Source organism: Electrophorus electricus, chromosome 25, assembly GCF_013358815.1.
Source record: "Electrophorus electricus isolate fEleEle1 chromosome 25, fEleEle1.pri, whole genome shotgun sequence".
Classification (NCBI taxonomy): Eukaryota; Metazoa; Chordata; class Actinopteri; order Gymnotiformes; family Gymnotidae; genus Electrophorus; species Electrophorus electricus.
In genome coordinates, this window is record NC_049559.1 from 6,691,666 (window position 1) to 6,763,754 (window position 72,089).

At 40.7% G+C, this 72,089-nt stretch overlaps 3 protein-coding genes, 1 long non-coding RNA gene and 1 pseudogene across 8 annotated transcripts; 2 read left to right on the forward strand and 3 right to left on the reverse strand.

Annotated features, from left to right (window-relative positions):
- Nucleotides 1-10,341: 10,341 nt before the first annotated feature.
- inhbb (inhibin subunit beta B) lies at nt 10,342-22,563 on the reverse strand. Of its 2 annotated transcripts, XR_003412284.2 has the most exons (5): nt 21,469-22,563; nt 15,866-17,322; nt 14,573-14,634; nt 10,759-10,824; nt 10,342-10,417 (listed from the first exon to the last, which is right to left on the reverse strand). XR_003412284.2 is itself a non-coding variant. In XM_027032965.2 (2 exons), the coding sequence occupies exons 1-2, from the start codon at nt 21,851-21,853 to the stop codon at nt 16,541-16,543; spliced, it is 1,167 nt and encodes a 388-aa protein (XP_026888766.2). In that variant the 5' UTR covers nt 21,854-22,563; the 3' UTR covers nt 15,007-16,540. The 2 variants fall into 2 exon arrangements, 1 of the variants encoding a protein (XP_026888766.2); XM_027032965.2 differs by lacking the exons at nt 10,342-10,417; nt 10,759-10,824; nt 14,573-14,634 and having other exon boundaries at nt 15,007-17,322.
- LOC113592192 lies at nt 20,832-26,975 on the forward strand. Its single transcript, XR_003412285.2, has 3 exons — nt 20,832-20,852; nt 21,590-21,628; nt 26,913-26,975. It is a non-coding gene; the product is annotated as an uncharacterized LOC113592192 (long non-coding RNA).
- On the reverse strand, nt 24,398-31,400 carry si:dkey-3d4.3 (ras guanine nucleotide exchange factor F). 4 transcript variants are annotated; one of them, XM_027032937.2, is made up of 9 exons: nt 31,355-31,379; nt 30,304-30,382; nt 28,734-28,928; nt 28,528-28,610; nt 28,322-28,400; nt 28,070-28,116; nt 27,775-27,895; nt 26,975-27,155; nt 24,399-25,634 (listed from the first exon to the last, which is right to left on the reverse strand). In XM_027032937.2, exons 3-9 carry the CDS (start codon nt 28,894-28,896, stop codon nt 25,031-25,033), a joined length of 1,278 nt encoding a protein of 425 aa, XP_026888738.2. In that variant the 5' UTR covers nt 28,897-28,928; nt 30,304-30,382; nt 31,355-31,379; the 3' UTR covers nt 24,399-25,030. The 4 variants fall into 4 exon arrangements, with proteins under 4 accessions (XP_026888752.2, XP_026888744.2, XP_026888738.2 ...); XM_027032929.2 differs by lacking the exon at nt 30,304-30,382 and having other exon boundaries at nt 31,355-31,400; XM_027032951.2 differs by lacking the exons at nt 30,304-30,382; nt 31,355-31,379 and having other exon boundaries at nt 24,398-25,634; nt 28,738-28,827.
- Nucleotides 31,401-33,061: 1,661 nt separating this feature from the next.
- Nucleotides 33,062-44,204, forward strand: ralba (v-ral simian leukemia viral oncogene homolog Ba (ras related)). The gene is made up of 5 exons (XM_035522871.1): nt 33,062-33,193; nt 41,734-41,888; nt 42,062-42,270; nt 42,405-42,582; nt 42,720-44,204. The coding sequence occupies exons 2-5, from the start codon at nt 41,775-41,777 to the stop codon at nt 42,834-42,836; spliced, it is 618 nt and encodes a 205-aa protein (XP_035378764.1). The 5' UTR covers nt 33,062-33,193; nt 41,734-41,774; the 3' UTR covers nt 42,837-44,204.
- Nucleotides 44,205-62,931: 18,727 nt separating this feature from the next.
- On the reverse strand, nt 62,932-64,092 carry LOC118240762 (annotated as a pseudogene).
- Between the last annotated feature and the right edge of the window lie 7,997 nt (nt 64,093-72,089).

Consider the following 72,089-nt stretch of genomic DNA (forward strand, 5'->3'; position numbering starts at 1 on the left):
AAAAACCTATATATCAAATTGAGGTGCAAGCAAGTAGCTCACTCAAAAACATCAGTGCAAATTGTTTCCTGATTGACTTGCCCATAAAGACTTGAAAGATCTATGGCTTAGAGAAGAGTTTCACAGTAGTGGGCCATGCTACAAAGTTCTTTCAGAGCAGGCTTCCTTTCATATCCTCATCTCTCATTTAGACTTCGAAAACCTCAGCAAACACAACACAGAACTGCAGCGTTTGATTAATGAGTCTTTTATTGACATGCTTCCTTACATGTGGTTTGGCCATTGTATTACATGTGGTTAACCAAAATAGATCTTAGATCCAGGAGTCTGTGGCTTCCATTTTAATTCTATTTGTGACAATTGTCATTCCACAGTAATAGAGTGTCATATTGAAGTCTGTCATTAACAAGTTTTTTCCTCATCAAGTTTGAATAAAAGGCTTTAAAAATAAGCAGTACATCAAAGTAAATGTTTGGAGCTCATTTAGTGATCTGTTTTGATAAAGCACATCACCAAAGCCTTTTTTTAACTGGAGAAAGATGTGTTTGATGTGAATGGGATTCTGTGTGAAAGGACATGGCTGTAGTGTGCAGTGTTTGTGAAAAATGTTGTATGAAGTAACACAGGAACATAAGTCAATATACTGAAAATGTTCTTTGTTAATAAAATCCACTGACAAAAACATTTCACCAGAAATGATGAAGTTTAGACACTTTTACTAGTAACTATTTGGGGGACCCTATTTTAAATAATACATTCAAATTTGTATTTTCTAGAGTTAAAATATTCATAAGTATGTTTTCAAAAAAAATGTCAGTGCTGCATGGAACCACAGCAAGCACGGTTTCTTCACACAGGCCACATTACAGCTCCCGACCTTTAGAAATGACATTTGTTCGCCAGAGCAGGGTTAGAAAAAGGAGCATTTAGTTTTGGGTTCATTTGGGGATAGCCAAAGTGCGCTGCTCTAAAATATTAATGCTTAAGGACATGCAAATGCTTGGAAAGCCATTCATTGCGCTATCAGATGTGATACGTGTCAAGGGATCCTGTTGTTTGGACTCAGAGCTATTCTTATTTCTGTGACCTTATCATAACATGATATTCAGAAAAGCACAGTCAAAGCGTCTCTGTTCATTTGCAGGGGTTTCATCCAGTTATAAGGCCACAAAGAAATGCTTGAAACACATGTCAGAAAACAAGCATGTCAGTAACCCCTCTGCGCTACACTGACAATGCACGGCACCTCATTTGGCCCCTCCTGTGCCCTTTTACGACCTGGTGCATGTTTGTCATCAACCCATAGTGGGCAGATCGTGTCTGAGATTCTCACCTTGGGAGACTGCGAGTGGTCAAGGCTGTGTCAGGGAAGCACACGGTTCACACCAAAACCTGAAGGAAAGGCCTCGTCACCAACAACTACCGATGAGTTCCCTCCGGCTGTAAAACTACTCGCCTTCAGTCGTGAGCCTAGAAGCAGAGGTGATCATTTAGACGACACTACTCACATTTCTCAGTGTGGCAATATAAGAGCAAAATTGCCCCCCATAAACCATGTGGGCTTTAAGACGGGGAAAGTGATGACAAAGTCCCTGCTGATCTCTCTGAGCTGACTGAAGCCATTAGCTTTACAGCTGGCTTGCTGTTTCAGTGGAAATATGCTCAGTGGCTCACGTACGTTATTGCAACCGGTTGCCCAGGTGGGTATTGATACTGACTCAAAGTAGGCCAGTCGTAGATTTGACTCTAAGGCTTAGGCTTTGTTCACCATTTGCCTAGTCTCTGTGCTGCTAATCTGATATCAAGCTGGAGACACCAGCCTGCACGACACTGACTCCCCTGCCTTCCGAGAGACACCCGCCCCTTTACCCCACTCTCCCACTGTCAGCTGTACTGACTGATATCTTGAGCGGTTGCTAGGCCACAGGGGACCAGGTGTCCGCTGGTTCCAGTGCAGCTGCGCTACGTGCCGTGCCGCTCACACCACCTCACTGGCAGTGCACGGCCCTGGCAGCACACAGCACTGGCCGAACGGTGAGCCATTGTTTGACTTGGCAGAGATTAGGGCCTCCCTGGGGTCATGCTACAAAGGAGTCTCTGTTATTCACAGGAGTGCTTATTATTGAAAAATTACCCAGAGGGTGAAAAAAAATGAGGCCGGCAGAATGCTGTGTGAATTATTTTGAGCCAATGACAGCTGCTTAGTTGCTTTAATCACTGTATGATAGAATGGATTCCTATGGGCAAGTCTCATGGAAATAAGTGAGCTTTTAGAACAATGTGAAACAGTAATCAAGCCGTTTAAAGGGAATTACACTCATAACCCATTTCTCACTTGACTGCCCCTGTTAATATATAGATCATTCCTTCTTATGCCTTTCTTTTTACTTAGATGCTTACCATTAATGAAGATTTCAAAGTATATCGTAGGCTGGCACTTAGTAATTCTCTTTTATTTAAAAAAAAAATTAAAAAGTGCAAAGTATCTGTATTCCCTGTGAATGTGCAACTCTACAGGGCCTTCACATAGCACGGGTTTTCTGCATCATGTAAAATTCTGATGTTCTGTAATGGGTCTAAACAAAGATCAAAGCAGTATATGCTTGTGGTCCCAGAGCCTGATAACTTTTCTGCATATAATCTAAACTTCATCTACACAGGAAAAGAAACTTATGCCAACATCCCACACTGAAGTCTACAAAGACCATTCATGTTTTGTTTTGTTTTTTGCTGTCATCCCACAAAAGACCTCAAATTTACTCTATTGTGAACATCTTAGGGTTTCTGGTTTTTAAAAGTGTCAAGATCAAAAGGATTCTTTTACAATACATGCTTTTTCTTATTGCTGAGGAAACCATAAGATTGTAATGTTGCAAAGCAATTACAGTAATCAAGAACAAGCCCTATAACCCATGGATGTCTACTGAGACTTTGAGGAGTTAACCACAGACATTAAAAAAAAAAAACCTGATGATAAAGAAGTGTTCATAAAAATGTGATCTTCTCTTTGCAATGGAGTAAACAGAAAGTTAGACTCTATCTGTTCAAAGACTCTGGAGATTGAAAAATTGAAGGGAGTTGTTCTGGAGCATGTGTTGAGAGAGAGAGAGAGAGAGAGAGAGAGAGATAGATAGATAGATAGATAGATAGATAGATAGATAGATAGATAGATAGATAGATAGATAGATAGATAGATAGATAGATCAATCTGCCTTATTAAAGGGATTTTAATAAGAGATATGCGCTATTAAAGAGACTTTAAGGCAAACATGCTCTAACATGGTTTTACACTATGACTCTCTCTTTAAAATCTGCTTGCAAAATTTACCTTAAAACATTATGTAGCACCAAAAAGTAAACAATAAAAAATGAACTACAAAAAACAAAAAAGTATGAGTTCAGAATGGGCAGGTGCTGTGTATCACCACACCTCACAACCAGGCTCTCAACAGGGCGATTTCAGGGCTGGTGTGGTTTACCACAACTTTGCTTATCACATTGTGAGTAACTGGCTGCCCTGGTTGAGCACTGTCTCGCAGTGGGCCTCGGCCGGCTTGGCGCTCTTCTCCCCCAGCCGGGGCCACTCTGAAAGCCTGGCCGAGCTGACCCCAGCCCCTGGGCATTGTTCACAGAGCTTGGTATTCTCCTCGCCACATGCTCCAGCCGGCTGAAGGATGGGCTTTCAGGACCGTGTCCCACCGCTTGTCCGATTCAAACCCTCCTCCCTCTAGGCTCTACACTCCATTCCGCCTTCACCAAGTCCTAACCCTGAGGCTCTTTCCCTTAGACAAGAGCAATAATTCTTAAAGGGTCTTTATTGTCCTGAAGCTTTTTTTTTTAAAAATCCTATCTCCTAGTTTTGTGCTCTAACTGCTCTCTCTCTCTTCTCTTAACTTGCCTGTACCTTTCGCTCCCATTAGCCGGAATAGCACCATGCATGTCAAGTGTCATCATTTAAGAAAGGCCCTTTCAATGGGAGGCCCTCTCTGGGCTACAATGCCCCCTCTTCAGCTGAGGAAAGTAGTCAGAACCTGTCAATCATGGCATGGCCTAATTCTGCTAGTGAGCGTGGAGAGTATGACCTCATAATAGCAGGCTGGTTAGGATAATCCCCAAGCATCACATAGTAGGAGTTATTGATTTATGGTCTATTTTCTCACATTATAGTGAGGTATGCTCTCAAAATGTTTGTGTGTTGCAATCTAGAGTGGCATCCAAGCTGACCGTACATTTGATTTGGTACCAGCTTGGCTGTCCCCTTTGGTTTATCAGTTTCTGTCACTGACAGAGGTATGTGCCTCATCAGGACTCTGTGTCTAAGATAAATACGGAGGCAGTTTACTGACAGCACTTGAGGCTATGAAGGACCAGCCTCATTTACAGAATCCAGTCATTACCATAAATGCTTCTTTGGTGTAATGTACAATTATAAGCTTTCCAAATGTCTACTTATAAACCCTTTTGTCACAAGTTAAAAGGCCTAAAAGACAAAAATATTTCACATCTATTTTAGGTTTAAACTTTTCACAAACTGCTGAATTTCTTTAGGCTTGTCCAAGGTACAAGTATATTTGTTCAAGAGTACACACACACACACACACACACACACACACACACACACACACACACACGCACACAAATACACACACCATACAACATATTTTGAGCCTGTGTGTTCCAAATGACTTATGGCATGTGTTCACAGGTAATGATCCCTTGATTGCTGCATAGCTCAGACAGAGTGTGTTCATAGCCAATCAAGAAGTCCTGCATCTCCAACTTTGCTGTATGCCTGCCAAGGGGCCCAGGTGCAGACAAGGGGCTCTGACCCCCATGGGCCACACTGGACCTAGCCTGTGTTTATTGATATGTCCCACTCTGAGGTCTGGACCCTGCCTGAATTGTGTCATCACAGGTACAGGCAGCTTCCAATGCCAATTAAAATGTCCCTCTAGTTCTGAATGTGGCGAGATTAGAGGAGATATCTGTCACAATGGCTCTGATGGAATCTCAGCAAAGTATTTTTGTTGCAAGCATGACAATGCATAAAGAAAACAAGAACATACTTTTATCTTACATTTTCTAAATAAATAAAAAAGCTAAGAATACGTCATCAGCATTCCAGGTATCATGAAACAACAACAACACTGACAATAAATGTCGTCATAGTATATAGTAGATATTTTATCAAGGGTTAAAGCTGGAAGCCAGAGAATTGAGTAACCGATGGCTTCTCGCTTCATGCTAAATAAGATGGATTACTTTGACACATAAAATGTTACATGATGAATTGGTTCCTGTAACATCTGTAACACCTGGAAGCATTGTGACACTGGTATGACGATGGTGGCATTTCATCGCAAAATCAGAAGAGAGGTTGTTTCCGGGTCACTGCATTCTCCAGATCTGAACACTTTCTCAGGCCACTGTTTCCTACTTAACATATTAAGCAGATCATTTCTGCTGGCCAAGCATTTAGATGTGATCTCCAGAAAAACTAAAAGAAACTTTTAAAGCAGCTGGGCAGAACTGCATATGCTGGCTGAAAAGCATTTTGTGACTCCCAGCACAGGTTGGCTTAAGCTGCTTTAATGAGATGCGCTATACTGCACGCCCAGGCGACCGCCTTCCTGACTGCTGGGCTCACTCCTGCCGGGGGATTAGTGGAGCACACTCAGGCTCTCACCCACCCATGCTGGAGCCCCATCCTGCTGCAGCAAGTCCCGCATCTTGGCTGAGCGCAGGACTGGCAGGGAGGGCCCAGAGAGGGCTCCGTCAGGAATGCAGGGCTAATCTTCAGGTGCTGGAGTAAATTCCAAGCCACTCCCACCAACTGTCTTGGATAATAGCCTTTTGTTCATTTGTATGACATCAAATGTCAGGAGTCATATGTTGACTTATCTGCCCCTGCAGCCAGATGTTCCATCATGTAAATAAATTTCTTAAATGCCTTTGCTTTTGTTTCCAGTATGCCTGTGTTTTTCTGTGTTTGGAGCCCGTGACTTCACAAAACCTGACAATCAATGCAAGCAGCTGAGATAAAGACCTCCTTCCATATCCATAGGGCCCCTACGAACCTTCAACCCTGGTCCCCGCAGGTGGGTCCGACTGATAGGAATAGTGGCCATCAGACAAGTGTAGCCCCGGGATGGACCCAGGGCTACAATGTGCTTACAAAGTGTCGATGATCAATCCTCAAAGGGGTAATGTGTTTATTATGGCCCTCTCATCTCCCTTCCGGCTGTGGTTATGTCTGCGACCTATGTGGTAGTGGAATGAGGATGAGTAAATTCTTTGTGTGACTCATGCAGCTTTTATGGAGAGCAGCGTTCTTTCCCACATCTCCTTGTATTGCTGTCAAAGCCTTTTCACGTGTGTGTGTGTGTGTGAGTGCGTGTGTGTGTGCATGTGTATATGTGGTTTGTGGCCAGGGTCTTTGTCTATATGAATGAGTAATGTGTGTGTTTTCGTGTGTTTGTGTGTGTGTGTGTGTGTGTGTGTGTGTGTGCACGCACGTGCTTGTGCATGTAAACACGTGTGCCAGTGCTTGCGTGTATTGTTTTCACTGCAGAACATCTGCAGTGGCATGTCCCCCGCCCTACTTAATCAAAATGACTCACTCTCCATCGCGTTGTCCATGCCTGGGACAGGACCTCAAGGTTCCGTGTCAGGACCAAGCCTTGACACACCCTGCAGAAAGATCCACTTACGCTTTCGCCTAAGAGCACTACACCACATTGTATAAGGCAACATTGCATGGACAAGCAAACGCAACCCATTCCACTTAGCTGAATTGTAAACACAATCCAAGCGGATGATTTAGAGCTTTACATGGTAAACGCCTCAAATTAGTTCACGCCTGTAGTACCCATAGCATGAGGGGCACATTTTTTGGGTATACAGCTCATGTCATCTTCATAGCACTGAAAAAAAGGGGTTTTAAACATGTAGTTTGTTAATCCCAGCTGGGAGATGTTTATTGGAAAACTGGTGGACGACACGATTCCAAGAGCCACCATCAAGATGTTTCCCAACCAGAAGCCCTGGGTGGACAAAACCATCCGTGAGGCTCTGCACTCTCACACTGCTGCCTACAACACGGGAACATGGACGAGTACAAGACTGCAGCATATAGAGTGCGGTGAGAGAGGCGAAGCGGTGCTATGGGAGGAAACTAGAGACACAGTTCCAGCAGAGTGGCTATAGATCCCTGTGGCAGGGACTATGGACGATCACGGACTACAGGAGCCCACCTTCCAGGCTGATGAGCGCGGATGAGTCTCTGGTGAACGTGCTAAACACATTCTTCGCTCATTTCGAGGCTACATCTAGCAGCGCTAATGATAGCAGCGCTAATGCTAACAGTGCTAGCCCTAACAATGCTATCGGCTCATCCAACGGCACCAACGGCGCATACGTAATGCCCACCATAAGCCAGTGCATCATAGGCCCTCATCATTACGGAGAGTGACGTGTGGAGTCTGTTCAAAAGAGTGAATACCAGGAAGGCGGCAGGACCAGATGACATCTGCAGAAGAGTCCTCAAAGCCTGAGCAGACCAGCTAGCCCCAGTATTCACCGACATCTTCAACCTCTCCCTGACACTCGGTATCATCACATCCGGCTTCAAGCGATCCACCATCATCCCCGTCCTGAAGAAACCTCGACCTTCCGGCATCAACAACTACTGCCCTGTTGCCCTCACATCGGTCGTGATGAAGTGCTTTGAAAAGCTAGTCAGAGACTTTATCACCTCTTTACTGCCAGCCTCCATGGACCTACTGCAGTTTGCATACTGCCACAACCACTCCACTGATGATGTAATTGCACATCTGCTTCACACCACACTGACCAACCTGGACAAAGAGAGGGGTAATTATGTTAAAATGCTGTTTGTTGACTTCAGTTCAGCATTTAACACTATCATACCCTCCCTACTCACTACTAAGTTGGAGGATCTAGGACTGCATCCATCCCTGTGTGACTGGATCTCCATCTTCCTAACAGACAGATCACAATCAGTACAGGTAGGCAACTGTGTCTCATCCACCCTCACCCTCATCACTGGAGCTCCTCAGGGTTGTGTCCTAAGCCCCCTGCTCTACTCACTATATGCCTATGACTGCACAGCCACTTCCAGCTCTAGCATCATTGTCAAGTTTGCTGACGATACCGTCGTCATGGGCCTGATCTCGGACAATGACAAGAGGGCCTACCTGGAGTAGATTAAACACCTGGAGAACTGGTGCCAGGAAAATAATCTCCTCCTGAACATCAGCAAGACAAAGGAGCTGATCGTGGATTGCACCAAGAGCAGGAGTGGCACTACCAACCTGTGAGGATCAACAGGACCATGGTGGAGAGAATAGACAGTTTCAGGTACCTTGGAGTTCATTTCACAGGACCTGTCCTGGTCCTGCCACACCAACTCCCTGGCAAAGGCTCATCAGTATCTTTACCACCTCAAACGCCTAAGAGATTTCAGACTGCTCTCCAAGGCGCTGTGGAACTTCTACACCTGCACAATCGAGCGCATCCTCACAGGGAACATCACAGCCTGAATTGAGAATAGCACCAAGCAGGACACATAAGCACTCCAGAGTGTGGTGTGTTCAGCAGAGCGCATCATTCATACAGAACTTCCTGACCTGCAGACCATCTATCACAAGCGGTGCCAGACCAAAGCCAGGGGGATTGTGAAGGACCCCACCCATCCCAACAATAGGCTTTTCTCTCTGTTGAGGTCAGGGAAGCGCTTTCGCTCCCTGAAGACCAACACAGAGAGACTGAAGAGGAGCTTCTTCCCGCAGGCCATTTGGGCCCTGAATCAGGGCAACTGATGAACTCTGGGGACCACTGTGTGCACTGCGTATGATGTCAATAACATCATAAAAAGTCTGCAATAACTGTAAATTGTAAACTGTAAATTGTAAATTGCAACTGTTAATTGTACATTTTGTATATGCGCATATACTCATATACATATACATTGTACATTGTGTATATATACATATTGTATTGTACATATATTGTATCCCTGTATCTCCTCAGCTCAGACAGAGCAGTCACAAAAGCATTTCACTGCGAGTTATACTATGTATGACTATGTACATGACAAATAAAACTTTGATACTTGAAACTTGAGTGAGACTTGGTTTATAAATCCCAGGTGGGAGTGAGATGGTTTGTAAATCTCAGGTTGGAGTGAGAATTGGTTTATATATCCCAGGTGGGAGTGAAATGGTTTGTAATTCCCAGATGGGAGTGAGAACTGGTTTATAAATCCCAGGTGGGAGTGAGACATTTTGTAAATCCCAGCTCAGAGTGAGAATTGGTTTGTAATTCCCAGAGGGAAGTGAGAATTGTTTTCTAAATCCCAGGTGGGAGTGAGACGGTTTGTAAATCCCAGCTGGGAGAAAGATTTGGTTTATAAATCCCAGGTGGGAGTGAGACGGTTTGTAAATCCCAGATGGGAGTGAGACTTGACAGTGGTTTGTAAATCCCAGCTGGGAGTGAGACTTGGCTCTGGTTTATAAATCCCAGGTGGGATTGAGGCTAGGCAGTGGTTCAGGATTTTGGTTACAGCAGATTGGGATATAAACAAGTGGGTTCACAGGCTTATTATGGAGGCCACCATCTTATGAATGAAAGAGGCAGGGCGGAGGTTTTGGCACAGAAGTTCACAAGATTGCACAGCCTCTGGATCTACTACACGACTGCATGGGTACCTGGATATTCTGAATCCAAACAAAAGGATACAGTTAAAAAGAGACATGTCTCTGCTTTTGTGGACACATTTTATGATGAACCCCCACCACTTGCCACCCCGCCCAAAAGACAATGATCTCTTATATTCAGTATCTGAGTAGCTTTCTGCTCCCTGTCCTGATCCTTACGGAGTTTCTGTCTCTGTTTGCTCCTCTTAAATTGTTACCTGCACGGCAGTGCTTGCCACAGCTCTCTGGAATGTTCAGAATGCACCTGAATATGTCAACAATCAGTGTGTTTACAGGACTTTGAATAACACACACACACACACACACACACACACACACACACACTCACACAATGGGCTCCGTGGGATAACAGAGGCTTTTGTTGGGTGCGTGCGGCATGTCTCCAGCTCTGCAGAGGAGAAAAAGCTTAAGATCTTATCACAGCCTGGGCATCGCTGTCAGAAGCATCGGAGAATCCCACGCCGTGTGTGGCTCTTGTCCCTTCCCCGACTCAGCGCCCCGTGAAATTCATTTGAGTCAAGTGTGAACCGCAGACTTTGATTCATGTTCTGTCCCCCAGGGAGAGGCATGCGGTCTGCACCCAGCCCAGCAATTTGATTTGGTGGCCTTTTCTCAGGACCGCGCTTGATGCTAGTCCAGCAAACATCTGCATACCCTCCTGGGAGCCTTATCTCCTTGTGCTAGATCAGATATAAGACAGAAGGTAAATGTTCACTAGAGACACCAGTTCCTCCAGGAACTTGTACTTGTCCACTGAAAATGCTTAATTTTCTCTCAAATTGTTTTGGAGTGAGATGCATGAGATGTCAAGGTCACAGACATGCAAAATGAGGTTTCTGCCACTTGGAAACTACAGGTTGTATACAGTTTGCCTGTTTCATGTATATTTAATCTATAAGATACACTTTTTAAAATTATATATTAGACATAAAAATAACAAAATTCTTGGGCATATCTAGAGTATATCTACTCCCTAAAATCACTGTTAAGGTATATATATTGATAGATATTGAGGGCATACCTTTTAAGGTTTTCGTTCAGTTCAGAGCGGTCAATGCTCCATTTATTCATCCAAGCTCAGGCCTTTCTATGAGAGGGGCAGAGGAAGGGGGAACTCTTCTATGAGGTCAGCCAGCCTCGAACTGACATTCAGATACCACAGTTTGTCACATGTTGATGTTACGGGCTGGCGTTACCCTGAGACATGCTTTGATAATCAAGGCTGTGTGTTCCAGAAATGCTGCTGCCTTTCAAAGGGAAAAAAAAATGAAGGTAACTAAAAAAAAAGATATCTGTAACTTTCTCCTTCTCTTACTCAGGGTCATTCCTTTGGTCCTGAGTTGGAAATCTCACTCTCAGAGTTGAAGAACTTGACAACGCTCTCTCTCACCATGTGATCGGGTTGCCTCTCTCTTTGTGTCATTGTGTCAGGGTCCCTTTTAATCAGGAGGCGTGTCACCCTGAAGCGACATTCCGTTACTCTTCCAGTACCCTTCTCTCTTACATGTCTTTCCTGACATCAATTTCTGCTCACAAAGAACTCATTTTTCTGGTCCGTGATGGAAGCAGCAGCATCTTGAGACACCACCTCCGCCCCCTGGACTGCATCTCTATTTTGGTCAAGTCAAAAAAAGCCCCTTAAGGACAGAACAATAAGGCAGCTGCAAAATAATGAGACTCCAGTCAGCCGTGATGTACCACACAGGCATGCTGATGGCTCGCTTTAAAGTGGTCTGAGATGAATCTTCAACCACACCTGAAATCCCCTTGAATGGAATTCCCCCACTCATGCACACGTACACGTACACGTTCTCACAAACAAATGCTCACTTCCTCGATTCTTTCTCCGAGCTGCGAGATCAGAGAGGCAGCTGGCTTTGTCGGTGAACTTGAGCCCATAGCAGTTTGATCGGCCTCATTCTCTCTCGTCATTGTCACCGTCTCCGGCGGTTTCTGCCTCTGCATGCACCGCATCACATGAATGTGAAGCAGAAACTCTGCGGGGCCAAACAAAAGGGCCAGCTGTTTACCCTCTCCCGCTTTCAACTCCGGTGCAAGCGCCAATCGGCCCTCACCTCCATTTCTGTCTAAAGGTTAAGCTAATCTCATCACCCGGGGGTATTGCCACGTAACAGCCTGGTTTCGTCCCGGCTGTTTGCCAAGCCCAGGCCAGCCTCAACAAGATGTCCAGTTGTATAGTGACATCGAGGATGTCTGAGGTGGCAGGCCAACACTAGGGGAGTTGTGGAGAATGTGGCGGGGGGTAAGACTAACTGTGGACTTTCAGTGGCAGTAACTCAGTCACCTTTTTTCATGCCACACTCTGCACTATCAGCTCTTTCAGTAGGGCAACTCCCTCACGGGCTCCCTGTGGAGGTGGCCCCTGTCGATCTCTGAGCCCAGGGCTATAGGTAGAGCGCGACATAAATGAAGGCTTTGTGGCCCTCGCTATACTCCAGAGCTCTAAGTGTCAGAAGGTCACCACAACGGGAGGGGGTATGTCGGGGAGAGAAGAAGAGAAGCAGAAGGGAGTGGAGAGAGAGCCACTAAAACTTTGGATTGTTTTCCTGCCAGCCAAATTAAATAAAAAAAAAAACAACTTGCAATCCTCTGAGAGCGTATGCAGCCAAACCAGTCTAGTGCACTGGTAGTACCGCTGAGCAAGAGAGGCTTGATAGGACACTTCTCATGGCTCGTGGGGTTGTTCATAACACAAGGCCATTTTTAACTGACATCAGTAATTTAGAGCCCTTTGACCTCTCGGCAAAACTTCCTTAGGGATGCCGAGTGCTAAAGTTAGTGAAGCTTAAGCAAACAAATGTATGTAAACATGCTTTGCATTGCTGTCATGTTCATTAAGACTGCACTAAGCAGGCGGTAATTAACTAACACATTTCTACACCCAAAGCCTGTTGTTGATTTAACGATACAAGCTAAACTTCCAGAGGATCAGTGTCAGAGCCACATGCAAAATATTTTACTAACCACTCAGAGGTCTTGTGACATTTTTAATCACATTAAAGGTATTTTTTGTGAACCTGCTATAGCATTAAGGTAGATAAGCTGAATAGTGACCTTCGGAAGCAGCACTCTGACAAATGCTCATTATGTGACTCTCATTTAAAGCCTGAAAATGCTTGATTCCGACCTTTAAACAGTCATTGCAGCAGAAGATTCTTTAATCAGGGACACGTTTTTACAGTGTCAGTGTTTTATCAGTTATTTTCTGAGAGCTGATAAACTAGGTGTGGGTAGGGGTATGTAAAGTAGGGGGTTGTGGGTGTGCGTGTATGTGGGTGGGTGGGTGTATGTAGAGAAGGGGGTTGGTAGGTGCGTGCGTGTGTGTGTGTGTGTGTTATGTAGGGAAGGGGGGTGGTGGGTGTGTGGTTGTGTTTGTGGGGGTGTGTGGGGGTGTGTGTGTGGGTGTGGGTATGTGTAGAGGAAAAGGTGTGCAGCCACTGAGAATGATTGGATTAATGCATTTTCTGCTCATTAGGGCTCTCAAATATGCTTTCAGGCTCCTAAAGCCCTTCCCTCTACCCCATAATCCCCTTGTAAGAATGCACCGGTCGATCCGGTTCAAATTGCCCCTGGGGTCGTAATATTTACCTGCATTTAAAAGTAAGGTAAAACACCCAATAATTCCTCTGTGTTAACCCTGTTTGGATACTATATGGTATATCTTGAAAATGACGTTTGGTGCTGAAATACACTCATACTATAGCTCTGTGTACTCGATTCACAATGCAACCCCAATGCCCTCTGACATCATACATGGTTGCTATGATACTAGACTATGTAAGAAGAGTACTGTATATAGAGAGGCTGGAGATGCAATCTGTTCATCTTTGTTTTACATTTTTAAGCACACAGGGAGTTCTTTATCTTAATACATTTGGTGTACATTTCTAACGCATTAGTTACCCTTTAGTCGTGCCCCATACTTCAATGTCATTGTAAAGTTATGGGAATATTGTCTTTTCCCAAACTGCTGTAATAAAACATTCCTATGTTTATTGCACATTATAGTCAAAGTGACTTTGTTCAATGTTTTATTTAAGCCTTTTTCCCCAAACATTTTTAACCTTTCACTGTTTCAGTGGTACTTTTAATACTCTATGTGTTTTGGTCTGTGATGGCTTGAGTGTGTTTTATGCATGTGTGTTTTATGCATGTGTGTGTGTGTGTGTGTGTGTGTGTGTGTGGGTTCACTACAGTGTCATTAACATTCCAGCAGCCATGTCGGCACCGCTAACACTGCACTGCATGATGAGACAGCTCAGATTCTCTGTATGATCACACATACAAACACACACCCCTCCCATGTTATACAGGCATACACATGTACATGCGCACACACACACACACGCACACACAAACACTTTGTCACCTCGCTATAGTATTACCCGAGCTGACTTTCCCCATTCCTCGTCTTGATTGAGATGTCCGACCCAAACAAGTTATTTCATACAACATTTGTATCTGGTTCACTTGGTAGAAGCAATATGAGTAAATTTCAAGCAATTATCCTGCCAGTGTCCTTAGGCTGGGTACCCTGTTTTGGAAGCACTGGAGTTCGGCAGAAACATTTCCCTCTGTTGGTAGGTGTGCAGGCCCACTCTGTTGGCCTAAAGTATTCCAACATACCAGCTTGTTTTCGCAGCTCTGCCTCAAGGGTCTAGAAAAGGCAGTGTACAAAAGGAACTTTCAGGGAACCCACTCTGATGTAATCAGGCCATGTGCCTACATGTTGAAGGGTGGGAATCCTTCTGCCTCACAGCTGAGAGGACACAGAGAATGACAGATATCAGCACTTTTTTTGTTCAGACATTTACCTTCATGCCATGCCTGTCATCCTTGGCACCACAGACAGACCAATTCAAACGATGTCTCTTAGCTGTAAAAAAAAAAAAAAAGAATATTTGGAATACTCTCTGCTTGCATCATCGTGTCTGTATGTTTACACCCCCCCCCCTTTTTTTTTTTTTACATCATACTTGTTTAGAAATGGCTGAATATGCCAATGTAACACATTCACCAATTTTATGATGATATCCACTTTTTAAGAAATATATTCCAAGTGTACATTTGAAGTCTAAAGCTGTGTGGTATCACGCACAATTTGTTTCTGACCCAAGATGCTCTGGTGCCTGGTGATTTTTGGGTAGCAGACCACTTTAACAACCCCAGCAGCACCCCTGGAGCTAAGCTTTACCGTCGCAAACCCTAAATCACTATGAATCACACAAACCACACAAAACACAGAGGATTCAGAGTAAGAATTTATTTTAAAGTTACAAAATATTTAAGAAAGGATATTTTAATTTTTTTTTTTTACATAAACTGTACAGAGATGATGCATGTTTATCTAATCAACTTCGTAACAACAGCTAGAAATAAGTTTTATTAAATAGAAAACTGGATAATTAAATGACAAAAAGACTGGTTCATAGGTTTGCTGTACAAAGTAAAAAAAAGAAAAAGAAAAGAGTTAAAATGGAATCCATGTTGTAGTGCCCTGATACAGTGATTAGGCCTCTTGATAAGGATTGACAATTATCTTACACACATATTGTAATGGCCTTGCCACCATATTATAATAGCTAAAATATTGGCCTCTTTGGTTCCATTATAAGGTTCATACATTTCCACAAAATCAAGCTTACTACTATAAAAATAACTTTCTCAATATCATTTTGTTTTTTTTGCCTTTTTTTAATCTCTTTTTTGTCTTTTAATTATTTTCCGCAACTTTTCAGTGCAAATATTTTAACAATCATCCGCTTTGGAAAGCAAGCGAAGATCAGATTTCAAGTATCTATTAAGAGTTTAAAGATCAGCATGTGAAAACGTTCAGTCTGATGTGGTTCGGGATTACTGTACACTGCATAGCTTGTGCGGCACTTTTTATTACCGGGACTATGAATGAGGGGAGGGGCGCCTCTCGAGAGCCCTTTTGAAGGCATTTTGATAGGCAAGTGCTTTTAAATTGTGCATTTTGAGCGCTTTTGCAAGTGCCTGCGCTGCCAGCTGGTGAGTATGACACCGCCTCCACAGAGCACATGGTGCCGACAGCATTTATGTGCCACTGAAACTCACAGCCAAAGAGCTATGACATCATACTTCACCTGTTCGACCTTACTCCTTGGTTCGGCGGTCTGCCACACAGACAGGGCGAGGGAATCAGTTCTGTCGCGTGCCGGCATCATCTGCATGGCCACTTGCAGGTCTGCGCTGACCCTACCCGACTGATACGTAACAATGCCACAGGTCATTTCAGTCAGGGTAATGGGACTGCTTTGAGGAACATGATGTCATATTACCGAGGACTCCACCTTAAAGGGATGGCTTGTCAGTGTCTTTGAAATGCTGTTGAAGTGCTGTTGTTCTGAAGTGTATAGGACGTTGATATGTCAGTGCTTTTACCAGTCTTGGAACGGGTGCTGAGAAGAACACATTCCAATGGGCAATACCAGCTTGTCACAGGTACAGTCAGACATAACCATCTTTTGCCTCTGTTAGAGAAGAGAGGACGACACCATTTTTTTTTAAAGTCTAGAAATGGCAAACTAGATTAAACTTTTGGTGATAACCTTTCCCTTCTCATTCCAATGCTTTTGTGTTCATTAGATGGGATTGAATCACTAATCCATCACGTATTTCCACCGCTTGTTCATGCAAAGATTGTATGCTCTGAGTGGACATATAATAACATGTTTCTATATGCATGTGGTACACAAGGGCCATAAATATGTCTGCCACAGTTTTTGTGGCATCGTTCTCTGACTAGATTCAAACAGGTCTCAGGCACAGCCGCATTCCTCTACGATCATGTTGGGAACGTCCCGCTTCACGATGTTGTACTCGTCGTCGAAGTACAGCATGGACATGGTGCTAAGCTTGGTGGGGATGCAGCAGGAGTTCACGGAGCCGGGGCTCATGCCCCGCATGCGGTACTGGTTCACCACAGCTGTGTGAAAGGAGGACGCTGAGCCCGGCACACCAGCCATGTAGGCCGGGCAGTTGCCCTCGCAGTAGTTCCCGAAGTAGCCGGCCGGCGCGATGATCCAATCGTTCCAGCCGATGAGGCGGAAGTCGATGTAGAACTGCTGCCGGCAGCACAGACCGCCACTGCTCCCGTCGCATTCCAGGCCCCGCTTGCGGATGCGGTGCTTGGCATCCGCCTGACGGGCGCGCACCACCAGGAAGGGCCGGTGCGAGGGGTCGGCCGTGTCCACCAGGATGGGCGCCACACTGGCAGCTTCGCAACCCTCACAGTGCACGTCCAGGTCCTGCCTCCGGCCGCCCGAGCCCAGCACGGCCCGCACCGCCTCCAGCAGGGGGAAGGTGTGCCAACCACTTCGCTTCAGCTCCACCCGCTTCTCCACCAGGGGGCCACGCCTGGTCTGGCCGTCCGACTTCGGGTGGTACACCCTCACCATCACCTTCCGCCGCAGACCCTTCTCCAAGCCCCCGGGCAGCAGCTTGAAATACAGCCACAGGCTGGCTTGCAGTACATGCAGGTTCTGGTTCCCCTCGTTGGAGATCAGGAAGAAGAGGCTCGACTTGGATGAAGCCAGATCATCTATACAGTAAGGAAAAAAAAGAAGAAGAGAGGAACAATTTTAAGCATATGCATTCCTTTGATATTAAAAGACATTAACTTGACACATGGCTGAAGGCTATAGTGTAAAAGTGCCAAAACATTCCGAAGATCTATTCCCGCTTATTTATACCTGAGGTGGATTTGGAATTACATGTCTAACATTGCTCGGCTGATCACATGACAGCCCAGGCAGGTCCAGATTCCTCCAATGATTTTTCACTCTCGCTTATATACGCTGCCTGGGCTGAGTGGCTGTACACGGCCCTGGGCCTGGGCCCAGTTGGCCCTGTGGTATGGGCTGCAGATGCAGGGGGGCAGGGGCGGACGTGGGCCCTGCACCGGGGGGTTCATTGAGTTCGCAGTGAGTGTAGAGAAAACCCGGAGCTCCCGGAGCCTCAGAGACTGACAGCACAATGCACCCTGTGAGGTATTAGGAGACAGCCGTGGCACAGCTTAGCATTGAGCGTGTGGCCTTTAAATAAAAGGCATGATGAGGAAAACTAAGGGCAATTTACATGACACTAGCTACTTTCTAAATACAACAGTATTTAGAATATAGTGCGGCCTTTTGAAAAGTTCAGGACGTTGAGCTTTTGTTTTCCCCTTTTAAAACCATTTTCCAGAGCCAACAGATAATTACGGATATCACCTTAGCAGTGAATGGTGTAATTAATCATATTCCATGTGATCTTTGTCTTGGTATAAGTAGTGGAGATGCTTACTGCTGGCACATGCCGAAATGGTTAAACTACCTTGTTTGCAAACTGAGAAGGTGAGGTCAGTGTCAACAGCTTGCCTCAGAAGACGGCTTGTTTCTCTGACAGTCTGCCTGCCCGCGTGTTGCTTCGGCTTTCCGTGCACTCGGCCCTGTCCAGACTCGTCTGGCTCTCTGCTCTCTGGCAGGGAAGCTAGCCTCTCCACAGTCCCACACTGGCACACAGCTAAAGCCCAAGGGGGCCAAAAGTAAAGCCCTGGAGAGGTGGTGTCAGGTGTTAAAAACAACAACCCCCCCCCCCCCCCACACACACACACACACACACACATACACACACACACACACACACACAAAAGTAGCCCAAAGAGAGTTACAGAAAGAGAAGTTAGCAAACAATTTGCCGTGCATGTTTTTGTCCTCGTGTGTGTGCCCCCTGGTTATAAATATTCCAGCATGGCCTGTGCAGAGAAGTGTTTCAATGCCTGTCTCAACAGCTCCTGCTCAAAAATAAATGACATATATCCACACAAGGGAGTGGTCTGAATGATGTACTGGAACAACAATGTCCACTAGCATATAAAGTCCCTCTGAGCATAGAGGGAGGAGTGCAGCCTGGAAAGTGGCCACATGACCCTCTGCCAACACTCTGATTGGGCGCGCCCACTCTCAGCTGAGCTGGACCACAGATGGGCACCCAGCACTGTCTGTCCGACTCCATGGGAGGCCAGGGAAAGATGGGTTGATTATTGGCTTGCATTAACACTTCACTGTCTTACTGAGCCTTTTCAGACAGACCTTTCCTGTTAAGGTGTCTACATTTCTGTGATCTCAGAGAGGCAAACAGAGGTGAGACAGGCCATAATAACACTTAACAATTTAGTATGCAGACTGCTTGCTCAAGCAACTGTCCTCACGTAAGTGGAGAACAAGACAGTAAGACACCTCAGCAAAATCGGAAACAGTCACTCGGGTAAGAGCTGCTTGACAGCTATCGACCTGCTAGCCGGGAAAATCAGCCATGCGAGTTTACATTGGTACACCAACTCTGAACGCTCCAGGGCTGGAAGCTCTGGGATGAGAGGACAGAAGTCCCAGGACTCAGCGGATGCCTGGGTGGGCCACTGTCTTTCCTTCATGTATGCTGCAGCATGTTCGTACCTGTGCTGCCAACAAACAACACGGCTGGTAATCCACTACACTCATTACTCAACAGCTCAGACATCCTCGGACCACACTCTGCCACACCATTCCCAGACAGTGGTGTAGCTTGCCAGCACAGCCATTATGGCCTACTTTCCCCCCCTGGGAATCCTTGTGAGGAATGTCGAGCATTGCACGGGTAACTGGACTTTTGACCATATAAGCAGGTGGCTCGTTCTCAGCGCCTCGCTGGAGACCGCATTCATGCTTGAAATGCTTCACATGAATTGCTTGGCCAAGACATCAGTGAGACCAGAAATACAGAGCGCTGTCTGATTAGATTCTGATTCTTTGCCAGTCTCTCAACATGGCAGCATCTAATTTCCACAACTGGATACGATGTAAAAAACAAACAAACAAACAAACACATACAGACAATAAAAAACAACAACAACAACAAAAAAAAAACAACACAAATAGTTCCTGAAGGGATTCATTCAGATGCAGTATGACTGATATTGCTTATAAAGAACAGGTCATATTGCAAAAGCTCTCTTATGCTGAGAACACTGTGACACACTTATTAACGTCAAATAATAAAGCCTAATTCCATGTGCTGGACTGGGCGTGAAGAGTTCAGTGGGTCCGAATGGCTATGGATAAATGAGAAGCGCACATGTCTCGCTTCGCTCCCGTGGCTACGGGACACCAAATCCTTCTGGAACAGCTCGTACGATGGCGTTAGTGGAGACGTGAAACTGGCAGTTGTCCTCACCTGCACCTTGGCAGGCTTCATCTCCCCACTCTCCTACAGCAGGGTGTGAGGCGCAAGCCCGCCCCCTGGCCAATAACGGCCCATCGCGGCATGCGGCGGAGCAAAGGGAAGCATCCCGCCCTACCTCGAGTGTGGCCTGACCTGCCACACAGGCACTGATTTGCTCGCTCGTCGCCCGTGAAGCGAATTTCCGGGGGCCTCTTCGGGACGGACGTGTCCTAAGGTGGAGCGGAGGGCCGTGCAGCTCGGAGCAGAAAGCCCTGGCTGGTAGCCCCGGCTCTGGGGGTTAGCGCCAGCTGGCCCTGAGGCAGAAGGGGTCTAGAGAGCAGGGACCGAAGCCAGATCCGTGACACAATGCAGCTCAAAGGTTCAAAGGTGTCATGAATAATGGGGGCAAATGCAAAGAGGCCTGCATTTGCTTTGATATTTTAAAAACATTCTTTGCAGAACTGCGATATGAGCAGCCCCCCCCCCACCACCACCTCCAACCCAGACCCTGTCATCCACTACGACTCAAATGTCTCATGCATTATTCTGTGATTTCTTTTGTTTTCTTTTTTTGTTGTTCCCAATGTTGACATATTGGGTTTAGCAAGAACGTACAGTGCTCTACCAATAATTACCTCTCTTTTGTTCCCCTGTCATGAGTGTGTTCATATCATCTTGGTACAGAAATGGGTTTGTGGATGGTCCAAGCTAACTGTAGCATAAAGTGTTTCAGACTAGGGGATAGGAAAGACACCTTTATAAACATCAGGTCTTATCTTTCACTTACGTATTTTCCAATGTTCTTTTCAGTCACTGAAAGTATCTCTAGAAGAAAGAAAATTAAGGCATATTTGGATTCATCACTTACCCACCATATCAACAAAGACAAAGGTGAGCTATATAAAACTGTGTTGATCCCTCTGGGTGTGCTGAATGTGTCAGAGAGTGTCTGTACTCTTCAAGCTCCGTATATTTCCCTGGGAGCTGGATAAATGGCCATCTGAATTTTTGGTTCTGTTGTAAGTGGTGATGTCACTGCAAAGTTTTAGTCTTGAAGCGAGAACCAGGACTTGAACTGTTGCTAAGGCAATAAAGGGTTGTTATGTAAGGTTTAAAATTAAGGCTTCTGACAACATATTAGTGCTGGATGATACAGAAATTAGTCATAATAGTTTTATCTTCACATCTTTCTTTATTCCCTGATGCCCCGTGATTTAACTGCCGTGTTTACGCCCACTTCATGTCTACATTCAGGCAACCTAGTAACGATTTTCCGGCTATGTTCAGTGAAAGTTTTGTCAATCTATTTGCGACTGGAATTATCGGTGTCATTAGTAAAACTACTACGACTCCAGATGTTCCAAGAAGTTATTTTAACGTCGGTTACAATAAATCGACAATAAAAGTAATACCCCTGCTGAGAAATTAATCCGTTCCATATATGTGAAAATTACGATGATTTATTAATGGTCTGTAACGTCACATTTAGACAGAAACGTTTACACACCTGACTCGGCGAAACTGATGATTTCTGACGTTTCCTCTAGCACCTCGTTATTGTAGGCGGCTTGTCCATCCAAGTTAGGAATCTCTAACCTCCCGTCTTCTCTCACTTTGCCGGCATGGAGTTTCCTCAATGCAGTGACCATTGCAGCCTTCGGGATAGGGTGAGTTATATTAGGTCTCTGCTTCATCTGTAATCTGTTCAGTATATGTCTCTTAACCGCATCCAGGAAGTCTGTGTCTTTTCTGTCAGAGTCATCTGGATGCCCGAGTAAACACGATGCGCACGACTCCTGGGACCCCGTTTGCGTCTCCGTTCCCGGGGTCAGTGCACACTGAATTGATAGTAGGCAAACCATAAAACACGTTGCTAAGACGATTATATTCATTTTCTCTTCAGTGGGGTGGCTGGCGATTGTCTTTAAGTGCACTGAGTTTCTCCAGGGGTTTGCTTTGCATTTACAAATCCGTCATTCCAGGTAAATCGACGCTGTGCGGCCACATGACATATTTAAACAACGTGTTCTTAAAAATAACTAAACAAATAAGTTAAGATTCTACTTAAGAAATGTTTTTTTTGTTTGTTTTGTTTTGTTTTTTTTGTTTTGTTTTTTTAAGTTACAACCGGTAAAAACCTCCAGCAGTTACCTTAGAGAGACGTCCATGTCTTTTGTCATACTAAAGGATGTAGAAACTTAGTCCCGTCCGTTTAGTGATGGGGATTAACTTCGAGCATCCAAACTCAACCTCAGTCGAAGGCAGCTGACACAAAACTTGAGAACCTCATTCTTTGTAGAAACAACGGTGGTCTTATGGCTGACATGTCAGTCTCCCAGTCACGGTATGTGCAAGGTAAACATAACTCAGAATGCCCAGCTGCCGTCTGATTGAACAAGTTATTATTCCTTTGAAGCGCTACGAGGTCAAATACGTGTTCTCCTGGATCCTTCGTTTTAAAGTCCAGATTGCCAGTTTGTAATTTTTTAAACGATGTTTTTCATTATCCTCCTGTCTCCTCTCAGTCGGGAATGCCAGTGTTCCTGCGCGTATGCGCATAGACCGTGCGCCCTCGTGGAAAGGATGTTGTCCTTAAGTCTTTTCTCCCGTGCAATCACGACGCAAAGCCACCGCACGCCGAAACTTTTTTTATACTTGAAACCACGTGGGGCGTTGCACCAACTGGAAACGAGAACTGCGGGTGATGGAGCTACTCCAGCATATGATTAACAGTTCATGTGGCCAGCCAAGGTGAATATGCTAGACATCTATGCTAGGCTCTACTTTTAAAATCACACTTTCTTTTTGGATGTCAGTCATTCAGTCACTCTCATGATTTCTCTAACGATTTGGAGCGTTCTTTTATAACATAGCATGGTCATACGTGAACACCATCAAAATGATCAGTTATCAATAATTTATCAAGGCTGGTTAAAAATGTTAATATCACATTTTTATTACAGGTTACTGCTTTCTTTCAATTTAACAGTCCTTCGGACAATCAAAATGCGCTAAAGTTTAAACAATAATGGAATAATGAAACTTGGGTTTTCATTTTGTTGTAATGTATTTGCGGCAATTATGTTTGGAAATTTTATTATCTGAGTTCAGTTTGCCTTTCGTTGCATACAGAGCCACGCCGGGAAGACTATCCTTTTCATTGGTGTTTTGGCGCCCTCTCTTGAGTTTACTACATAATGCCACATAATGCGTGTCAGATCATCTGGCCCGATATCTTTTCTGCAAGAACTCTACCGGGATTTTAGCTACTTGTCCTTATCACATCCAATAAATTTACATGTGCCACATTTAACCGACACTCTTATCCAGAGCGACTTACATATTTATCAGCATTACAGGAGTACTACAGTAACCTAGCAATAGATGCAATAGGTGTGTAACGACAGACGAAACAAGCCTATTATACAAGAGAACCACAGACATCTGAGAATGACTAGACGTCGACGTGAAAGCACTCTAAAAATAACTGCCTTAACTGAGCGAATGTCGGGCCAATTTAATTCAGGTTAGTAGGTCAAGAGATCATTTCACATGGTGCACCTAAACAGGGGCGTAAGCATCTCTTGTTTTATGTGTAACAAATGGACTAGCCTATAGCCTAAATGGACAAACAATATGTAAAAGAATTGAGAAATCTGTTTCCAGAGAAATGTTTTGGACAGAGGTCTTTCATCAGCTGTGCAAGCAAAGTGCTTCAGAGACATTTGGCTTGCACAGCTGATGAAGGACCTCTGTTTGAAAAGTGCTGTTCCGCTGGAAACTCTGTGTACTTTACTGCAATTTTGAAATCTCTACATCTCTTACTACAGTACACTGCAATTACTCACCTAAAATTCATCATTTACCCTTACCTGGACTCTATAAAACTCACATGCAGTTCCTCAGTGTGAGGTCACTTCTGTTCGTGGCAAATTACCAAGTTGTCTTTCTGTTTCTGCCCTTTTATGCCCCTGGACTGTATTTTGGATTTGGCATTTTGCCCACTGTCTTCAAGACCTGTTAGCTCCTGTTGAAGCTGGTCTTTTTTGCCTCTACCTGCCATATTTCCACTGTGATTGGTCTGACCTTCATTTTGAATAGTGTTTTTTGGATTAGTCTATTAAACCTGCACTTTTGCTCAGAGATGCTTTCCTGCATCTGCTTGAAACTTTACAATAACATTTAGATTTCAGAACTAGGCCTACAGCAGGCAATAACTGTCAAATTATTACTGTACATCCAGTGAGATTAGCCTACAAGCAATTTAAAGATGTCTCAAATAATTGTCCAGGTCTCAAATAATTGTACACCACAATGAAAATATTGACTCTTTTACGTTGTTTATAAACTATTATTCAAATCCGTTGAGTAGGTTAAGTGGAAAAATGTGGATAAACATGAATATTTCAAACTACTTGGAATTGGAATTATGTTTTTATTAAACAAAGTTCAAAATAGAAGTACTGAAAAATTTATGTTGCTTGCACCAATATGAGCACTGTATCTGTTACCAAGCTATGTGTTCTGAAAACATGAACAACATCAGCAATTACTGAATATTAAGTTTAGCCTATATAACCTTTTTAGAAGAATATATAGAAAGTAAATTCTCCCCAGAAAAGTTACAAAATTTATTTAAAACTTTCCAGAAAATAAAATCTAGAACTAATATTATTTTCACAAAGCAAAGTTATTCAATATGGTATAAAAATCCTAATACAAATAAATACTGACAATTATAGGCTTAATAATTTATAATAAATAATACACTGAACAAAATTTGAACATAAAAATAATTGCCAAATAATGCAATAACCTTTATTTTTTTTGAAATATATTACAATGCCACCAGTGTACAACATCTTGCTTAAACACTATATAAAATATGCCTGTATGTCCTTATATTGTATCACCAAAAAGCTATTCTATTGTTTCAGAGAAAGTATCATATGTATTTATGAGGAACACAATGGAAACAAGCTCTTTGAGTAATGTTTGTGCAGGGGTATTGTATATACTTATAATCAGATAATTTCGTTTCAGCTAAAGAAGGGATCAGCTTCTCTAAGTCAGTTGTCTGCCCATGTCATTTTCCACACTGAAATGGAAGCATGCTCTTTGAGAGGTTTACCGCCTAATATGAGCAGTAGGTTTGGCATGGGCTTTACCAGGCCGTCCTCTGTTTCCTCTGCTGAGTTCTCACTGTTGCCTTTCTTTCTGACATCTTGCTGGGTCACTGCGGTGAGGGAGTTGCCCTGTGTCTCAGACCCTTCAAAGCCCAGGCTATTGTCCCTCAGCCCATTTTTCTTCCAAGTTTGTGTCGTCTGGAGCTCAATATCCTCCCTAGGCTGCCCTGTGGATAGCGTGGATGGGACACACTTGTTCTTAAATGGTCTGAGCTTGATCAAACTGTTGGATGTGGAGATTTCCTTATTGATGATGTCAGTGTGTGGTCCAGGTTTAAAGTTTGGGCCGAGACCCACACTGCAGTGGTGAATCCGACAGGGAGCGGTGGATCCCGGCAGTGAGAGCAGCTTCTCCCAGTTCAGTGTGGTAAGACTGAACCCCCACAGGCAGTTGCTGGGGGCACTCTGGGTCACACCTCCACCAAAGAGCAGCATGCTGTCCTTGTACAACACGGCAGAGTGGCCCATCAGTTTAGAGGGCCCTGAGCTAAACAGTAAACAGTGACACAGAAAACCAAAATTTATAATAGTGCAATAAATGACTAATTCAGCCCCTGTTACAGGTGGATTCCTGTAGTAACTGCTGTGTAGGGACCTCACTGGTTAATGCTTATCAACCATTTAAAAAGGCTAGGTGCAAGATATATTTCTTTGTCTACTTGGTTACCTTGAAATAATACAATGGGAACTATGTGTTTTATAAAGTTTAATCTCTTAACCGTGTGTATTCCTGATAAGAAACTAATATCAAAATTCATTTTAAACAGAAATACTGATAGAGAAGGTTAATTCAATGGCAAATGATCCAGGCTAAGAAAAGGCAATGTGCTAGCTATCAGTGCTAATATAGCTGCATTTTGGGTTATTCTTATTTTATACTGAGTTATGGTGTCCAGATTCTCATACCCATTGCAAAGGATCACTGTTTTTCTTTTGCATTTCAAAGTATTTTTAATTCTTTAAAAGTGTTTCACTGACTACACAATATTGAATTCACGAGTATATCCCTGGCAATGAAGGTGGGCAAGTGCCCTTTCAGATAAGTGAAAAAACACCTGCAATATTACCAATGCAAATATTTCATATCAGATTAGTACCATAGGCCTCTGATCTCTACCAGTGCCTTTTACTCAGTACCATTGTGTCTAGCTGCACCTTTACTCTAAATGTCCTGTGTTCCCTCAAGTATGTCAAATGTTGAATCACTGTATCCATTGTGGTGATTTTAAGGAATTTTTCTTGTTTCCATTGTTTTGCCCCAGCCATTGGAGGACTCTGTGCATACTTCTGATTAGGACTGCACAAGTAAAAGAAAAACAATTATTGCAATTTTATTGCAACAATTGTGATATGTTTTGCCACATATATAAAAAACCAAAACAAAACAAAAACAAACATACAAAAAAAAACAAAACAAAAAAAAAACCACCCACAATGGTGACCCCAAGATGTGATATGATTATGGGCATTATTTTTACCAAAGTAAAAATGCTTGTTGGATTATGTCATTCATTTAAACACACAGAGTCCTGATTTGCAATATCCTAGATTGCTCAAAATGCTAACAGCACATATGAAGAAACGTTTGATAGGTTAAACAGTTAAGTTGCATCTTGTAGCATCAGTATTGTAGATACCAATATTATATCAATTACCAAACAATATTTTGCATTGCCCTATTACTGACATGTAAATAATACATATGACTCACAGGACATTTTTATACCTGCTATTTTTACTTTGATCTTTATCTTTCCTATTGCAGTGCTGAGCACTACCTCTGCTATGGTCAACACTGAATGTGTGCAGATCACAGGAATCACTCACAAGACTCTCATGGAGCTCCAGGTTTGGCTGAGAAAGTTCCATCTCCACAGGTCTCTCTGCTCTTTTAGGCCTTGCAGGCCACCATACAGGTACATGGAATCCTGGTGGACCATGACAGAGTGACTATGCCTAGGTCCAGGACCTACTTGTCCTTTGCTCAACAATGACCACACCCCAGAGTCTAACACACACACACACACAAACACACACATGCACACATTTCTAAAGATCGTGCATGTGTATGACATGCAAATAAATCTCTAGCCACAAGAATAGATAGTAAGTGTAGAGAAACTGCATAGTTGTTGGGCCTTTTAACCTGTAGACACTGACGTATATGAAATATGCAGTTTGTTGAGAACTGGATAATCTATTCCAACATTAGACCTTACATATACTCATTTAGCTATGTTTGAGTCTGGTGATGATCCAAGTGTTGAAAGTGTAATTCAACTGACTACTAAATCTGATCTTCATTCAGAACGGTAGGTCCAAAAAGTGCACAGCATTTGTTTCTCTGGTATCTATTGCCTTTATATATTGATGTTAGCATATTAAATATAGAATTTGTCTGTTTAACTCTGGACAGACAATCTTCACATATATCACAGTGATAGACCATTCCTGATAAAGAACAACTTGCCTGATAAAGTCTTTGAGCAGATCATCAAATAATGCCCTGCAACATTTTGTCCTTTCTGGAAGTTAATATACTAACCATTTTATGAGAGTGGTTATTCATTATATAAACAGTGAGACTGTCTTCCTATGATTTATCCTGTGAACAAAATATTACTCACCAAAGTCATATGCCCAGAATTCCTGTAAGGTCCTTTGCATGTCATTGTATCCACCATAAACATACATGGAGGATCCAAAAACAACAGCACTGTGTCCCTTTCTGTTGCTTGGCGCATCATTCTAGCAAAAAAAAAACCAAACAACAACAACAATAATGGGTTCAGAGTAGATGCAGAATCTTCAGAACTACATTAATAATCACCGAAGATTGTACATCAATACAAAATATAAAATCCTTAATGCATGAACTGTAATAGTCTACAGTAGGGGATTGTGTTCATAATTGCTATGTACCTGAGAAGAAGAGTTTTTCACTTGTGAATGCAACCATTGCTCCATAGCTGTAGAAAACAGAAAGTGGAAGCCAGGGTAAATTATGTCATAGTGACAATAAAATAATAATGTTCTTCTTCCACATCTTTCAAAAAATACTGCAGTAGAATACAATGCTAAAAATAAACTTAGCACACAGATTTGTGAAATAAATGTATAATGTGTTTTAAATGGTTTCTTACAACGCAAATATTTAAAAGTCTGGATAATTACCTGTATCAAATAGCCAGAGTGGTATTTTTGATTTAGAATATGCTGTACCTCTTAGGCCTCCAAAAACACAGAGAACACCCTTAGAAAGAATAAAACCATAATATGATATGAGGACTATGTTAATTTACCATATACTTTATGCAGCAGTTCACATATTTGCACTGTAAGACACTATTCTTACTGGATTAATGTTTGGTTTAAGTCACCTGACGTGCCACCATGCTGTGTTCCTCAAGCTCTTCAGGTGCCTTGTCATCATTACAGTCCAGCTCAATCCACACGTTACACACTAAAATTACAAAACACCACTTCCTGTAGAAAATTCATGCACTTCAGCACACAGCGAGGAATAGAATTGCATGCACTTAGATGCATCTTAATGTTCACACAAAAAGAAATACTGATAACTTACTGACATTATATTTCCAGAAATCCTTTAATGAGTGCCTCTCTCTACCTCCCAGCAGGTAGACATTTCCTCTGCAGACACAAGAAGCATGCTTGTAGCGGTCACATGGTGCGGGAGAAACCTGAGGAACTGATGTCCACAGACAAGAGCTGCTTCTCTGGCTCATACTAGGCCACTGGGTGTGTCATAAGTGCACTCCTGAAAGTAAAAACATTTGTTTTAGCAATCAAACCTGGAGTAAGTTAGATGGGAGTTTCAAAGAGAAAGTGTAAACAGCACAGGAAGCTAATTACAGACTGCAGGCACAAGAGGCTGTGGCAGCTGTGAGGAATTTTCACTTCAGATAATATAATTTTGTTCATTGGCAAGTGATATGCACACACAGAAAATTGTAATCCTAAATGGTTCAACAAACCAAAACTACAGGCCCAAATGTCAGAGCTTTTTTTTTTTTAATATATATATTTTTAGGAAATGTTTTACTCAGATGTTATTTCCCATCTTGACAACATCCTTTCTACAACAGCCTGAGTTAGGAGTTCAGATACCTCAACCAAAGTCATCTTCTGATCTGTTATGTGAATTCTCTGCCACAGGTATAAACAGTCTAAAACTGAAACTCTGCACCACAGGTGCATCTTATATGGGGTCTGAAACAATTTAAGGTAAACAAATATTTTTCAAAGCCTTTACCCTGTTTAAATGAGAGTTAGGGTGGGTTTTTGATTACAAATGAAAAAATCAATTTTAAGTCTTTATTTTACCCCAACATGACAATAATATTCAATTGGCCCTTATAACTGTATATACAAATGCTGTGAACTATGAATGTAGGGCTCTAAGAAATTCTCACCTGAGCACTACAATCCAACAGAGAAACACCCTTCTCTGTCATATCTAAATATATCTGGTTGTAGCTATAATGAATTCTATTGAAAATTAATTTACCCATTACTTATATATGTAACAAGGCAGAATCAAATAGATGCTTTTGGATTAAAGTGAATGAGTGTTTAATGACAAAAGGATAATACAAAATGTAATCAGACAACAGGTCCTAGTCAAAACCAGAACAGTGGGACTACCAAATTAAGGGAACATCAGGAGCAGAATAAAAGCCAGTTCAGGTGAAAGTAAGAAAAAACAATGCAGTTAGTAAACATATACAAGTATGGAGAATACAAATAGCAGAGTCAAGGGACAAAAAAAGAACACAAGGTACACAAAAGGCAAAACACACAAAGGAATATTGTGTGCTCTGGAAAACAGTGCAATACGTCACAAAGACAGAGAAGAAATACACTCTTTAAAAGGAGTATAAATGAAGACCCAATCAATACTCCAGGGAAGATGGTTTTAAACAGTGTCTGACTGGGTGATTGCTGGTTGTGGAGGTCCAATTGACTCCCCTGGGGATACTGGGGGGTGGAGTGTAGTCCCAGAATGCTTTGCATATTGGTTAGGGCTACAGGGCTTTGTGACACATATGATGAATATGTAATGGACTTCCTACACAGATAACTACATTTACATTTTCAGAATTTGGCACATACTCTTATTCAAAGCAACTTACATATTTATCAGTATGTGTATTATCTGGGAATCATTCCAGGAACTGCTACCAGCTTGCTCCACTTGTCCTATCAGGTGAGCTACAGGAACAAGTGAAGTTGTTTACTTATTTTACAAAATTGCTTCTGGGACTGCTACACACAATATAATTAACATAAAAATGATATGTAACAGTATTATTGCATTTTATTAACATCTTTATTTACTTACTTATAGAATCTAATTGTGATAAACGTCTCTGCTATATGCTCTTAATAATATTCTAGATTTTTACATTTATTGCTAAGATGTCTAATGGATTTGCCCAGAAGTTCGCAGTTCCAGTCAACATCAGAATAAGATAATATAGCACATATTGCGCGCGAGCACACACGAACACTATTAACGTGTGAAGAGCCACATCACTATTTGAATAATTAAGCATTAAATCAAAGTGTGGTCTTTATTCTAAGAGACCATTACTGTATAACAACAACACTCGGTCTACACTTACTCGTGGCATAACAGATTGTTTTTGGTCAACAATTTTTAGACTTCCTGTTGACCTGAGAAAGTAAACTAATTAGCCAACTTAAAGCTGGAGGATCTGGTTACTCAGACGTATTTAGGTGCGACAAATGTGTCATTTTCAAGTAGTTTATTAATATTTAGTTAGCTACTCAAACAACAGCATTATTCCTACTCCACAGTTACGCTTTAGAAGGGCCCCCACCTAATTTAAACCGTTTTAGTTTAAACCGTTATCTTAGCTGGCCATGAAGCAGCTTATTGATCGACCGAACAGTCTTGACCATTAGCGTGATATAATCCACAAGTTTATCAGTATATCGTTTTGTAACATGCTAACGTTAAGACAAAGCTAGGCGTTTAAAACTATTTGATATGGCAAATCATGTGACAGGAAAGAAGCGAAATGAATTATTTTATAAATCCTAAGATTCTTTTGTGAATTAAAACCTGTGGTCGCTTCTCACTTACTGTTACTAAACCAGCTATCTTTAATTTAAATGTTCATTTTGTTTATTTATTAAGAATAGGCCCGAATTACTTACAGTTGAAACGTCCCCCCGCCGTTCCCTCAGTAACACAGGATGGGCGTGGCCAATCTCCTGGAATTTTTGTTTTGTATTTTTTTTCACCCAATAATTTTGGGTCTGCAACGTGCAAGATAGTTAACGCTCTAATTTAATGAAAACATATTATTAATGAATGGATGAGTGAATGAATGGATATAGATAGTTTTAAGATTTGCAGGATCACATCCACATGTGAAATGCAGGTTTATTTGCAAGGTAGGCTGTAGCACAGACGCTTCTGTATAAGTCAACAGGTCAGTTATAAAGCTAGGGTATTTATCAGGCAGAGAACATCTTACGGTTGTAGATTTACTTCATTCGTATTAATACTCCAACGACTATCAGCTAAATCAGGCACTGGCATCAGAGTAGTCTTCAGATGTGCTATATTGTACAGCAGGGGGCACTATTATATCACGCCAGATCCCACTGAAGGCTTATGCTGTCTGGACGGAATGATCTATCTTATAACTATAACAATAAACTTTTGTTACATTCGGTTATTATTTTATATTATAAGCGTACACACCTGTGATTGGACGAATCCATAAACAAATTCACACGTAAACGTTCTCTGACAAAGCACCTCTTCAGGGCTGGTTAAGAGTTGTTTACCTTTTAATATGTGGGATGTTTTTATACAAATTTAATCATACATAAACGTTTGCGCCAGGAATTAGCTTTACATGGATCCTATTCCGAGTACAATTTCAAATCTCAGACCGATTAAAAATGCTACATATAAACAACTCAAGATGTTTAAACTATGTAAACGATTTAGCCCGATTATCTACTGGCTGCGTTTTCTGCGCATGCCCGACGCCTGTCTCAAAATGGCAGTTTCCAAGACAAACACATGCCACTAAAGCGGCTGTAAATGGGTGATGGGAAAACACTGCTTTGGGAAACACTGTCGAAAATTGTTGAGTGGTTTCAAAACAATTGTGTCGAAAATTGCTTAGAGGTTTTGAAGCAATTCGGCACCCGTCTCCACGGTGACGCCTAGTGGCCGCTTTTGTTATCGTCACATCTTGATAGTATTATTCTGTAAGGCAATGACTCAAACTCCGCGTTCGCGAAGTTCGCGGATTACATAGACGGGATAAGGGTTGATTCAGACGCTGAAGATCAAATACAGGAGTAGCAGATACCGTATGGCATCTACTGAAACGGAAGAAACGCCACAGAAAGTGTTACATGGGTGTGACACTTCGGAGCCGTGTGAAACTCGGAAACCTCGAAACGGAAGTATCAAGCGTCCCATCCCTATTCTCAACTTATTTCACTACTTGCACAATAAATGCTAACACACATGTACATGCACATAATACAACGTAGCTGACCTGCGGTAAAACAGCAAGCTAGTGCGAGAAAATGTTTGTGCTTTTTGACAAGTCCAGTCCAGTGGCGGAACTATTTGTGTTGTGTTGCGCCAAAAAAAAAAAAAAAATCTCTGGTCGTGAAGATGGCGCTTGTAGAACTGTTGAATAAAAGCAATATCACACGAGAAGGCGATTGTTAAACTAAAATATCAGCACGGCCGCGATCGCCTTTGGTACTCAGCTCGCATCCCATTACAACCAGCTGAACCTAAATCTTAGCACGACAAAGCGTGTGTGTGCGCCCACCCAGCTACTGATTAAATACTAAAATCGGTATTATGACATCACATCCTGTTCTGGTTCCTTTGCACGCGCCTGGAGGGTGGGGTCGGCGGCTGCTGCTTGTGAGGTTGACAAGTTCTGTTTCGCAGCATAGATTAATGCCTTTTCAAAGATAGCACCAAGACAACGGACAAGGCAAAGTAACGTGGTGGTAAGCTTCTGCCTAAACGTTGTATTGCAATTAAGGATTTCGATTCCTTCTGCTTATTTGTAGGCCACTGAAAGACTGACAGGAGTAGCAGATACCGTATGCCATCTGTTGAAACGGAAGAAACGCTTAGCGTTTGGTTAGCTATGCTAGCTAACAGCTATTTTCCTTGCTGTGAGAAATGTTACAGATGACTTCGCGGCCCTTCCAACACATTGCAGTTATTTAGGATTTGGGTCAGAATAACCATTATCGAGGCACGGAGAGCTGTGAGCAGAGAAGGCGTGTTTGACCGTGGATGTGGGAGAGGGTTTGCTGAGGGATGTACTTCTAACCTTACCGGTTATCGCTACTGACCGTGTTACAACTCGCTTTGAATTCAAAGAGATGATCGCTTTTTTTTTCCACCAGGACGTTTTCTGATTAAATTACCTTTCCGATGAGGGTCTAAGGAGGTATTTGATTATTATAGTCTTGCTGCTGTAATCAAACAGAATTAACTCACAGTTAACCAGATGCCGAAAGTTGATATTTTGGACTGTTGCAATATAGTTTGAATGGGGGAAAAAAATCGAGTGTCCACATAACCAAAAAACCCACAAACAGGCCACACCTAAATCTACCCTAACGTCTATCTGAATGTTTTTACCTATTACTTTACTCGTACACCGTTATTTTTAATACCATCTACCACATTGTTAAGATAATTACTGTTTGTATGATTTGTCCTTTTATCCCACATAACCTTGAAATGTTAAGACAGGTTGGCCCCTATACGCCTTAAGTAACAGTATGTTTTGTCACCAGTTACTATAACCTCTTCATTGCATGACCCATGAAAGGATCACGTCGCATATCTGGGAACCTGGCCGATACTTTGTAAACGTGTCATTTGTTTTATTTTACTTCCATTCACGATATCCTTTTTTAGATTCCTATAGCAACTTGTCACATCGGGTTGACTCTCTCTTATTCTTTGTTGTCTGTGTTATAGACCTCGTTTCCATCTACATAGGTATTCAAATCACAGTCCTCACGGTTCAGGTCCTACAGATTTTCCAACTTCCCTTTACCTAGATGTCAGTTACATTAATCATTTAATCAACTACTGGGGATTACAAAATCCAAGACTATATTTGGATTGAGGTCCAGATTTGAATACCACTGACAGAGTAACATACTGTGGTCCATTCCAACTGTGCCCTTATCACTGGTTAGAGTGTGAGGGGCAGAATTTTCCTATGTGTTGTTCTAGAGGCCTCTTACCAGGGCTGCTTAAAGCGATAAAGATTGGAAATTATACCTTGGTTGTTCCCCAGAGAGGGATTGTCACAATAGTGGGGCCAGCATTGGCATAAAATAGTGTATATAGTGGTAGTGTATTAGATACAGCTCTATAGTAGTGTGCCCTTATGTAGTGATCATACAATGTCTGTTATTTAAATAATCAGATGGAGAGAGGGGGTAATATACAGTAATTGGTCTCAAATGCTGTGTGGTCAATGAGCTCCTTTACTCTGCTGTTATTTGGATCATTGACATTGATGCCTTCGTAATGAGATTAGGCCTATAAAATTTCTTTAGAACAGTGTTTGTCTGCACAGCAAATGCTCTTGTTAGTGCCGGACTTTGTAGTGCACCACATGTTACTTCTGTGGGGTATTTTTTTTCCATATCATCCTACTTAAAGTTGTCCCACTTCCACATCAACTTAAGTGTGATAAGTTTTTTTGTTTTGTTTTTTTAATTCTTGTTGTTTGGCAACAAACCTGTAAAGCTTTTCTTCTCTTTTGTGGTAGGCATTTCTTCTATTATATGGTAGGCATTTATAGCTTTGTAGTTTTAGGTGTTGTGCCGAACACTCATGTCCCTGCTTTAAATGCCTCTCCTGCAGTTCCTTCTCAGGACTCTACATGTGGTTTGAGACTTGTAATGTTGCATACCATTTAGTTTCTCATTAGTTTGGTGTGGCCTCTCTTTGTTTACCTTTCGGGTGGCCTTTTACTTGATAGGTGGGTTTATCTCAAAAACAAGCACACCAGCTTGTGTTGGCTGTGTGTCTGCAGTTGTATAAGTTGTTGGAGGTTTTAATGGTTTGAATATCAAAAAAATGAGAATTTGAGAAATTTCATGACTGAGGAGTACTTTTTTTCTTGTTGGTGTGTGTGTGTGTGTATGTATATATGTATATATGTGTGTGTGTATGTGTATATATATATATATATATATGTGTATGTGTGTGTGTATGTGTGTATATAATATATGTATATATGTATATATGTGTATGTGTGTGTGTATGTGTGTATATAATATATGTATATATGTATATATGTGTATGTGTGTGTGTATGTGTGTATATAATATATGTATATATGTATATATGTGTATGTGTGTGTGTGTATGTGTGTATATAATATATGTATATATATATATATGTGTATGTGTGTGTGTATGTGTGTATATAATATATGTATATGTGTGTGTGTATGTGTGTATATAATATATGTATATATGTGTATGTATGTATGTATATATATATATATATATATATATATATGTATGTATGTATGTGTGTGTGTGTATATATATAAAAGGCCCTCTTCTAAATTCCTTTAGGAACATGAGGTTTTTTTATCTGAATCTTAAATTGAGCACCAGGGGACCCTGTATCAAGTTGTATATTGGCCCATGTAGTTTGGCTCCCTGCACCGTTGTGGAGATTGTCTAGAATATGTTTTATGTCCGCATGCAACAAATTATTTGCTTTGGGAGATTGTTATATTCAGTAAGCAGTAGTAGTTTTGCCTCCAAGTCTGTTGTGGTGCACAGCCTGATTGCTGTTGTGTTCCTATTGTCATTGTTCTTACCAGGAGATTGCTGGGATTTCCAGAAATTGAGTGGGATAAGTTGGAGAAACTGTACTTACTTGCAATGTTATTTGGTACAACTATCAGAACCTTTTATAAGTGTGCACTTGCAAAACGTAGCTGATCTATTGGCATGCCAGCGACTCTACCCATTCACCACTGGTCAGAATCCAATCACTGCTGACTGACTGGATGTTATTTGGTTGGTGCACCACAGCATTAGTGGAAAGGTTTTTAGTGCTGCCTATATGGCAATATGGCTCTAATCAGTAGAGCGAAGTCTGGTGGGTCCCCTAACTCAAATGTCCATATCTTACGATGCAAAATGGTTAATAACACACACAGTAGAACAGAGCTACAGAACATCACTGTTGATTGCCATGATACTGCCAGGCAACCCAAACATAGACAGGAGCAACTGAGGGCTAAGGGCCCAACAGCAGCGACCCGGCCACGCCAGGGCTCGTACCAGCAACCCCCCAACACAAGTCAAGCACCCTAACCGCTGACCACCACTAACCACCACTGCCCCTAATGGTCAATGAGCTGGAGCAAATTTACATTTACCAGTGTTGTTAGAATAAACATTAGAGGAAATGTAAACATTCCATTAATGATAAGTATTGTGATGGCAGTGGTCTCTTTATCCATTAACATTACAAACAGCTATCATTGCTTTCAGTTCTAACAAGGAAACCTTTCAGTATTGCCTACTCTACAGTTGTTGTACTCTACAAAATGATCTGTTCTGTGGTGGGTGTGTGTGTGTGTGTGTGTGTGGATCTGGGTACTTTCTGAGGAAATAAATATATTTGAGCAAATATTATTGTAAGTGCTCCTCCAGATCTGGTTTTCTTCAACCCTGCCTTCTGGTCTGCTGACTGACAGGGAAGTAGAACATGGTAAAAAGGTGTTGAACTTCGTCTGTAGAGGTGGTTCTTTTTACATGTCCTAGCATGCATGCATTCTCTTCCTGGTTTTTCTGATTTCATGAAAGGTGTTGACTCCTGGAAGTATTTGCATATCTGTAGGGCTCGATTTTTCACCCATTCTGTCCCTCTCTGCAAAGCCATATGGAACATTTTTCAAAAAAAAGATTTTTGATCTTGTGTTGTAAACCATGGAGTGTAGAATGCCACAAAAACATAAACTATACGTCTGCCAAGTGCATTCACATGACCCACTCTTAGTTCTAGTGAGTTTATGGGCTTTTAAAGTAACTGATAAATCACCCATCCAGTGACTTGCTGTTTAAGCACTTTGCTGAAATATGTCATTAAATCATTCTTCTACACCTTCTCAAAGTAGTGCAGCTGAAGGAGTCTAGTAGAGTCTGTATGCTTGTGTGTGTGATTTAAAATTTTGGAGCTATATAAAGAGACATCTGATTCATGTTAAGTAGGTTATGAATGTAATGTATGAAAGTGGATCATGTTTAAATCTTCAGTTAATCTTACTTTTCCGCTTGCCTTCTTATGGCTTCTTTACCTGACTGCATGCATGTTTTCCTTTCACTGGTTTCCTCCAGCCCTTGGTCCCTAGACGTATACATGCCATGTTGGCTCTTAATGCCGTGCATCGGTTTCAGGGCACTCTTAGAACTATAGGTTCCACTTGCGGTGTGTTCACCATATTGTTCACTGTTGACTCTCTGGCACTCTTCCCAATTCGGGGATACCAGAGCAGTGTCGCTGGCATTTACCAGGACTTCACCTCATGATTAAAAGTTGCTGGGGTCGTCACTGCTTGGGAGCATGCAGCAGAGTTGATATGCTGCGATCATAACTGGGATTTCCTCAGTAAGAAGACCCATCCTATTGATGTCATAGCAGGTTGTGTAAACTGCAGCCTGTGAAATGTACACAATCTGTGTTGATCTCTTTACACCTCAAAGTTGTATAGATTGTTGTTACATCCATTTTATTGGTTGAGATTCATTTCCTTTGGATTTTGTTGAAAGAACTGCACAAGCAGGTTTATTTTACTTGTTAGAAAATGTTCACAAAAAAGAACTTCTAGCCTGCCTTTCTCACACAATGGTGGTTGCATTTTGCCTGTTTTTCCAAAAAGCACGTGGTCAATATTGCCAATAATGATTAGCCAATGTTATATTGTACAGCATTAGCTGCTGTTTGTAAAACTTGGTAAAAGGACCCTAACTCTGTGCCACAGTTCTTATATCTTTCCGTAAGGACTCCAGCACGACATGTTTAATATTCTACAGCGATGGCCTCTGAGCCGCACATCAGCACACATACTGAGCCGTTGTTTCTTCCTGTAGAGACTGAAGATTGTTAATTGTTAACACTTAACGTACATGTTATAACATAAGATCATTTGTCTGTGTACCTTGTGTAATATGCAGGGTCATTCCTGACACCCGTGTCACACATCAGCATTTTTTCAGTGGCTAGTGATTTTATCTTGATTTGAAGGTCACTCAGGTGGAATTAAAATAGGAATTCTTGTAGTGGTAGTGGAACACAGGATGATGCAGACAGTATTGAATGCGAGGGCTGTAGCGGATCTTGGCTGGCTGGAATGGGGCCTGTCACTTTGTAAGTAATCTGTCTTCCATATTCAGCTGAACCACACTTGTCTTAAATCTCACCGCAGTGGAAGACAAGCGCTCCAGTTGATGTGAGATCTGTGTTCCCTGGGGCTCATGGGGGCAGAGGACATGGTTTCAGCCAGAGGAAATTCAACCCTCGTCATATGGGATGTTGTTGCTGATGGGCCTTGGCCCAGTCATGCTCCTGCTTTTCCCATCATATTGGGCAGGAAGTTTCACACAAGCCAGCTGAGTGAAGTAAGACCCATCTGGTTTCCTCAGATATTTTCCTCAGCTTCACTGCGGAGCTTGAAGGAGAGCTCCACAGTGTACCACTTTATTAATGATTACTGTAATACTGGCCTCTGCACTATTAGTGATGTCACAGAAGACTGCTTTATGTAAATGAGCACTCATGAAATGTCCTTTTTTTTAGGTATGCTGAGTCTACTGACCACTTAAAGATGTCCAGATGAGTGCTTTGACATGATTCAACAAACATGCATAACTGTACTATTTTGTCTGTGCCATGCAGCTGTAGCCTAGGAAGACCAAGAGGAACCAATCACACAAACTGTGATTTTAACAAAGGTGCCAAGCCTATTTATGAGTACCCGATTTATGGCACAATTTACCTTTTTTATTTGTGGAGTAGTAAGCAGAGCAGGAAACCAAACCAAAATGCATTGTGAGCCACTACTCTAAGCCCATCTGTTCTGGTACATTCTCCTCATACCCTTATACTCTTCTCAGCCAGTGCCATCACTGCAGTGAAAGCAGGACTAGGAGGGTGGCACTCCCATTCCTGTGGCTCCAACACGTAGAATGAGAGCTTAGACTCAATCCCCCCAACATGGACCCCAGCCTCCTAACCGGATTTCCAGCCACTGCATGCATCAGTGTCTGGCAGTGTGCAGTAAACAGAACCGTACTGTGCTGCTCTCTTTCAGTTGCCTCAGTTGAATTTTCTGCTTGGACAGATGATTTGTGTATGATAATCACACAGAACATGACCTCTGGAAGATCAGAATATACACATAGTTTGTAGCAGCTGGTGGATTTGAAGCCATTATGGTTTGTTTTCCATTAGTGACATGCTTTTATGTTTAGGTGGGTCTTGAAGTACAGGTGCTAGTTCACTGACGATGCAATAACCCTTAACGTAGAGTTGATTTCAGCAGTTGGCTGATACCAATTGTAGGTAGACAAACCTTTGGAGCTAATTTAGAATGAAATTTAATTGGTTCTGGACCCCAGCACACTAGTATTCAAAACCAGCAAGGCACTGCAATGGAGCATGAGGTTTATGTGTTACATTTATTCAGTAAAATTAAATTATACAGATATATAGGGGGTGATCCATATTTATTTCCTTCATTTTTTTCATGCCATTTTGTATAGCCCTGGAATGTGGCTGTGGCATTCTGGCATAGAGTTTCTCTTTGGACTGTGAACTGTATGCCTTCTCTCTACATGCCTGAATTCTGGACGTGTGATGTGATCATTCCCAGTGTCACTACTATCTCTGGGCCTCTGAGAGTGGAGGGTGTGAGGTTGAGGAGGTCAACGTGCAGATCATCCACACACACTCTGTGCTGCAGGAGGAAACCTGAACAGTGGACCTCAGTTCAAATAGTTCCCATATTGGCTAATCATTCATACATACCTATGGTCGTCAGTGACCTGGCACTGGCACAATACAAAAAATCGCTATACAAACAATAATTGTTTGATTTTGTTTATATAACATAGGCAGTAGTACAATTTACAACTATTTTTGTTGTTTTCATTATTTATTTGTTTTTATTTAATGAATGAATTAACAAATGAGAGGCTAAGAAGACACGGGTTGCTAGTGACATGAGGAATGCCGGGTTAAATGTCAGGAAGTGCAGGGGTTTACGTTGCCCACCTCTACAGGCTCCCTCTAGCAGAGACTGTCCGATGAGGAGCTTTCAAGTTCTTTGAAATGCAGTGGCTGAGCTGGCCCATCTCCCACGGCCCTGCTCAACCTCAAGCCCGAGTGTGTGAGAAGGAACATGGCCTGTGTTACACAGAGTCTCCAGCACGCAGGGAGTCCTAATGGATTCCTGTAGCTGGTAGTTGGGGTTGAGTGGAGAACATTTTATATTTCAGCAGCCCATAGCCACAGGGAGGTGGATGGAGCACTCCATATCTAGGTCACAGCCACTGGAACATCAGGCCCTTTGTACCTTTGCACTCTGATGGACTCCTCTCCTGTGCTGACCCATTGTTGGTCTATTAAAGAGGCAATGCGCTTTTCATTTCCCTGTGTCTTATGTCCTTATGTCCTTCCTGCTGGGTCATTAGGAAATACAGATAAGTACAGATGTTAAGGAGCTTCGTATACTAGACACTAACTGATAGAGTTTTGTAATAATTTTTGTACCAGTGGAAATATTAGAGCCGGCTCACCGTTCTATCTAAAATGGTATCAGTCTATTTGAACTGATTTTACTGACTGTGCACCAGTATGCATGGCTGTGTGCAAGTGTGAACGGACAACACAAATGTCATAGCCAGCAGATTCTGAGGTAGCGGCTTGTTAAGATTACCGAGAACAATGGTCGGAAACTTCGGGTCAGGCTCTCTTTTCCTGGGTAAAGAACAGACGTTCCGAGGTTCCACATCCTTGAAACCTGACACTAACTCTGGGACTGTCAGTGGTAATAGTGTCTCCTTTCTGTGACTGACTGTAATGGGAGGCCAGGCCTGGCATGGAGGAGTGGTTAACAAGGTGCCAGACTCACAAGGCAAACCTGATGTAGCACAGAAGGAGGTCTATATGAACCACATTCTAGAACATGTATGATCTTACCAATTGCCAATAATATGGAACTTATACAAATAATATGGAATTTGGGTTGCATGTAGTAGTACACTGGCCACTCAGAAACAAGATCTTGTCTGTCTCCTTTGTCAGGTCACATAAGCTGGCTTTATACTTATAATATTAAGGTGTTCTTTTACTTTTAGTAAGTGCTTTCAGATTTAAAACATAAACATTGTCAACAGGCTAAAACAATCGTGGTCGAGTCGTGAATTCATTCAGGCTTTATTTTCATTCACCTGGTCTTTTCACCGAAGTGTCTGTCTCTTGGCAGGTGGCGTCGGCTCGTTTGGGTGCAGTGTAGTGTCGCTGGAAATGGCAGCCAATAAGGGTAAAAACCAGAGTTCCTTGGCACTGCACAAGGTCATCATGGTGGGCAGTGGGGGAGTAGGCAAGTCTGCGCTCACCCTCCAGTTCATGTATGATGAGGTGAGCAGGCATGCTTGTATCACTCTGTGTGTGTGTGTGTGTGTGTGTGTGTGCGTGCGTGTGTGGTTGCTTTGGAAATGATCCGTGGGATTTGTGGATGGAACGTACAAGTTCTAAGATGAGATAAACATCAGTGTTCTTATCTGATGACACGCGTGCACGTTGTTGTTCAGTTCGTTGAAGACTATGAACCCACAAAGGCAGACAGCTACCGAAAGAAGGTGGTGTTGGATGGTGATGAGGTACAGATCGACATTTTAGACACGGCTGGGCAAGAGGACTACGCGGCCATCCGGGACAATTACTTCCGTAGCGGAGAGGGCTTCTTGCTGGTGTTCTCCATCACCGAACAGGAGTCCTTCACGGCCACAGCGGAGTTCAGGTCTGTGTAGGTGACGTGGGATGAGGACACGGGGAGTAGGTCACAGCTCACATTCAGTTGCTGTTAACTTTTGCACATTTGTACTTGTGCATATACATGACCTGCTGATGTGGTGCATGTTTGTGTGTCTGCAGAGAGCAGATTCTGCGCGTCAAGGCAGAGGAGGACACAATTCCCTTGCTCCTGGTAGGGAATAAGTCAGACCTGGAGGAGCGCAGGCAGGTGTCTGTGGAGGATGGCACGGCAAAAGCAGAGGACTGGCATGTGCAGTATGTTGAGACGTCAGCCAAGACTCGTGCCAATGTAGATAAGGTTTGTTTCGATGCCTGTATAACCACAAACACAAGAATTACTAGACTTGGTGCTTTGTCAGAGTCTAACAAGAAATGTGTAATAACCCAAGAAATGTGAATAAAGTTTCCTCTTTCCCCCCCCCCCCTCCCCCCCAGGTATTTTTTGACCTCATGAGAGCTGTGCAAGCCAAAAAGAAGTCTGAAAATAAAGACAAAAATGGAAAGAATAAGAAGAACAAGAAGAGCTTTAAGGAAAGATGCTGTTTACTTTGAACTACAAATGGACTTTTCTCTACACCAAATCCACTTGCTACTTTGAGGATCACTCCGATTTACACAATTTTCTTTAATAACCGCACCATAAATAGCTGTTTTTATACTGGCAGGACATCATTGCTAAGGCCCTTCATTAAGTTCCACATGCAAACTATCAAATCGATATAATAAACATATTTTTAATGCTTGAGGACCACTGCCAAAGTGGCTACCTTGTGACAAAATGATTGTAGCATTTTTGGACTCTGATCAAATGGAGGTGACCTGCCTGCTCCCTACACTAATTTTTCTTTTTCTTTCCTTTGTAATTTATCTTCATTTCACAGTTTGGGCTAAGCCTCAGGTTACCTTTTGGATCTCAGCTTTTGTGTTCATCTTGCATCCTTCAAATTATAGCTGTGATTTATGATTTTTTTTTCTTTCATTATCTTCAGAAATACTTGATACAATTCATCTTCTTTGTCAGATTAAATAAAAACACTCACAGATTTTACTGCATTCCCCAAAAGTTTACATTCCCTGCCCTGATATTCCACATGTACATTTTCTAAAAGTATATTGAATATAATTCCTACCAACTTGAAACTCAAACATTAATGATCCAGTGACCTTTTAAATCCCAACAGTCAAAAATGTTGAATGTATCTTCAACCTGTACGTCATGCTAAAAGCACGTGTGACCAAGATGCTGTGCTTCTCTAAGGCCTGATTCCAATTCACAGCTTATAGCCACTTGAGATAATTTGTGGTGGTTTATACAAGACCATCTAGTGGTGTTGGATCCAAAAGCAGTTGTAATTTCTCCCAAGAATAGACTGAAGTAGAGTAGAATGGAGTAGTGGAAGATATGGTTTTATTTTTCTATGAACTGGAATCACACCCAATTGTTGCTTAACCTCTGAAACTTCTGTCCATAAACCCATGTGTTAACATAACAGGGACCACACTGCCTTCAAGTGGTTGGAATAATGCTTCACAGAGAACACAGAGGCACCCCACGTTCTACAACTGTGAAATAACTGCCACGATGCCTTTGGGTTTTACTGTTTTTGTTTTTTTTTTGTTTTTTTTGTTTTTTTAATGTGCTGCGTTTTGGACATCACCCAGTGAGACAAATGTGCTATCATTATGTGTGTGCCAACCTAATATAAGGAATGGAGTGACTGGCTGACTGAATGTTGAATATAATGAAATAGTAAAGCTTGCTTTAATTGGTGTTCTGGGCTGCTGACCCAGGGGTCCATTCCCTAAACATGGCCTGTGATTTCAGGTCTACACTGCAAGTTTTCTGACTTGTTTTCCACTTGCTGATGAAGAGCAATCTTCAGAGTGTGTTGCCTAATAATAAAACACTCTTTTGTTGTATTTCTGTTCATGTCCTTTACTAATCTGCTGTAGTTTTATAAAACACTGTTACCCAAAGTGCTTAAACCTCACCCACAGGGTCACGTCAAAAAGGAAGGCTATGGTCGCAATGATTCATTTTCCTATCCCTACCAATAAAAATAAGACTGGAAAATCAGACGTGGGCTACCTGTAATGAACCTATGTCATGCAGAAAGTTACTGTCTAATGTATAGCAGAGGAAAGTTCCGCTTCTCTTTCCAATGTTGACCGCTTAGTGAATTTTCGCTAGTTCACCAGCAGTTTTTCATACCCGTTTATTTTTTTTTTATTTTCCTTTAAAAAAAAAAAATCTACAACCAAAGTAACATCTAAAAACGTGTATAAACCTGAGCTATTTATTCGTGCTTGTACACACCTTAGCTAATAACTTGCTAATAGCAAACCAGCATCTGGAAGATTAAAAGGTTTATCCATTAGTGCAGAAATGGCTTTGAAATGGCTGTGAACTCACTGCTGGTCAACGTGTTAATGGACCCGCCTGTCTGACAACATAATCAGAAAAAAAATATGTAATGAGCGCAGCATTGTTGGGAATTTGGCGCCACCTGGCGACATTTAGAGATTAGGCAGGCAGGAGTTGACTAATTACTTTTTAAAAAAGTAACGACGATTATATAAATTAAATTAATGAATTTTAGAATTTAAGGCTTGGTCCTTACAAAAAACAGGCGATGTCAGTTTAACTCCACCGTGCTGGACACGGTTAGTGTGTAAAAGGCAGGTGCAACTTTGCATGTTTTCAGAAGAAACTCCCCTGAAAATAAAGCCTCAGGAAACCCATTCTGTGTCTATATTTATTGCAAATATATTGCTGCATTTATTTCTATGGTATAAAATGAATGACTTTTGACTATGAAAAATTATGAAAATGTTCCATAGATAAAATGAGGAGAATGTAAGACGATTCTGACGATTCTGATACTTCTATGGGTCGTATTTTAATAGCCTAGTAGGTTAAGTCACAGAAGATAACAAACCACTGCAAAGGCTAATTTTGGCCACTGGGTGGTAGTCATGTTACAAAATTTGATTTAAACCTTTCAATTATGTCCGTGCTGAAATAAAGGTCTTTATCGTCTACCTCAAAGTCATTTTTGTAATATTGTGATGAATAGTTATGTGACTCATCAGTACTGTATTTCAGTCAAGGTGGAATATGCATCATAACGCAGCCAGTGTTTTGAGAAACCAATGAAGCCCGGCATAAATATTTTCTTGTATATTATAATGCATCAATAGTGTGCGCATTCATAAAAAAACAAACAAAAGTTACAGTTACTTGGTAAGCAGTTAAAAGGGATGATACATAGACCTTTGATATTTTAAATTGAAGGCAGTAGTTTAGGGAACAGATAAATTGAATAATATTTTACCCAGTGTAGAAAATGTTTGACTGTGACACTATGATCTCCCCTTTAAAATGTAATATTCTTGAACAATGTACGTATCTACATATACTGTGGAAAAGCTTACCTCTTTGCATCAGTTCTAGTCAGCGGGTGCCTTTATTTGTGGACCAATAATGACCCCTTTACCGCCAGGCAAACATCATTAAGGCACAGTGCAATTTTCCAGACAGCCTCAGACAAATTTTAATCAGAATTGCACTATTAAAAGGGGATTCTTTACTGAAACATCTTTTGACTTCACAAGTAAGCTCTGAGAAAACGAGCTTTGGCATTGTGGCAGAGACTGACCAGGCCTGCATGCAGAGTCCCACTGTCAGTGGTACTGCTGTGACTGTCAAGCCGACTCAGGTTTAAGGAGATTAGCCACAGGCAGGAGGCCAGCACGCCTGGAGACAGGCTGAGATGCTGCCATTTGCCGTTTTCTTGACATGACAGCATGACCTTTTGCTCTAGCAAAACTCTTTGTTTGCTCACCGCCTCGCACACCAACAAAAGGGCCGTAAAAGCCCTTGAGACTAATGAGGTTCAGGTTATTAGAGCTCATGGCACCCTCTGGGCCTGGTGCCATAGTGATGTAAATGTATGCATTAGTCCTCAGCATGGGTAATTTTTGAAGAGTAAAATGAGCTGTGGTGGTGCTAATCAAAAGGGCGCTGGTAGCAAATTACTCCTCCAGCCGCAGCAACGTTGCTCCTGAGGAGGAGGGAGAAATACGGAGGTAAAAGCTGATACCAGTGCAATGCCAACGGCACCAAAACTTTCAGGCTACACAAATTTGGACATATTTGATATTTAGGCAGGAAGGATGCAAAACACGAGACATTAAAATGTTACATTGCTTATGTGTATGCCATCTTAAATAGAGGTGCCAACATTAAGCAATCATTAATAAACTTTGTGATAAGCCTTCCTGTCCAAGTGGGAAAACAGTTTGGGATGTGTTCAGTTAATGTTTGCTCAGTTAAAATATTATGTCTTTTAGAATAGCCATGCAAAAGAAATTTGATCTAATATATTTGGGTGGGAAAACAACAATAACTCATGGCCTGTGATAACCAGGAAATAGCTGTGTGTTTCATCATTATCTACTGTGCAAATCTGTAGAGCCAGGTGGAACGCTTCATCAAGAAAATTAAGAGTACACAAATGTTGCCTAAAATAAAATTAGCCCCATTCAAATGCCTGCAAGTTGACTGCACACTGTTCAGGAATAAATGGTCCCAGAGTACTTTGCAGCAGTGCCCCATGAGACTTCACTGATGTAGGCCTAATTAATCAACACACCCAGTCCGAATTCCATTAAAAAAAAATGTAAACCTTTTCTCACTCCCTTAGGCACTTTCACTTAGAATAATCCATTCTGTCTGAGTTTACAGTTTTTATGATAAAATCATTGGTTATGTGTTGGAAATTTGCCATGCCACCTGGACAAATACACACACACACACACACACACACACACACACGCACGCACACACGCACACACGCACATTATAGTGCACTGTGCTAGTAACTGAACAGGTTCATTACACTATGCACTACCACTGTGTACAGTTTTACATATTGCACATCTTATTATTAAGTGTGCATAATTGTATAAGGGCCATTTACAATGCACTGTCACTTTATATTCACTCTAGTCTTGTGTGTATATCTATTACACAAGACATTCTACTTTTATTCTATAGATTATTCTATAGATGTTGGCACTACACCTAACTGCACAGTGACTCACATTCTTTCATATCTATAGACTTTATCTTAATTTGCATAATTATTTTTATTTTTATTTATTTATAAAATAGGTTTACTTTTTTCCATTTTCAAACCACACTGACAATACACCCTATGTTAGAGTCACTTACATCCTTCATTTTCATATTATTTTGTGGACTTTGTATTCATTTGCATATTTATTCTTTGCAATGTGTCTTTTTTACTTTTGATAATGTAAGTTTAATAATCATTTATTTTGTTTATTAGTTCTTATGTTTTTGCATTTTCTGGTGTTCCCACTGGCACTGATTGATCAGTCTGTCTGTCTATCTATCTATCTATCTATCTATCTATCTATCTATCTATCTATCTATCTATCTATCTATCTATCTATCTATCTATCTATCTATCTATCTATCTGGTAAATACAATGAGAAGCCAGTTCAGTGTAAATGTACCTACACTCTATCAAAAAATATTGCGCTAAATTTGTTGAAGATTTTTTACTTCTTTGGCATATCAAAGACTTGCCAACCTTTGCTGTGAAGCAAAACATTACTGCTGCTATTTTTGTTTTTTCTTCTCTACTGGTTGCATGTGTATGTAACCCAGATTTATTCTTCGATCAAAGTTTGCCAAGCATTTTGCTGGTGCACCACATTTTTTAAGAGATTCACAGTTGATGTATAATAGCCTGAAGTTGTTTGGCTCACTGCTGACAGATTTCATGTGAGGTCACTTATGTACCAGGTGAAAGCTAAAAGCTAGCTAATGAAGTTCTCTGCATAAGCAGCAGAACAGAAGACAAGTGTGAACTTTTGCCACTGATTTTATGCACGTACAGGTAGGAAAAAAACAGCAATTTATTTTACAGGAGAATTAAACCACTTCACAACAGAGTAGATAACCTAGGCCATATGGCTGACCAAAGGAGACATGACTTGAAATAAGAAGAATAGATAGAAAATTGTTGCGGCTCAGTTTTAGACTTGTTTGGAGAGTTTGGACTTCTGACATATGAGGCTGGTAACTCAATGAAGTTCTAAACAGAAACAACACTGGCTTTCTGTTTGGTTATGGGATTAATTCATCCTTATCTATTTATAAAAATTAATCTGACATGAAGACCCTTATTGCTTAAGAACTTGAAGATTTAAGGCTTCAATAAATGACCAGACTTAAAGGTATACCGTATCATTAAACCTCGATAATATATTTTATTCAGCATTCAGAGTAGTTTTAAGTGGTTTTAGCATTTCTTTTGTCAAATAGTTGATTTAAGAATTACAGATAATCCCCTAATTTACCTCACTCACACTTCCATGAGGCATAACTGCAAGGTATATTTTTGTGTCATCCAAACACTAAAACCAAATATTTGACAAATAACACTCTAAAACACTCATTTTAAACTGACTGCTAAATAAAATATGCTTTCTGAGCTTTAGTGCTGGAGTATTCTCTTAACTTTAACCTATGAAGACATGAGAATTATTGTTCTCATCTCTGCTAAGAGGCAGCTACCCCACCTCTTGAATCCTTCTATGGTTATTTTACACCTGCAAGCTTATGTAACATTAAACAATTTATCTTAGCCATATTTGAACCTTTGAACTCTATGAACCAACCAGCAATTTGCAGGCAAGCAATACATGCTCATTTCAGAAGGTGTAGTATACATAATGCAAAGGAATTTCAGTTGTTTTTTCAAAGGGGAATAAGTGGACAAATAGAGAGATGAAAAAGAATGACAGAAGTGAGGGATCATCCTAAAAACTACCTTTTTTGGGTATAGGTCAAAGGTTTCTAGAAGGTTTGGTGGTTCAAGCTATTAAATCATAGACGAAAAAGCGTTCTAACTTTGGGAGGGTAGAGGAGTAATAATAAGATGAAGAAATAAGAAAACAGCAAGTCGGCTTTGTGAAGCCAATTTAATTAGCTGTTCCCTTTGATTGCTGTTCCCTGTAGATATGACTGATAATATCTGCTTACTATCATCAAAAAACTGGTTATCATAAAACTGAAATTCAAACTCAGCAGTAGGCTATTTAATTATTGTAGGCATAAAAAGATAATCAAAAAAGTTATATAGCATCTTTAAAAAGTTTTTAACCATACATTACACTATAATGTGTGTTTTTTAATTCTTGCCTTTGCGGACAAATAAATGTTGTCTGTTTTATCTGTCAGTCTGCCAGAAGAGCAGCAGATTCCTTTGTTCCACAGAGAAATTAAGCACAGAGAAGAGACATTAATGACCCCATAAAGGCTAGATTGGCAGCAAAGAGCCAGGCATTATGAATTGCTTAGAAACTAAGCTTAGAAAAGACTATGCTGACTTTGTTCACATTGGCTGGCCTTTGTGTGCATTTTGAAGCACTTGGGAGCAGAGAAAAGCCGCAATCCTTGGGTTTTTGAAAGTGTGTTTCGGTGATGGATAGAGCCGACTGAGTGAAATTATTTCTGTCTGTGTGTGAGCTGCAGCATAGCCAAAAGGCCAGCCATCGATTCCTGACCATTGGCACAGAGGCACTAATAAGGACTGTGGCATTTTTCCTGACGTTATCGTGGTTCTTCTGCTTCTTCTATGCAGCTCTATTATTTCCTTGCTGAAGTCAAGCAGTATGTACAAGGCAGATATGAAGTGATTTCTAACTATATTATGATCAAAGTTGCTGGAATGTACTTAAATGTGGAAATGCACTGTACTTAAATGTGAAATAGGCTGCATAGTTGTGTGTACATATATTTGCTATTAAGATTCAGGCCAGAGGAATCACATAATTGTCGAAGGCAGGGGCAGCAATAACATGCTCTACATTTGTGAATCGTTTTGTGAGTCATCAGTACAACCATGCCAAGTATGACATGAATGTATTGGTGGTCTTGATGCATGTAGGCTGGAACACAGTGATGAATTCTTTTGGCAGAAATGATGAGAAACAAAGCTCTTTAAATGTTCCCATTTTCTGCCTGTCAGTGAGAACTGATATCACGCTATGCAGCATACAAATTACACAGTGAAGAACAGAACTGATGATGAAGGCTTTGTATCAAGGGCAAGGTCTCTCAGGATACACTGTTTGCTTTGCAGATGTGGTTTCACATTAAATGAGTTGTGCATTTATATTCTGTGTATAATCAACCTCCCTTATGTGCATACAGGTCTGCTACACTGAAGGCCAATTTCCTGAACTATTCCTTCATTAAAGATTTAAAGTGATTTAAATTTATTTACATTATGGTAAATAGCTGAGTGTTACTGGACTTTGTAAAGACTATGCTCATTTCTTTAGACATTAGATCGAGGCCGTATTTGCTGAGGCTAGCTCAGATGTTTGGGTGTCACTAGTTCAGCTCTGTGCAGCAATGTTATAGTCTGACAGTACAAGCCTCTTCATATAAAGAAAGGGGATTTTTTTAAAAAGAACTGCTCTCCCCAACAGACTTCCATGTGCATCATTTTTGTGTGTTTAATAAGCCATCCTAAACCTTCTAGACCCCCAAAAAGCTGCCACAAAGAATGCACACTAAATAAGGATGCATTAAAGGGTTTAATGTAATTTTAGCATTTTAATAGGTGTTTGCAATCTAACACCTCATTTTCTCTAGCCTGGGAACCTCTATCCACGGTGCTGAAGATGGCAATCAGCCATTTGTATCGATTCTGAAGCAGGGCTCCATGGGTGCAGGAGCAGGGTCTGAGGCTCATTAACTGATTGCAGAAGAGACAGAAGTAGGAGAAGTGAAAAGTGAATCAAAAGGGAAATCCAGTTCCAGTAAGTTCTAAGTGCTCTAAAAGGTCAAACATTTTCACATTCACTCTACACATTGTGGCTCAGATGAGAATTTTGATGCACAAACAGTTTAAAACCGCATAACCATTTATTAAATGAGACCCCGGGGACGAGCTCTTGGGGCACTGCCCTGTTACACCATCCCAGCAATGCTGGTCTGAGCTAATAATTAACTGTGCCTCTACCCGTCGGTCAAACATAACAGCAGGTCAAGCAGAAATCTCTAGCAGGAAATGCAGCATAGGATAAGAACCTATCACAGAGTGAGGTATGGTTACAAACTAGTATTAATTACCTCCAAGAACTAGAATTTTAGAAGTGTAATGAATTGCTGATATGCAAACATTAAATAGGGAGACAAAGCAATAGCATAAATATTCCTGACAGTAACTTTTACAAGAAGTGATAACACTATGCAGATGAGATTTTATGCGACCGTGATTAAAGTATGCTGTGAGTAAGTGAGTCTTGAGATTACAATGACTGATCATTTATTTGCTTGGATTTACCTTTACTCAAGGGAGACCAGCTGAGCTGGATGAATATTAGTCATTTGCGTTCGCAATAAATTCTTTATCGTGTGACAATCAGGACTACTTATGGACTCTCAGGTGAGGGCCATAGAGCTCATTAATACACCGTCCAATACTTCAGTGCAATACACAGCAGGTTTACTGAATAAACTCAATATGTCTGTTGCTGTTGCTTTGAGTCTCATTTTGTAAAATAACACTTTTTCCTATTAAGTTCACTTTATGTGTTGTATTTGGTGGTTTGATTTTTTTGTTTAGTTATTTATTTATTTTTTAATATGGCGATATTCCTTTGTCTGAATGTGGAACTGTATTTCTCCAGCGCTGTTGGTAGCATTTACAAATGAGTGGACGCCACAATGCAATATGCAAGAACTGTTAGTTTTACTAATGGAATGGCAAATAACTATTCGAGGAAACAACCAAGCATCATGGACAGATTCTCATGCCCCAGAGGAGATCATTACACTGAGTTTAAGATGGGCATACTGTATGGGGGAGAATCTGAATCTAGCAGGGTAGCAGAGAGGACTTTGATCACTAAAGGACAGTGGTAGAAAATAATGGATTACCATGAGGCTACATTTTCTGCATTTCTGCTGAATGAATGATATACCTGCTCAGATGTTAAATATATCATGATAAATTGAGGAGGTGGTGGGGCCTGATTCTGTAGACATTTTAATATGATGAAGACTAATGGGAAAACATTTTTCAAACTGCATGAAGAAAAAAAAAAACACTCGCAACACACTCAGATTGTGCAGGTGGAATGTTTTTACTGTGGCTTGTAATAAGAATCCAATAATGCTATCCTGACAGGAACCCTAAGTAAAGAGATTTTCATTCTATTCATTTTTAATAAGACTCATATGTATGATATGTATAAATTGTTATTCTGTATATGGTCTAATTTTGCAGTAGCTTACTTCTGAGCCAGTCAGCTACGTAGTTTTAAGTTTAATAGACCCAACATCATTTTCAACACTTTTGGAACACCAGTGCCATTCTTTCACTGTGAATTTACTGTGATTTTTTACTGCAAGCAACATGCATATCCAGTACTGTGCGATGAAGACCAGGCTCAAATTTCTGCCAGTGTAGTTACACAACTCCCAGTTGAGCCCTGTGTGCGAAAGCTTGGGTACTGTGCAGAGATCTTAATTGCATCTTGCAGTAATCTGCCAGCTTGTCAGAGGAGCCTGTGACAACGGCATCTTCAAGAGATAATCACCTGATTGATAGTGGAATACTGTGCACACCTGTCCCTCCCTTGTTGCTACAGGAGGATAAAGAATTAGCCCGCCTTTGATGTGGACTTTGATATCTCCAGAATCACAGCCCCTGCTCATAGGTGCTGGGTGCTTGAACTTACAAGGACTGAATAACAATAACTCCAGCACCACAGTTGCTGACCTTGCAGTGCAAATAGGTTTTTATGCGCATATGTCCTTTTGATATTTTATTTCACAGAATCATGCAATTTGACAACTCACTTTAAGGGACTGCTGTCATTGTAGTTGGTAACCTGTTGGTCTTTTAAACTGAAACAGTTTAAGTTGTGGAGCTAAGTTTTGTTTTAATTTGCACAGACTTGTAATTGTGTCTACTTGTAATCATTTTTTTTCATGTGTACAGATATATATATATATATATATATATATATATATATATATATATATATATATATATATATATATATATATATATATGCTGGTTTTATTTCTGACTGGGATTGAATTTTTAATAGTATCAAAAGCTTTTCGCAGTATCCTGATTTTGTATTGTTTAAATGCAAGGAATAAGTGATATTGCATCACTGAATGCCTTCCCACTGATTAATCAGTGATCACTTCTAGCATGTTCTAGACTCATATTAGCAGAAATCATGAAATTATAAAAAATTAAAAGCTAAAAGGTCACAACATTAAATATTTCCCTGAATGGTTAGGTAATAAGTCCAGAGGGATGAGTCAAGAACATTCAGACTCTTCTTTCAGAGCACATCCGAAATTATTCTTTTATCTTAAAATTTGGTACCTATTCTGAGGAAAAAAGATTTCAGTTTCTGATCACAGCCAGCTTCTGTTCCCTTGGCTACCTCTCCCACAAGTCTCATTGACAGCTATGGCTGGCCACTGATGCATGGTGCCTCAACAGACTTAAAATAATTGTAGGTTATTTGTTGAGTGTGAGAAATGGCCAGCACTCAGGCCAAGTCCTGCAGCACATAATGGAAAGTTAAGGTGTCACAGGGGGATGCGTAGAGGTGACTTTTGCCGTTGACCTTGGCAGTACAGGGTAATGGAGGTGAAAGAGATTGCTTGGGGAGGAGATAGGCAGTATTTCTCCAATGTGGAGTAGGAGGAGAAAGGAATAGGAAAAACTCTACCCTGCTACTCTACATGTTATTCTACACTAATTAGTCAGACCGTGGTTTCATTCACCTTTAGTAAGGACAGAGTGGAAGTAGAAACTTAAACTGGCATCATTTATTTTCACAGAGCATTTGGATGATTATAGAAAATCAGTGACTGATTTATTTCTAAATCAGTATTGTCACCTCCAAAATATTGCATCAATCAGCTGTGGTAAGGTATTTTTATCATTAATCTTGACAATTTTTTTGTCAAGATTAATGATATATTTTGCAGGTTAGATATTATATTATTTTTTTTAACTCACTTGTTTCAAGATTGTTTTTCTAGATTGTCAGAATTACTGTGAAAGGTTTCCTCATGGAAACTGGAGAGTAATCCTCACACAGGATATACTGCAAAGAGCCTTTCTGTGGGTTTATATTTAGGTGGAGGAAGCAAATCAACCATATCTGATGCACCACTTGCTTGTTGTTTGGTGATTAATTTGCTAACACAGCACAAAAGAAGAAGCAAGCCATCAGTATTTTGAACTCATGGAGGTAATTAAAACCTTTCCCTGCTGATGGAGAAATAGAGCTGATTTCCTAAATAATTGTTTCTTGGACCCCAAGAGGATTGCTCTGGCTGCTTATAGAATGACCTAGCGTATGCAAATGCAGTGTCAAGCACGTGAGGCAGGAGCTGGTTAGGAGGTGCTCGAGTGAGGAGTGAAAGCAGGCCTGCAAATCTAGCAGCACTGATTTACTAAAGCGGCGAATGGAAGGAAAAAGAGAACGCAAAAAGGCCGAGCTTGTCTGCGCAGAAGAGCGCGTGGTACCAGGTGCACGGCAGATAACAAATATGAGGGATGGCTCATTAGTGCCAAAAAGGCTATTTCAGGATGGGCATTTGGCAATTTAATGACGTGATGCATTTCTGTACAAATATAGCATTGGTACTTGGTAAAAGTTAGATCGTAGTTTGTTTTTACATTTACATGTACAGCATTTGGCAGACACCCTTATCCAGAGCGACTTACTGAAATGCTTTTTATGGTTTTGAAAATTCAGCCTTCTGTATTTCAATTTGCTATCAAATAAAATTAAAATTAAAATTAGATAATAAAGACCCTTTGTCTCAAGTAAGATCAGTGGTTTCAGTGACTCACAAAGACAGCACAAGCTATTAATGAAACTACAGTACTGCCTCTCACCCTCATGTAAGCATAGATATCCAGTGACTAGACTACTGTATTCATTGCACATCATTACACATCATTAGGTAGAAGTAACACGCACGTTGATCAATCACCTTTAGACAAACATCATTACAGTTGCTTTACTGCATATTGGAAAGCAATCAAGACACCAGCCACCACCCTCTGGAAATTTAACACTATGTATTCACCCAGTTTTGAGGTGGAGAACTTGCATTCCATTGCCAATTTCATCATTAACAATTTTTATCATTTGCTAGTTATTCCAAGTTTCAATTTAAATCCAAGACCATCATTAAGCGGTGGAAATTGAGCATTTAAAAATATTTGTAGAAAACAGTGTCATCAACTTGTCCTGATAAGTCGTACGCATTGCGTGATCATGATACGTGACATTGTCAGACTCCTGCTGAAGGCAACGAGGCTATAGTAATAACTCAGAGATAAATAAAGGCAACATAGTGAAGCACTACAGGTCACCTTTTGTCACTTTGTTGGAGGAAAAACATTGCAGGAGAAGCATCAGTAGGATGATATGTCTCTGGAGACAGAGTCGCCTGGGAAAAGACGGGGCTCTTAATCATGAGGGACCCAGTTCTCTGGCGTTTCTCTCATTGCTGCCACACACTCCAGCACAGAGCATAAGACCATTTGCATATTTGTACATCCATAGCAATTTTTGCTGAACTGGGACAGCTTGTTACAAAAGTCCCAAAACTAACTTTGCAGTTTTAATTGTTTTCTAACCAATGAATGGGCTTCTTGTTAATCATGCCGTACAAATAAGGAGCAGAAGCACATACCTAATGTGAAGCCTATGAAAGCCATGTGTTGGGAACACCAGTTTATTTTGTGAACTTATGAGTTAAATGAGCCCATTTACTTCATGCTACTTGATTAAAGGAAATACCGTAGGTAACTGATGCCATAAGGAATGCATTATGTGATAAATAACGAAGCTGCCTTGTACCCTACAGACACTATGGAAATTTCAACATTGTTGCTTGCTGCCCACTAAGCCTCCAGGGAAAACTTATAATTCCCCTCAAATCCAAATTCACAGTCATTAAATGTGAACGTGGGTTGGTGAAAGTGGCTAAGGAGCTAAGCATACATGGCTCATGTGTAATTAAAATTTCAAACAGGGGTTTACTGCCACATCAGTGCAGTGCACATGCTTGTGTGGGAGGTGCAGTTGCATGAAGGATGCTGAAGGAAACGCATCTACTGAGGCATCACTGAACGTGAGTGCAGCTCCTTCATGGGGAAACGTCTCTGAGGTGTGTTCTGTCAGTTGGTGTTGGGAGAGTGCACATGGCAGAAGGCATGAGGAGACAAGCTGTGCGATTGTGTGGCGCTGAAACAAACAGGAAAAAAAAAACTGAAAGAAAAACAAGTATTACAATTATCCAAAAGTGTTGGTCAGTATAAATTGTTAAGCAGATTTTATCTGGAGGTACATTAGGCTTGATATGCACTATTCAGGAACATATTAATTTAAAGTAATTTATATTAGCTGTTTGAAATATCTTCATATAAAATTCACTAATGCTTTATTTTTGAAAACAGTTGTATCTCATGTATGTTTGTTACGCAGAGTTAACTGTCATCTCTCACAAAAAGGTGCTTTCTGTTTTATTGTTGTTACTATTAGTGCTTTGAAGTGGAATAAGGATTCCTGTTGAATATTTTCCAACTGTTTGTAACAATGCCAAATGAGTGCAGGGAACAGACTGAGGCTAATTTGTTATTTTGAGAGTTGAAACACAATCACAAAATTCTTCTGAAGTTGGTAGTGCAGTCAGACTTTTGTACTGATGGTATAATTAAAGTAGCACTACTGGTGTTTCAATTCTGAGGCATGAAAAGTGTAACAGAGCCATGAAATGAGCTGCAACTCCATCACAAGAACAAAATTATAGTCCTTCTCCCTCCTGGGGATATATGACATTGTGTATTCAACTGCTTAAAAATTTCAAACGTATTATAGTGATTTTCATCATCTACATCCATGCTGGTCTCTCGACCTGATTTACCACTGCCCTATAGGGGGAACCGCTGCACTGCAAACGAAAACAGACACAGTGTAACAGAACACTTGTGAATCAGAACCAGCATTTTAGATTTTTGATGTATGATTTATAAGGCATGAGTACATTTACACACTCATTAACTGCTTTATTTAAAAGATTTGTAGCAACATTCTAGTTCACACTTTTTATAAGCAGAGAGTGTGTGGTGCAGGATATTTATTTATATATTCATTTTTTCTACACTAGAGTGTGGGTAGGAGAGGGATTCTTGGGCACCAAATGGGTGAGTAATTAATATTCTTGTGTGAGCGGAGGGTTTAGCTTTAGTTTGGTCACGTGTAGCTCACTGCCTTTGCTGCCTCTCACTGGAGGGATAATTACCTATTTATATTTCACCCAGACAACCTCTGCTATGTGTGTGTGGGATTGTGTGTGTACTATTTAGAGTCTTTCTAAATAGTACTTATAAAATATGCTAAAATATGTTCAAATATTTTGTTTTTATAATGTACAAACATTGGCTCAAAAAGCTGCAAATGTTTTTAGTTTTAAGTACTGAAGTACTCATATAGCAAAACTTTTGTAGGACACTTATCACATTTTTGTTTTCTTGTTCTGCACACACACACAAAAAAATAGTTTTAACAAAACCTTTATTTCCTACAACATGTTTGATAAGTTACTCATTAAAACTATTAATTTCAGGTTTGTTATGTAATTTGGTGATTTATATAATGCTCTCTATAATAGATGAGTGATTTACCTCTAGTGTGACACCAGACATATTGCATTGTTAATCCAGTCCAGGAATTACTGTTAGGGAACACAAGTAAAAAATTCTTGGAATCTCTGGCAATGCTGGAGGATGGCTACTAAAATAGCTGTTGATCTCTCGACTGTATGAAGGAGCTTGGACTCGCTGACTTGTGCGGGCAAATGTAAGCATCAATAGAGATTCAGCAGGTTGCATTAGATATATGATCTGGTCTCATGGGCAAGCTTGGGACAGTGTGCTTTCAGCCCCTGGAAAAAAACAAAGACTTCCTCCCTGTTCCTGGAAGGAGTGGTTGCAGCGAAGCTGCTGGAGCTCTATGTGGAATCTTACTCAGCTTGGCAGAGCTGCCTCCGGGCTGCACCCTTCTGCCTGGGCCAAGACGCAGAGGGCCGTTCGTTGAGCACAGAACAGGAAAAGATGATTATAGAGGATTTACTTCTCAGTTATGTTTCCAAGGGGTAGGTTTATGAGGGTGGTTTTCATCATAGTAGAACCTTCCGGGGTTTCATGGCTGAAGGGTACCAAAAAAAAAAAAAAGTCCCTCTGTAGAATTAGTCTCACCTGGTTAAGCAGAGCTACTGCTTGCAGGTTTGTTAGGCTGCTTTGCATAGGTGAAGTCTTAAGGTTTTTTGGGCTGGTTGTTATGGGAGATATACATTTAAGGAGTGTTTGTTGAGAGTAGGGTAGTGGACAGGGCGAACTGTACGTCTGCGGTGTGCCCATGAGCATCAGCCAGGACTGAATGTAAGCTGCAAGATCACTCCCAGAAAAAAAACAAAAAAACACAAAAAAAAACCACCTCAGGTGATGAATTGGGCTTTGGTTTAGCTAAGGCTGCGATGAGTCGAGTTCATAAAAAGAACACCTGACAAGGATTTTTATCTGCCAGTAGCCGGCTGATGCAAAACAGCATAGTTGTCTAGTTTGTTGTTGTTTTTTTTTTCTCTTTTCTATTTATTTACTGCCTTTCCACTTGTATGTTTGGGAATACATTTTAGCATTTGAATGGTGGTCTTTTTTTCAGTTGTCACTTTTGTAGTCTCACCAACATCATACCAATTTTCTAATGAAAGACTGATAGATGCAAAAGCAGAAATTATATTTTATATAGGCACAATATTTGGGGTCCCCTTTCACTCCCTAGTTCTTTGTCCTGTGTTTTGCTTTTTGTCCCCGCCCAGCCAGAAACATTAATTCTAGGCCACTGTACATTTTTTTTTGAGGTTTATATCTTTTATTGGGTACATTTTATTGAAGTTTGCAGCTTTAAGTACTGAAATCTGTTACAGACAGTAGAAAAAATGACAGTTGCTATGACAACATCAGTAACCTCATAGAAGGTTTGTGTGGTGTGTGTGTGTGTGTGTGTGTGTGTGTGTGTGTGTGTGTGTGTGTGTGTGTGTGTGTGTGTGTGTGTGTGTGTTTGAGAAAAACAGAGGAAGACTGATTGTGAGAGACAGAGAAAGAAGGTGATAGTAAATAAAGAAAAAGAGCGACAGAATGTGCTGTAGACATCCACTTTTCCAAGCAGCCAGACTTAAACATACCAGGCTAACGCAAACACCCTGTATGTCTGAACCTCCGCAGACATCTCATATCCTTCAAAGGATGGCATAATGACCTCTGATAAAGACTGTTGACTCAGACTAGTCTAATTCAGCAGACCTGATTAATGCTTCGGACTCACAGTGATCTTTATCATGGCAAATTAAGGGGAGGTTTTGAAGAACGTCTGATATATTTTGAATACCATTTGGTTAACATGCACAAGAAACGAGTAACACTGACAGATTGAAACTGCATCATTTTGTGGTGTGATGAGAGTGAAAGACAGTCAAACCAAGCACCCTCCCTGTTGGCCACAAGTCAGTCCTGAAAAATCCCTGTTACTAGTGCACAGTGTAAATGAATTAAGTGATAATAACTGTTCACCCAGTTACACATCCCACTGGGCACAAGACTTTATTTCAGTGTTTAACGCTTAATGATATTTGAGTGTAATATTTTGGAATTCATTCAAATTCCAAAAATAAGTTACTTAACTGGGAATATCATGAGTCTGAAAATCAGTCAAAGGACCAAATATCCACCCAATGCTGGAACAGTTAGCCATAATTCTTTAATTTTAATGTATTTTGTTGAAACTTTTGAACATGCAAAATGGCACCTGTTCAACACCCTGTTCAACCCCATGCACTGATTCAGCTCATGTAGCCATTCTAGTAAAATTAAGCAGCAAAATATTGCACCTGGCTAGCTCTGTGTGCAGGTTACTGTGCTTCTTTGTTGCAAATTATGATGTATGCAAGTTTGAGTGGGTGACAGAGATGGAAGTACTGCTTAAACTGTGATCAAGACAAGGCAATAGTAATCCCGACAAAGTTGCTATTAACAATTTGCGGTGGCCATTTTGAATGCTCTGTATTTTTATTGATTATTATGTATTATCATGCATCAAGTATTATCATGTTTATATATTATCCTTTTCATGATTGATTAAACATTCATTTTAATTTTCATGTCATTTTTGCAAATGTATGTTTGTTTGTTTTTTCACCAAATGCAAAATGGGTGGATATTTAATTTGAAAGAGATTAACATTTTGTAAAGCTTGCAAAAAGCAGACAACTTAATCACTTACAAAGAGATGCAAAGGTACTCAAAGTAGTGATGTTATTTGGTGTGAACAGTTATGCAGCTGTAGATTCGATGGATTTTTAGAGAAAGTGAATCATCACTGAACTGATGTCTGCTCGGGTCTTGGTGAACAATTATACAGAATCCCAGGGAGCCTTAAAAAATGAGATACTTACTGAGACTGCTGACATAACATTGTCAGTCCCATCTAGAGTTTTACTGTCAAGTACTGTCACTATGTGGCAGGCAAAACATGCTCAGGACATGCAAACTATTACGAATGGGTACATATTATTAATAATAGCTTTGATGTTGGTGAATATGAATCTGAAAGGGCCTGACTTTTATTATGTAACAATGAAAGTATATTTAAAGAGGAGTTTCTGCGCACTACATTTTAAAGCCTATCAGTGAATTTTATAACCTGCCAATTATTATTCGTCAAATGACTAACGTCTCACGTTTGTCATTAATCTTGATCACTTTTTTTATGCAGCTTGTATCTTTCTTGCAAAGCTTTATACTTAAACCTCTGCAGGAGACTGTGCTGTTACTGTCTTATGTTGTTAATGTGTATTTAAATTAATTAAGCACATCACCGTCATTTAAAAACAAAAGAACAACAAAAATTATTGAAGTCATTTTTGATACCATCTAAAAACTATTATTATTGACAAAACAGACAAAGGTAAACAGGATCATGTATTCTTTAGTAATGAGGTAGCAGTCAGCTGTCAAAGAGGTAAAGGTTCTTTATGCAGTGGATTGTGTATGTCATCCATGCAGGCACTCTTACTACAACATAATGTGTGAATTACTTGAGCCTCGACATAGAAATTGCATTAGGTTACCACAGAGGTCATGATTTGTATGTATGCATGAAGTATGAATGTTTGATATTTGACATTTTGCATTGTTGAAAATATTGACTACAAACTGACCACAAAAGAACATGAATATCATTTGGGAGAAAATTTCACGATATTGCAAATGTGGGGTGAATATTGTGTTACAAAGGATCGTGCATAATGTGGCTGTGGTTTAATTTTATCTGCACTTACAGCCTACCTGCTGTTTGTCCATAACATACTGTTCTTGTTCATTATTAAATGCCTCACCATGAATCAAGAGCTCTTGCAGCAGCAGCCTTGCAGTGAGGTATGTGCCTGAGAGGTTTCTGAGTGGTTCACCCATTAAAAGCACTTGTGCAGAGGTGTGATCTCTCGGATTTGGGTATGAGTCCTAGGCATTCAGTGTACTGTCTGAGGCTGGAGTTTTCAAGAACATAGAACACTTACATCAGTCCATGTTGCACCAGCCAGTCAGGTGCTTATCGTTCACACTGAGACACCCAGTGACTGGGCAGGCACTGGAAAATGGCTAAGACATCTTGACCCCAGAATAGTTATATAGCCTTTTGTACAGTTATGTATAGAACTTATGGTAAAGCATTATAAATCTTCACTAAGAAACAGCCAACTAATTGCAATATTGTGTACATTTCAGCTAACTGTGACATAGACATTTCAGCTAACCCATAGACATCAAAAGTTCCTGGGCATCTTTAATAATTATGTCATGCCAGGCCTGTAAAAAAAAGCTATTTAACTTAAAGCCTGTTTCTTGGTGTTTTTGCCTTCAGTTGTATCTTCAATAAATCATACTCCATTAGATCAGATCAGGTGATTAACTTATCTAGTCACAAACATTCCATATTTGGTCCTGAAAAAAAAAAAATCTATTTCTTTAGTAGTAGAGACAGTGCTTCAGAACACTGAGTACCAAACAAATGATTTTGACTCACATGATGTTTTGTTTATGTATCTGATTGATATATTCAGATTTTTCAGCCTTATGATGACCGGCATTATAGGCACTGATACTCTTTTGTCATCATGTTGACAGACAACAGCAACAGACTAGCGTCAACTGTAAACGTTTTGCAAGCTTCCTTGTTCATGCAAAAATTATGCAATGACACACCTGGTCAAAAGTGAGTAGCCATTTTCCAATAATTCCCTGGAATTTGGGAATATGTGTAAAAAGAGTTGTGATTCCTATATGGTTCTTCTTCCTAGTATTGTCCTGCCAGTGCAGGGTCAGCTGTTCGGATCTTTGAATATCACTTCACTCGATCAAACGTGTTGTCTGGGTGCCAGCGTGCAGCCTTCAGATCCACGTTAATTGTGTCTTGCCATCTTTGCTTCGGTCATCCGCGCGGCCGCCGGCCATTCATCTCAAGATGGTTGGAGATGCTGGCAACAATGTCTGGAGCTGCACGTGGAACATGGCCAAACCAGTGCAAGCATCCATCTCTCACTTTTGCCACAATGGGCAAAATACCAAATTGTCGTCGGATCATAACATTGGTAATATGGTCGTGGAGGGATACACCCAGTGTCCACTGAGCCATGGGCATCTGCATAGTGTGTTGATGCGATGTTGAGGCGCAGGCTGAACTGGCTCAGGCAGTCACTCTAAGCTTGCACCTGGTGCTGCAGCTTCTCTTGGGTGGTGGTTGCAAGCATGACGTCATCAGTATAAAGCAGCATCCAGGGCAGATCCCATGTTACGGTGTCCATGACAAAAATGAACAGCAACGGCGACAGTGTGGAGCCCTGGTGAATGCCAATGCTCACTGGGAAGCTGTCAGATGTCCCAGCTCACCTGACTGCTGGAATTCATATAAAGCAATTTGACCCAGCCTACAAGCTCTTCAGGCATGCCGTGGTCGTGGAGTGCGTACCAAATAAGCTGATGTGATACCCAATCGAAGGCCATTATCTAAATCAAGAAAGGCAGCATGTAGTGGCCTGTTTTTCTCGCGGTGCTGCTCCATCAACTGGTGGTTGCACAGCCTTTCACAAAGCCGCATTGGTTGATGCTGATCCGGACAATGTCTCATAAGCGTCGGTTGAGGACGCATTCAAAAATTTTCACGGTGTGTGAGGGCAGCCATATTGGCCGGTAGTTGGAACATGCTGCTGGGTCCCCCTTATTCTTCGGTATGGTAATGCTCATGAACCAGTCCATTAGCGGTGACCACGGCATTGAAGAGCACAGTCAGCCAAGCTGACGCCTTGGCACGCAGATCCTTGAGCTTCCAAATGTCTGCTGGCAGGTCATCTGGGCCCGGAGCCTTCTGGTTCTTCATACTTCCAATAGCCGCAGTCACCTCCTCAGTTAGAATCTGAAGCACTGGTCCGGAGCAGGGCAGGCCTTGCGGAATTGGCAGATGTGAGAATTCGATGTTTGAGATCTCGTCAAAGTGTTCACGCCACCTGCTCAAGATTTCCCTCTTATCTTGTAGATGCCAACTGCTCTTATCCTTCGCGCACCTATAGTGCTGGATGTCATGTGCCGCCCTCATACGTGCATACACCAGTCGGTAGACCTTCCCGCGTTTCCAGCTGCTCACAGAGGTCTTGATAATGTTTGGCCCGGGCTAAAGACACTGCTCTTTTGGCTTCCCGCTTGGCATCAGTGTAACACTGCCAATTATCAAAATGATTGTCTTGTTGGCAAACCAAGCCCTGAAGGCCGCATTATTTTCCTGTATGATTCCTATATGGTTCACCAAACACAAATTTGAATATTAATTGAATATTAATCATAGTGAAGTATATACAAGATCCTGCAACAAAGATCCTGATTTAAAAAGCAACAAGAACAAGAACAAACAAACAAACAAACAAACCAAAACTCCTGTCACTCTCCATTTAGTTATGAAAGAGGTACTATGCCTCATTAATTAGTTAACTGGGATTGTGCTTTTGTAAGGCCATTGTACACTCAGTATTGCTGTGCATAGTTTGTTTACCTCAATCTATCAAGCTCCAGTTCTCCAGTGTGCTCTGTCATGAGAATGTTCTGCGCCAGTGGTTTCAGTCAGGTCAAATCTACCGGACAGCAGAGCTGACATTCTACAAGTCTTCCATTAGCTAAATGTCCCAGCGCCTGGATGCGGTTCTCCGCATCTGTCTTATTTTATCTATAAGTCAATTTAATTGAACTACGGGAGGGAAGAGCTGTGGTGGAATAGACAATGGTTCAATGGTTTAACACTAGGATACAACTGCAAATTATCTGAGCAAGGCCTGATCAGAGGGCTATAGCAGTGGTAATGTTACAAGCAAAGAAACACACTAAAAGGGAAACCGCTGATGCAATTATTTAAGCCATCAGATTTATAAGTCTCCTGAAACTGAAACTGACAGTATAGCCTTAGTTGTCCTTTTATATTTTATTAAGAATATGTTTTGAATAATAAAAGTACATTTGAGCATTTTAATTTCCTGCTTTAGGCACAGATGTAGCCAAGAGAAAGTATTTGCAGAAATGTAAAAAAAAAAAAAAAAGTCAATAAAACAAGAGAAATGCTTTGAATAGAAAAAATGGAAAACATCAACTTTGATGTGCCTGGGTGGCTGAACAAATTTCATTTCCTTAAACAAAAATTCAGAATAATATGCCCCTAGGTCGCATTAGGTTATATAGCTTTGATCTTGATTCAGCATTTGCAGGTGTAATGGGTTCTTAACCTTGGTCTATCTTAAAGTCTTGTTTCTTCATTTCTGACCAAGCAAATGGTTATCTTGCAAAAAGGTTTTTCTTATAAAGAGTTTTCATCTCAGAACAGTAATGCTTGGCTTTGAAATGGTATTTCAAGCGGGTTTTTTTTCTACATTTGCTTCCCTATAACAAATATTAGAATCTAGAAATATTAGAAAAGTCATCTCAAGTATCATGATGTTCATCACATTTTGCTATACTGCACTCAGCTGAGCTTAGCAGCATGCAGCTTGTGACCACTGTAAAATCACAATCTGTGAAATTGGGAACAAGCTTCCGCTGGAGTGCCATTGATTAACCACGCAGCTCATAACAGACAAGATGGACATTTACAATCATGGACCAATCCATGTCACTAAAATGTTACGAAGGACAAATTTTTATAGGACTGATGGATAGGATCCAGTGCTATAGCATGTCAGCAGCTACTGTTGTATATTTACCTAGCCCATGAGGCAACATTATTTATGATGTCTCTTTGACCCTGCTGTATCACTCACTTATCCTCAGTGTCCATCATGGTAACATTTAGTTTTCAGTTCAGAAGCTCATATTTAGTACAAGTGTAATGTAATATTTTATCCTATAAAGTTTTATATTCACTGAATACAACTATATATATTTTGAGTAAAAGCTACAACAAAGGTGTCTATAGGTAGTTTCACTGGTAACTGAAATATTGATGATCCAAGAACCGATAGGTAAAGACTTATCTACCTGCCTCCATAGGTATCTCTGCTCTGTTTATGAAGTGATGTGGGCTCACACTAAGATCTTGAAACTGTATCAAACAGTCAAGATGCCAGTCCATTTTATCAGCTGTCATTTTTATGGATACTTCTTTTGGAATAAAGCTTACTTAAGTGCAGCTTCTGAAGTGAGCAGACTGTTTCTGCTGTTGGCTAGAAGTCAAACTTCTGCAAATGCATGTTTCATTCTCTCTGGAACTGATTTTCAAGCATGCTAACTTCAGTCATTAATATATGACCAGAAGTGATTAATTAGACAAATTCATGTGGTGTTCTCTTGAACACTAGTAATTCTCTATTTATAATATATTAATTGACGATTTGATCAAGATTTCTGTGCAGTTATGCTGAATTCTTTAAACATTTTCATGGAAAGACAAGAGGTACAGTTTCATTTTATGTCTTCTGTGAAACATATCTCCTTTGTCTATGTATTGCGCATTGAATTATGAGTGTTCATTCATTCTGGCTTGCATAGGTGCATGTATATTTGACATGATTTGGTCTGAAGTTCATGAAATCAAGCCAGCAAAACATTCATTAGTCCTTTCCCCCCTGTATCTTGCTTTGAAAGCAATGAAATACAAGGAGTAGCATGTCTTGTAGCCATGCAAGTTCTACAGGACTCAGCAGTAATTTGAATGAATCCTTCGAAGAAGGTCAGTCCTGTTGTATGGAATGGTTTAAATCCATTTCTTTCTTTCTTTCTTTCTTTCTTTCTTTCTTTCTTTCTTTCTTTCTTTCTTTCTTTCTTTCTTTCTTTCTTTCTTTCATCTATCCATCCATCCAAATGATATTTATTACTTAGTTTGTGTATTGGAAAATAAACCTATGTTTGTGTCTTTTGTTTCTTCTTTAGTCTTATTTCTTCATTTGTTTGTTTCTGGGAACTTACATGTTGAATTCCTTAAGATAATTCACTTATCATAGGAATAAACAATCAAAAATGGATGGTGCAGTGGTTAACAGTCTCCAGTGAGTAGTGAAGTTTAAATTCAGAGGCCTGACTGACTGAGAGCACGGCATGATTAACCAGATGACCAGTGCCAGGAATTAACATATGCCTGTTCCTACTCTAATGTGATCTGAAAGAATATGATCTGCTGGCATCCTGGCACTTGTTACTAAAATGAAAATGGGGAACTTCTAGTCCAGAGCATTTTTATTTTATTATATTTTACTTGTGAACTGGAAATCACATGTGATCATATGAAGGTTTGATTGATTATGACAGCAGGCAGAATGTATTAAACATTTCACTGGAAGTCCAGTCTTAATAAATATTGAGTAATATTTAGTTTTCTTCAACTCTCCCTTTGTGCTGCATGGCTTTTTAACTGTGCAGTGTGCTTTTGAGTGCACTGTATGCTTGATGAAGAATGGGGAGAAAGACTTTTTGATATCTTTACTGCCAATGTGACAGCTACCATTTAAGCAAGGAACTTATAGCTTGACCCTTTGTCCCAAATCTCTTAATTATAGTACTCAAATATAATTAGACAGTGGTGCCCTAAATACTTATGCTGCACTTAACTTTGACATAATCCTGCTGCAATTAATCACTGCAACACATTTAGAGGATGCTGAGTAAGACATTTAATTTCCATTCAAAAACATTGCCTGTCTCTCCTAATCCTAAATTGAAAAAAAATCTTATGTGAATATTATTACTCTTTTAGCTTCTTAATGGATTTGTTCAATGGGTTCAAGTTTCAACAGTCAAATCATTTAGAATAAGACATGCTTAGAATACCCCTTGAATATGTGCTACAAAGTAAAGAGAGAACATGAAAAAAGCAGAAAAACCTAAAGTAGAAGTAGTTGTGCTTTGTGTTTAGCATTCACTGAGAGGATTTGGAGTCACATGTCTCTGACTGGATCCGCTAACTTTATTGAGCACATTCATCTGTTTGATCACTGGTCTGACCAGATGCTCATGTAGAGAAAGAGAAATCCCTGTGTGATCACAGTTCCAACTCCTGATGTTAAAATTGAATTGTGTGTGTGTGTGTGTGTGTGTGTGTGTGTGTGTGTGTGTGTGTGTGTGTGTGTGTGTGTGTGAGAGAGAGAGAGAGAGAGAGAGAGAGAGAGAGAGAGAGAGAGAGAGAGAGAGAGAGAGTTATCAGCCCTGTGGTTGTGAAATCTCATAGAAAATGGACTAACGATAGCAAAATCTTTTGGATCGAGAATATTGTGGTTTTGACCAGAAACATGGTCAGTTCTAAGAGTTTTCAAATGCTGCAACAATAGTATCTAATGAGCAGACAGGCATATCTAGCCAGATCTTTATAGTTATACTGAACCATATTTTTTAAACTAAACAAATAAATTCAGCCACTGCTAATGACTTATCCAAATAAATAGATGTTGAGTAAACTATACTTTGATGGTTTTACCTGCTATTTGATCATATACTTGACATAAAAGTACCTCTCAGCATTCTCTTTAAGCTTTCTGAGTCTGCTCTGTAGCTGCACAGCTGTGCCTCACAGAATGATACATACTAGACTGGATTAAAGGTCATTTCTGAGTTTTTCAGAAAAGAATGCTGTGCATTTGTATGTGTATTGATATTATGAGATAGTGTGAAAGGTATTGATGTCATCAGGCTAGTCTGCCTTTAGTATTTGGTTAAGTTTATGCAACTAATTACTCTGAAGCTTTTGCATCTGTTTTCTTTAACTTGTACCTGTATACAGAGAATCAAGCAATGTGAATGCATGTTTACATAGCATAGTGTTTCTTATGACACTGCAATATGTGTTATTTGTTAAATTAGGTTTAAATAAGATCATTATAACTTAAATAAATCTTAAACAAACTTTTTCATTTTTGACGTAAATGGTGATAAGATCACATTTTGGTGCCATTCATGCAGAAATTCAGGTCATTCAAAGGGTTCACTTTTTGTTCCTTGTATGTGTACACTGCAAATCTACCTTCAGTAAACTTTCCTTTGGTTTGTTTGCAGTAAAATAAAAACAAAAACAAAAACAATGCACACTTTCATTACAGGGAGAAGAGAAACCTTTTCTCCTCATACATTGTCCATTGCTATTGTTAAGTTTTTGCCTATAGTACCTGTTTGAGAAGTGTATGATGCTTGAAGTTGAAACATCAGCATTCTTTATTCTGCTGTAATTCCACATCAATCACAGCCCACTGATTATGTTAAATTACTTTTATTTATATTTTTTTCCTCAATGAGCAGGTTCAGAGCTGCAAGTGCTGAGGTAAAGTGTGCAGGTTGTACCCTCTCCTGGGTTTTCCCTTCATATGTGCTGACAGCTTCATTTGAAGCTGCAGACGAGAATGCATCAACAACAGCTACATCATCAAAGTTTGGTCTAGGAGGAACCAACTCACATGCTGCAGTGGCTGCTATGGTAGCTCCATGCTAACAGTACCTTTTTTTCTGACGTTGGCTGGATGGAACTAGAAGCAATAGCAGCATGCAGTCCAGTAAGTTTGGGAATCTCAGAGTTTAACAATCATGATGTTGTTTTATTTTCTGTGCTTTCCTATTCTTCATCCCATTGTTGTTCCTAAACTTTAACATTACAAAACATTAGCATAGTTTCTAAAGTTGGCAATGATTGACTTGATGCATGCTATTTATTGCATATGACCTTGACAAAAACAGTATATCTCAGTGAATGAGTATCTCTCGAGTTATGACAAATAACTGACAGCTTTGGTTTAAAATTTAGTATAAAAATATCTAGTTTATTAAAAATAAATTAACCTATTGCATCCCCCGCCCCCAATCCAGAGTCTGTGATTGTTTAATTGTACCTCTAGTTCTAGAATTCCCATTTCTCTCAAATAAATGTAATGTCATTTATTTATGTAAGCCCAAGAGTGCGATTTGTTAATAGTTCTCTTCTCACATTGTTGTCCCGTCTGTTCCATGACAAGCTGTCACGGTGAAGTGGTCTATTTGATTACACTCATTAAACATTCACAGTCTCCTTTTTCTCAATTTTCAGCCCAGGAAAAAATTATTGCTTGTCTCCCTTGGACAGGTGTCGTTCAAACCAGTTCTGGCTGGGGATTTATGAACATCTTTATTGTCATTAGAACCTGACCAAAGCTGTTTGAAAGCTTGCTGGAAAGCTGAACTTTCAGTACCTGACCTAAAACCTGGCTGATGGTGGCTGATAAGATCCAAGAGAATAATATAGAACTAAGAAGGAACATGTACTGACAACCTTGGCACATAATGGATCTTTCTGACCTCATCCAGTGAATGTGAAAAACAGCTTGAGATGTTATCTTCTTTTGATTAAAAAAAACACAGATGAGAACAACTGCAGAGCAACACATCACAACGGTTGCTGTGTCCTGACACCCTCCATACATTTGTTTACCTCAAGTTACATATGTATGTGTAAGTTTGCAAAACAATAATAAAAATAATAACAAAACATTTAGAATGCAACCTAAACTTACTAGACACGCCTCAATATAACACAGCAAAAACACTGTAACAGAAAAAGGTTAAAATAATTTTTAAAAAAGCTATTAAAAGGAAATGCAGTCATTCAGATTTCTGAATGGGCATACCTAATGATATGACAGACTCAGATGGACGCATATAAACTCACATTTTACAAACTAATATGCTGTAATATCCACGACCAGTCCTGGCTCCTGGCACTGGAGAAACAACCTTTCCTACAGGGAATCTATTTTTTACATACCTTGGTTCTCCCTTGATGATGAAATAATGGAGCAATTTTCCACATCACAGCATGGTTTCCATGTCCAATTGTGGTCTCTTTGGTTCATATTGTGTGTGGGAGGGATCAGACATATACGGACACACAATGACACGAAGAAAGTGCAGATACAGGCCTCATACGAAAGTGAATTAGTCTAATAGAGTCCTTTACTGAGGAATTCTGGCCTAGTGACCAGATACTTAGAGTTGAAACAATCTAATTAGACATTTATACCTATATGAAACATTATACATTTGTTTATTAATTTAGTTATTAAACCAAAAGGCCAGCAAGCTTACAGACAAAGCTGTTAGTTTTGTGTTTTATTTTTTTATTGCCTTTGTAAACATTTTTTAACATGTTTATATAACTTAAGATAAAAAAAAATATCATGCAATATCATGAATTAAATTTTCTGCAGTGGGTGTTGGGATGCAAGAATGTAATAAATTCTTAAGAACGGAATGGCCTCCTCTGTACTATGCTAATGCAGGCACCACAGCTCGGGCTTGGCCTCATGCTATAAAGAAGCTGGACACTTCTCTGGTTTTCTCATTGATATGACTGGCATCACGAACCTTCCGATCACCAGGGGCAGGCCTTAGCTGTCCATGGCTATCGCTCAGTTGAGCTAAGACTGCGCTTTATGACTACACTGCTGTGGTATCCAAGCCCAACAGATGTTCGGCCCAGCATCTCAAAGTTGCTCGGGGAAGCCAGTGCAGATTTTCAAAGAAGCGACTCCATGGGGTTCTAGGAGCAAGCTGTCTGGTGCTGGAGAGAACAAAAGAGGATGCAGATGAGAAAAACCGAAGCTCCAGCCAATCTTTCCCTCATTTAGCTAGATTGTTCCTCTTGAAGCTCTGCTTCAAAGCCTGTCTCGCCTATTCATCTTCTTGATGTGCTTTACATCACTGCATCACCTGGTTAAAAGTGTCGGGCTAGTTTTATGGGGAGTGAATTTTAAAACGGCTGCTTAAGTTTGCCTTCATTAATTACAAAAGGAATCCCTTTAAAAAAAAAAAAAGTCTGACTTGACATGTTAATAGTGTCACATCTTGTCACAGCTTTTGAAAGTGGATGTCGAGTTTGTGCAGGGCCGTAGTGAAACTGGGATAGTCGGAAGCGGCGGTGATGAAGAGGACTGCAGTAGAAGCTGAGAAGTCCCGCATCCCATTAGAGCTTAGTCAGCAGGATAAGAGGTCATGCATATCTGTCTGCGAGACATTTGTTATATGAGGAGTATAAACAAGCTGACAGTCCCACAAGTGTCCTCAAGTATAAGTCCTAACCCTCATCGTTTGAGGTTCACTAGCAATCAT

Coding starts and splice junctions, on each gene's coding strand:
- inhbb (XM_027032965.2), bottom strand. CDS start 21,853: ATGAATATAATCGTCTTAGCAACGTGTTTTATGGTTTGCCTACTATCA. Junction 17,323..21,468: donor CATCAGTTTCGCCGAGTCAG/GTGTGTAAACGT, acceptor CTTACTGTATAG/ATGATCTGGCTTCATCCAAG.
- si:dkey-3d4.3 (XM_027032929.2), bottom strand. CDS start 28,896: ATGAGCCAGAGAAGCAGCTCTTGTCTGTGGACATCAGTTCCTCAGGTT. Junction 27,896..28,069: donor TGAAAAACTCTTCTTCTCAG/GTACATAGCAAT, acceptor TTTTTTTGCTAG/AATGATGCGCCAAGCAACAG. Junction 25,635..26,974: donor TGGAGCTCCATGAGAGTCTT/GTGAGTGATTCC, acceptor TTTACTGTTTAG/CTCAGGGCCCTCTAAACTGA.
- ralba (XM_035522871.1), top strand. CDS start 41,775: ATGGCAGCCAATAAGGGTAAAAACCAGAGTTCCTTGGCACTGCACAAG. Junction 42,271..42,404: donor ACGGCCACAGCGGAGTTCAG/GTCTGTGTAGGT, acceptor GTGTGTCTGCAG/AGAGCAGATTCTGCGCGTCA. Junction 42,583..42,719: donor CTCGTGCCAATGTAGATAAG/GTTTGTTTCGAT, acceptor CCTCCCCCCCAG/GTATTTTTTGACCTCATGAG.